Raw genomic sequence first — 72,089 nt, 5'->3', positions numbered from 1 at the left:
CGCCGTTAGCTCAAGCTGAGTTTCTATTATCCAAAGCTTATAAAATACTTACAAAAATTGGCTTTTATATCTTAGCCAAGGTTTTTGTGGTCAAAACTAATAATCTGGGAGCTCTAACTAAAGATAGGTTGGTACAATCAAGAAGTTTGTAGCCCTCGCTCATCAATTACACTGTTAATCTGGAAAGTAGGAGTTACAACATCCTCGATTCATCAAAATAATAAGAGTTTTTACAATAAAAGCTCCAAAAATGTGATTCGAGTTAGCTTGCTGCTAACATTCCCCCCTCCACGACTGTGTCGTCCCTTGACACAGCTTCATGCATTGAAGTAGTCTTCTGGTTGATGGCTGGCAAGGCGGTCTTTAAGCGCATGTAGTGCTTTCTCATATCTGAGTCTTCTTTCTTTGTCATGAGGAACTTGCAAGAACTGCATGATGACTCTGTTTTTAAGTTCAATGGTTGAATACCCAACAAATATGGATGTAAGGTTACTTATCACTGGCCCAAATATCTTCGTTCGCCAAGTGAAGAAACCTATATAGAATGCTTTCTTAAACGCCAACATATTGCTAGAGGGTAAAAAAATGCACTGGGCGTAGAAGCCGTAAAGAAATTCTTTTGATGGCTAGCCACTTAAGTCATAGCACAGACCTTTATTGCCTTCAATGAAAGACATCCACAGTGCCCTGGCTTGCTCTGGCTCGTGAAAATTTTGAATGCAGGTGAGAAACATTCTGCAAATCTTGTACAGCATGACACATGAGAGTTCAGGGAGGCTTTGAAAGAAAGTCATGGTGCCCGTTAGGGTTTTCACCATGTACTCCCCCGTTGCTAGTCCCTGCTCTGGAGCTGGTAGTCGTGGGTAATTCAGCCATGTAGGCCTCTTCTTTTTCAATGCTTCGTATGCCTGCCATGTCCTTACCCTTGGTACATGACAGAATGTTGGGTCTTTCTGGAGGACTATAGGTGCTCTTGTGAACAGAATAAGATATCTGAATTCTTGTTCAACCAGTTGGGGTGGATATTCTCTGAACCTTCTGCCTGCATATCTTTATATAGTCTTTCTTTACCCTGTAATAGCTCCACTTTGATCAAGGGTATGGCAGTGATTGTTGATGCCACTCAACATTGATTTGGTTGGGAGTGAGTTGAGTTACATTTACCGAGTGGAGAACTCTCAACTCCCAATCCATTTCTCCTTTCCATTCAGCATCTGTTTCTTGGGCAATATTCTCCTTTAGTGCATCTTCCTCAGCTTTAGAAAATTGGACCACGGGCACTTGCTCAGCTTCAGTGAGTGGTACTTGAAAGTTTGATTCTCTTGCCAGTCCTTCTGACGATTGTGTTTCCATCTCAGCAAAAGAGACAGAGGGTATGTCAATAGTTGATTGTTTAGAGGTACCTGCTTCTTCCTGATGTTCTGGTTGTCCCTCTCTCAACAGCTGATTGACTCTCTTTAATTCGGCTATCTCTTTGAGCAGTTGCTCTTCTCTTTGGACCCGCATTAGTGCAAAATCTCGTCTTTGTGATTATTCTAGCTTTAGCTCTAGCTTGAGATCCTTTTTTCTCTTTTCCAAAGTCTTATAGAATTCATCTGTACCTTTGATCAAAGAGGCAACACGGTTCTCTCTTATCTGTCTCAAAAAGGCTGCTTGATCATTGATCCTTTGCTCTGAGTACTACAGAGAAGCATTTGCTACATCGAGCTGCACTTGGATCTTATGGACTGACAGTGTAGTGGTTAGAAGTTCATTAGTTACTTCTGTCAGTTGTTGATACTTGCTTATGCAGGCATCTGATAACCTAGTTAGAACCTCTCCCAGCTCTTCCATTTCTTTTTGCTGCTTCTCTTTGGCAAGCTGGTGTTGTTCTGCTTCCTCTTTCAGCTCTTTGATCTGTCTTTGGAGATCTGAAATGATGTTCATTCGGTCATCCAACTCTCCTTGTAGAGCATCAATGACTAGCTTGGATTCCCTACCGTAAGCACTGCGGCTAAGTGCTGCTATTCACATTTTTTCTATCATCAGTTGCATCTGCTTGGCATATTCATTGACCTGCATGATGACTTCGTCATTTGTTTGCCATTCTTCAGGCTCTTGTCTAGAGGTTTCTGCCGTTTTGGTTTGTGGCTCTTTAGGTGGTGCTATGGTTGTTGCTTGTGGTTGTGGCGGGGGTTCTACCTCTCCTCCTTGAGGCGTTGCGATTGCCTCGGTTGCTTCTGTTGCTTGAGGCTTTTGCGGATACCTCTGTTGTTTCTGGTTGGGTTGTCGTAGAAGGTTCAACTTCAGTTTGTTCTATTTATTTTGGTTGTTTAAAACTTGCTACTGCCTGCTGCTCAAGCTTTTATTCCTTGGCTTCCTCACCCTCATTGGGTTTAGCTGTTGGTGAAGGCTTTGGGATTGGCATGGGATGGTCTGCTTGCTCCGTAGTGGGTGAAGTGGGTTTTGGAGACGTATACCCCTGGTCATGATGTGACTCACCTTGTTCTGTAGTCTTGGCTTGTCTTTGTTGCTCAGTCGCTTCCTCTTTTTCTTTCCTTTCAGCTTCTTGAGATTCTTTCAACTTTAAGGCTTCTACCTCTGCATACATGCGCTCAAGAAAATCCCTGGGATCCTTTGCTCCTTTCCTTGCAGGGTTCTTGGTTTTGGGTCCCCTTATATTTCTTGGAACCCATCTTTCACGGTCCTCACCTGCAGCTTGGCGGCTCCTTTCATAAGTCTTATTTTCACTATCAAATCTCGCCTTCTTTTGCTGAGGTTCTTCTTGGTGTGCGACCACTGCTTTCTTCTTCATTTTTTCAATTCTTGTCCGTCTTTCTGTGTTGTTAGAGCTCTCACTACTATGAGCTTCATGGGAGCTTTTGGCAGATTCTTCGTCTGACTTATATACTCTCTTTGATGAATGTGTGGTTCTTGGAGAAGGTTGCATGGATACAATCCAGGTGTTCTGATCTGGGGCTGGCAGAAAATTGTTGGCCATTCCAATAGCATGATATTCTATTCTCATCTCAGCACTTCAGGGGCGCCCAAATATGTGATTTTGCCTTCTTTCTTTGTTCCTTTTAGTGTTGTTAGCACATACTGTGCATGATCAATTGCCTGCTTGGTTGTCGACTTCAACACTTGGGTGAAGGTGGTCGCAACCGCATGGTTTGGGGTGGTGTACCGTGGTGGTCTCTTTGATAAGAAGTGGAAGTGTTGATGGTATAGGCAAGCTGGTTCTTCCACTTGCTTTTGGATGAGATTTGAAAAGGTGGTAGTAGCAGTCTCTTGTTAAATGTGCCTGCTATTTTTCTATCTCTGGCCCGCATCGTCATACCTTCAGTTGGCAACTTCAGTGCCTCGGCCACTATCTCCTTTGTAATTACTACTTCTACGTTCTGCCCTTGTTGATTAGTGATTTGGGCTGACCCATCCTCTTTGATCATGGATAGTAGTTCATATGCCTTTTGGAAATCCATGCCACATGGTTCCTGGTTGTAGAAGCCCTTGAGGCCTAGCCTTTTGTTGGCTTCTTTAGTGTCTGGCTTTGCAGCTACATCATATATCTCCTTTGGTAGCATTTTCAGTTCCACTTGGTGTCCTTCTTTTCTCTTGAACCTACGAGTGAAAACAGTTGTGTTGTTTTCTTCAAGCTGCTCTCTTGACAAGTAAGTTGCCTTTGCCATCTTTATTAAACTTGGATCTAGTTGGTAGGGTGGCAACTCTTGCAACTTTTTTTTCTGGGACACACTTTTCTTTGCCTTCTCAGTAGCTTGCATTGCTCATGTTAAGTGAATAGAGTGCCGAAGTTAGAAAATTCTGCTAATTCCTCTTTGAAATGCCTTGAGTCTGAATTGCTGACAAATGATGTCCATTTTGCTTCAAATCAATTTTGGAGCATGCATAGATGCATAAAAACATGTAGAGATCAAAATCATGTTGTCCAGGCAAAAATTGCAACAAAAGTAAATAATCATAATTATTTACAGCTGGGGATTTTTTCCAACTTTTTGCATTTGTGACATCATAGGCTTGAAACATATGGTATTTAGGTGCTCTGAGTGAAGTGTGGGCTCAATTGAGTGCATTGGGTGGAAATGGTATCAGATTAAGGCTTTCAGTCTCTGAAACAGTAGATATACTGAGATTTTGAGTTTTTGAGATCCAAACTTGCTCAAACTTGGTCAGTGGACTTGGAACATTATGTTCTTTGGTCCCATAAGGTCAAAGTTAATTTCCCCCATTTTGGCAAGAAAGTAAATAATCGCGATTATTAAATTTTCCATCAAAATGTGCATTTTTTTATTGCAACTTGGTTCTAGGCATGATGCAGACTCTGTGTATCAGATATGGGGTGATTTGGATCAAAAAATGTGACAGATAACTCAAAAATTGGATTGGAAAGACTTTGGTGCATTTTTTGACAATTTCAGAGTTTTTTAAAACCATTTTGGCTCATACTTGACATGTGGCATGTAATAGATGTGTGCAAGGGATAGGTGAAGTGAAGAGATCATTTTCAAGCCAAACAAGCACAAAAGTAAACAATCTCGATTATTTACAATAGTCATTTTTTTTGCAAGACTTGACAATTTGATGACCTAGACATATTCAATACATCTAAAACAAGTCCTTAAATGAATTTGGTAAAGTTTTGTCGTGTCGGCATCACTTCGTGCTCTTGTTGACTCTGAAATCACCGATTTTTGTGACTAGATGGCATATGGAGTTGGTTAGTCACTTTTGAAGCTATGGACTTGTCCGCTACATAGTCTTGATGCTACCCATCCAGTTTTGGCCCATTTGGGGTCAGTTTAACTTCACATGTCAAATTTGATGCTTTGTAGCCTTCGTGTTGTTTTTTGCTTTTTGAAAGCTTGCCTTGACTGTTTTATAGACCCAGTCTATAAGTTGTATGTGGAGTCAAAATCCAATTTTGGCATCTGACAAAAACCTAGATTTTCTACTTGGGATCCCCTCGACCCTTGTCGAATGGTCATCTGGTGATATAGAAGTGTTCTATTATATAGGGGCATGCTACAATTCAAGTCTCGTTGAATTTAGTTGGGATAACAGGCCACTATGGTCAATTTTGGATCATAGGACTTGTGCATTGTTGGGTTTCTAGGGTTTTTTCCTGAGCCTAGATTTTCTATCCAGTCATATAGAATTGTTCATTGATAATCTTAGAACTTACACCTCATGTCTCGTGTGAGACGGCGCTGTAAAAGGGTGACTGTGGACTCCGAAAATTGCGCGCGAAGAGAGTCGAGAGCTCTCTCCTCCATGAGTGACTAATGGAAATGAGGTGATTTTGGGTTACCTTGGATATCTATACTTGGACTTCCCAAACTATTTTTCCCCAAATTCCCCTGTTAGTCCTACTAAGCCGTGAAATCTATGTTAGACTCAAAAATTTATTCAATCAAATTGCGTTAGCTCATTCTGCAAGAGTTTGCAAAAGTAGGCCTTGGTAGCCTAATTTAGGCTTCTCACTTCCATCTGTTGATTCGATTGAAATTTGCCTTATCTTTTTGCTCGTCAACGTATCTTCAGTTTCTCCACCTGAGCTCATTTGCTATTTATTATTAATTTTTGACATGTTTATTGAATAAAATGCACTAAAAAAGCAAAGTGAAAAAACAATAATTAGGAAAATCCATTAAGAAACATTGCTTTATAGTTTTTTGGTTGATGTTTCCTTTTTTAAGTCCGAGTATCAAGAAAAATGATGAAAATAATAAAAAAGGCCATTTTTTGATGATCTTTTTAATAGTATATACACTACTTACACTCATCGAGGAGATGTTTTATCAGTTCAATTTTCCTTGTTGATGACTTGTTAAGGGAATTATTAGGTAATTTTGTAAAAAATCACACGTTAACATCAAATTTTTTCCTCCCTCTTCAAACATTGCCCTTAATTACTTAGTTCCCTTCCACCCCTCCTAGATGGCGTACTGCATGACGACTATGTGCATGGGTTGAACAATTGTGTGCATAGCCTTGGTTGGCTCTATCATGCTTTGAATATCAATGAAATTCAAACCATTATGCTGTGCAAGAGTTGGGTCTTGAGTAATTTTCTCAAGGGTTTTTGAGGTCGAGATTTCTTGTTGCTGTTTCCCAAAGAGCACGTCTTGTAGCTTGTGTGCTCTTTGCATTATTGTACCGCCAGGATGCTTTGGCACACTAATCTCCTGAGTTGTCGGTATCAATAATGTTGGTTGTCAAGCTTTTATCCGCCATTGGTATCTTGTTTTTTCTTCAATGAAATGTTGTGGTTGAGTGTTTTTCTTCAATGAAATGTTGTGGTTGAGTGTTTTGAGACTTAACCCTCCACTTCTTCATCGGTTTACAGTTTGTGGAGAAGATGAGTGCTCCTTCTTTCTCCAAATCCATCTTGTTTTAGGTTCCTTGCTTGAAGATGCTCCTCTTTGTGTTTTGAACCTTGAAACCATCTTTGGTATAGTAGATGATGTTTTGGGCACCCAAATTTGAATCGGCTTGTCCTTGAGTTGTGCTTTTGGTACCCAAATATGTCTGACTCCTTGCACGCTACTTGTAACATTTTCTTGTCGATAGGATGGAGAAGGGTGATTGCTTTTGGGATTGTTCTGCTGGCAACCTCCTTTCCACTCCTCTTTGCTTGGTGCAATTGGAACAATGAGTTGTCCGCCTTTAGGTGATAGCTTGAGCTGATTGGTATCCCAATCTGGTACTGCCTTGTACGTTCGCATCCATGAGATTCCAAGAATCATTGTCTCATTCATGTTTTCATCTGGTAAGCATAAAAATTGATGAGGGCATGAACATCCATGTGCTATCACATTTAAGTTGACTACTCCCAGTGTCGGTGTTGGGTTCTTGTTGCATCCTTTGATAGCCGATATTCCTGAAGTCAAAGACTGATTCGTTTCTTTCTTGTACGCGGAATAACTGACTGCATTTACTCGAGCTCCTGTATCAACCAATGCATTTGTGCTATGATTGTTACTTTGATGCGAAGGTCCATTCCATCTAGCCATTCATCATTTGTTGACACTGCATCTTTATGTATTTCCCATAGTCGTTCATCTCGTTCTAGAGTGTTGATGGGAATAGGTATTTGTTGATTTTTAATAGCAGCTTTTCTTTTGAGTACTCAAAGTCGAGCTTTGTCTTGGGCTTCATCAATGACCTGCTGTCATTTTATCTTTCTTCGCTTTGCTGCATGGATCTTTTCTAGCAATTCATTGGTTAGTGGCAAATTGTAATTTTTTAAATGGCACCCACTAATCCAATTAGCCATTGGTTCACCATCTAGGGTGGACAACTTAACTGCTCCACTTGGAGATATGTCTTCAATGATAAATGGTCTGTTTCCCTTTTCCTTAAACTTGGGAATGTGTTGCTTAAGGGAATAGACTAAAACTAAGTCCCATTTTTTGAAGATTTTTGCGATTAGATGAGATTCAAAAACTATTTTTGTTTTTGCTTTTGTGTATAGATGTGAGCTACAACATTTAACCTTTGCTCATCAATCTTTTCTAAGTCTTCAAGCCTCTCTGACAATTCATGTCCAGTCCACTCAAGATCCTTAGCTACCCTTAGTGTCGACAATAGAAATTCTATCGGCAATATGGCATCAAGACCATAAACAAGGTTAAAGGGTGTAGCATTTAAAGTTGTCTTGAATAAAATTCTATAAGCCCATAGAGCGGCATGGAGATTCATTTTCCAATAAATCCGTCTTGAACTAACCACTTGAGTCAATACCGAGCTAAGTATTTTATTTGTATGCTCAGCTTGTCCATTTGCTTGTGGGTGATAAGGAGCTGATTTGTTATGGATGACCATAAATTCATTAAGCAGATACTCAATTACCTCATTGAGGAAATGAGTTCCCCTATCACTAACAATTTCTATTGGCAGTCCGTACCTTGTGAACACATTCTCATACAAGACTGCGACTATGGTTCTAGAATCATTCTTTTGGGTTGCTTTAGTCTCTGCCCACTTGGTCAAATAGTCCGTAACTACAATGATATATTGAGCTTGGGTTCTATAAGCCGGTGGCTGTATTGACCCAACAAAGTCTATACCCCATTTTGCAAAAGCTCTAGCCCCCATTATTGGTCTTAACACTAGAATGGTAACAGGACACTTTTGTGTCCTGTTAAGTGACCATTTTACTTGAATTATTTGAAGAGTATGAGAATGAATTTCTACGTGCTATATATCCACAAATTTTCCGTATGAGCTGAAAAAAACTTAGCATTTTTTTTGGAGTATCGATCTCACCATTAACCTTACTCTTGCACAACATTTTTTAGCCTAAAATGTGTGAAAAAACGGGTCCTGTTTTTGGCTTTTTTCCAAGTTTTGGCAACTATACCACTCTAAACTTCATGTTTGTGAGGTTTAGATGGCTAGAGGTTAGGCCTTCATAGTTCTCAACATGTTTTGATGCTTGTAGGGAGAGCTAAGTGTTAAAATTGAAAGTTATGACCAATTTACAAGAATTGCATAATCCTGTTTTTTGGCCAAAATTAGCACTTTTATGATTTTTTTGGTGGCTGTCTTGATATCCAAATTCAATTTTGATTGTGTAAGTGTAATGTATAACATAAATCTAATCTTCCTTGAGTTTTGGGGGACCTAATATGCTATATAGCATAGTATACGATGATGGTTGAGTGTTTTGATTGGCTGAAGAATACGATACATTTTAGAGTAGCAAGTATAACTTTCTCAATATTGCTAGTTTCTTAGGCCAATTGTGTGTATTTTGTAGGTAGTAACCATATCTAATCATAGACTACAAACTTGGCTAGATATTGAGTAGTTTCGATGGGTTTCTAGAGGTCATAATGCTAAACCCAGTTTTTTCATGTTTGCTGTATTTAGCACTTTATCATTGCCCCCAAGGTTCCAATTGTAAGAGATCCATTATCTTTTTGACATTCTCCATGGCTCCTTTTGAATCCAAAGGCCCAAAGGGAACTAAGAAAACATGTATATAGTATCTGTATTGAGCGTGACTATAGAAACTTTGATGATAGGTCCGCAGAATGGCAAAAATGCAACTTTTTTGCACCTATTTTTTTTGCCAAAAAAAAAAATAGTGAGGTAAAAGCAACCATATGTTTTGGTCACCAACCCATTGAAGTTAACGGGGCATTTTATCTCATGTCCTACAAAAATCCCCACTCTTATTTATATGCAGTCAACCGTAAGAAATTGCTGTTTCGGGCAAAATGCATTGGTCCATCAACTTTGGAGGCTTGTAGTGACCAAGGGATGAGTAAAATTACAAGTTTTCTCATTTTTTTCATATGTAGTAGTTATTGAATTATAAGCTCATGAAAGGATTTTTCAAAATGAGTGGAGCTACTATGGTTTTGGAATTTTTTCCCAAAACCCTGAAAGGACACTTTTATGTCCTGTTAGGTTACCATTCTAGTGTTAAAGGCATGCTATCTACACGGGTTGAGATTTTTGCTAGTTGACATGCATCACACCTTCGAACATATTCCTTAGCATCTGCAAAAAGTGTTGGCCACCATATGCCTGCCATTAAGATTGCTCTTGTGATGGTTTCACTAGAAAAGTGACCTCCAGCTAATTTAACATGTGCTTGTTCTATAATGGGAATATATTCATCCTCATTTGCACAAAGATGTAGATGTTGATCCATTCCTCTTCGATACAACTGGTTTCCAATAAGAGCATAGTCTCTTGTTTCAGTTTCAATTGCTCTTTGTTGGTGTTTACTCATATCCTCAGAAAATGTTCGGCGTGATAAGTAAGTAACTAGATAGTTACTCCACTTAGGAACAAGTGATATTCGGAAAAATCTCACATGACGTATGGGTACATGTTTTTGGCATTGAGGACATTTTTTAACAAATGAGTGAACATCACTCCTCATAGTTGGCCAAAATACTCCAAGTCTCAAGATTCATTGCACAATTTGGTCTTCCATAAAGTGAAGTCCCACTATGGTAATATGTGATTGACTCAGGTATTGGGTTTTCTCCTCAAGATTAACGCACAAAAGCAATATTCCATCTCGATTCCTTTTGTATAGCCTTCCAGCTAGTAATTGATACATAGCCGATTGCTCAATTAATTCGGTTGTAATAGGAAATGGTGTTTGAGAATCCACTTGAGCTATGATCATCAATGATACCATATTTCCCAACCATCGGGGTATCATTTCCACGGAGAATAGATATGCATCTGGTAGATCATCGTCTACCCCTTTGGGTGGTTCTCTTAAAACAATCCTTGATAAATGATCTGCTCTTTGGTGAATGGTGCCCTTTTTCACAACTACAGTGAAATCAAATTCCAAAATAATGTTGAACCATCTCACTATTCTTTGTGTGTTGCATGGTTTGTTGACCAAGTATAATAAGGCTTGGTGGTCCACAAAGAGCACAAATTTGTTAGCTAATAGATCATGTCTATACTTTTTTACGACTTAGATCATTCCTAATCCTTCCCTTTCGATGGTTGTTTATTTTTTCTCTGCCATATTCAACTGTCTACTAGCATAAGAAATAGGAAAATCAATTTTCCCATCTCCTAGTTGAGCTAGGATACACCCAATGGAAAAATTAGAAGCATCTACATATATGTGGAATATCTTGCTCCAATCTGGTGCTTTCAATATTGGAGCTGAAGTGAGAGCTTGCTTAAGCTTCATGAAGGATTCTTCAACTCATCCATCCATTCAAAGAGTGTAATCAAGTTGAACATGGGTTTTGTAATTATACTGTACATGTAAATGAATTTTTTTTAATATCCACAATGTCCCATGAAAGCTTGAACCCCTTTGACTGTTGTCGGTCTAGGCAAATCAACAATAACATGAATTTTATCCATATCAGTAGCTATGCCATTTTTAGTCTATCTTTTTTGAATACCTTTTTAAGGTGTTCAAAATTATCAGCTCGGATTGATGAATGTACGCATAGATCATCCATATATACTTCTAAGAAATTCCAAAGATATTCTTTAAAAGCATGGTTCATCAATCTCTGAAAGGTGGCAGGAGCATTAGTTAACCCAAAAAGCATAACCCGATAGGAAAAAATACACCATTCAGTTGCAAAGGCAATTTTATGCTGATCTTTGGGGTCAACCAAAAGCTGATTGTATCCGAAAAGCCATCTAAAAAGCTGTAAGTTTCTTTTCCTGCAACTTGTTGCAAAACATGATCAGTGATTGGAAGAGGAAAGTTGTCTCTAATGGTAGCTGCATTCACTTTCTTGAGATTGGCACACACCCGTAATTTTTTATTTTTCTTGGGTACTACCACAATTGGAGACACCCAATCTGTGTGTTCAATTTCATAAATGAATTCAGCCTTCTTTAGCTTTTCAATCTTTTCTTTGATCTTTCTGGAAAATGTTTCATTATAAGTATATGGCCTCTGTCTGCTTGGTTTCTCATCATCTCTCATAAGTATGGTATATTGACAGATTTTTGGATCAACACCCTTGATATCCTTATAAGACCAAGCAAAGATATCTCCGTATTTTTTCAATAAGCTTAACAAAAGATCTTCTTCTTATTTAGTCAGGTCATTTGCAATGTAGGCAAGTCTAGGCTCTTCTCTTGGTTCGGCCATATCTATCTTTTTTTCATTTTCAGGTCCTTCGTAGGACTCGCCCTGTTTTTGTAATTCCTTGACAGGTTGTTCGACTATGATTTCTTGGTCCTGGAGAGTATATTTCTTGTAATGGGTTGGAACACTCATTACATCTTTACCTTCCTCCTTAGTGGTTTCCATTTCAGTTGTATATATCTCCTTTAGAGCTTTCTTCTCTTGATACTTCTTTCTTAGTTCAACTCGTGTCATGGTTGAATCCTTGTCCTGGTATTTAGGTTTTGCTTGAGTTTCCTTTCTCGTTTTTCTCAATGTTTTTGATATTTCTTGCTTTTTGTTTAACAAATATCTACCTGTGATTTTGCCTTTGACACAATCAGGTGAATCTATCTCCATCAGAAATTGTGTTCTACTAGAGACTGATGGCATAGGTCTAGATTTGAAGTTTCTTGTGTCTCTTTTTCTTCTATACCATTTTTGTTTTCTTAGTTTCTGGTTTGGGTAATAAAAAAACTCCTCCCCTCCTTTCATGAGTAGTTTAACTCTTACATGTTCTTTTTCTGACAATGAATCATCTGAGGTAGCTGAATGTTCTTCTATTTGTTGCATCATAGTAGAGGTCTGAAAAGACTTGTTGAGCTTTCATTAAGTCCTTGGATTCTTGAATTTTGTCTTCAATGTGAAGGGTTGAGATTATTTGTATGGGAATTATGTCATAGCTGTCCTCATTGCAAAATTGAGTAGGCATAAACGTATTTACACATACATCCATTGTTGCCAAAATTTGAGTCCACTCAAAGGGCTCAAACAAATGCTCCGGAAAGGGTTTATGTACATAAGCTTCATATCTGCAATCCCTTTCTAAGATACATTCTTCTCATTTTAAGCTCCCGTTTTCTAAGCCTCCGCACATCCAAATAGGTGTGTCTTTGTTCAACCAAGATGGAAGCTTCATTTCAACCGATGAGACTGAGTCAGATTCTTGTATGGGCGTTTTCATGACATCTCTATAAGTGTGATCTTTTAGATTAACCTTTGTTATCGATCCGACTTGCTTCAAGTACAGGTAATTGTTTCCCCAATCCTGGATAAGTTGTACTTGTCGCATGAATGGTCTTCCCAAGATGATTTCATAATTGAGTTTCTTTCCAAAGTCCACTATTGCAAAAGTATGTTAATAATCAATTCCACACGAACTAACTATCACTTTTTCAAGAAGTCCTAAGGGTCTTTTGATGTGTCCATCAGCCAATTGCAATTTCATCTAAGTTTATCTAATGGCTGGTTTTCCCTGTGCTTCCCATACTGCTTTCGTGGCTATGGATATGCCTGCCCCACTATCCAATAGTGCCATGGTTTCTATATCATTATATCTCATCGGAAGGTTTGTGTTTCCTTCTTCCCCTTCGTAGTATTCTCCAACTTTGTTCATTAGAACTGATCTAATCTCTTTGTTATCCATTTCGTGTTTTAGTTTTCTCAAATTTTTTGCGATTAGCCCTGTTATTCCCATCTTCTCTAGAGTTCTTTGTAGATCATTCCATAAGTATGGTCTGATTTTTAATAGATCTCCTGAAGTAAGAGTGCGTTGAATGGGTGTAGACATGATTGAATGGATGTTTTCTACCTCTAGGGTCTGTTCCACTCTTTTTATCTGAGTGGTTTTACATACTATGGATTCATCTTTGTTGTCTTCCAAGTAAGCGGGTAGTGTTTTTAGAGTCATGGGTTTAGATATTCCTGAAGCTTCAGAGCCGCAATCCCCATACAAGGATTGTACATCCGTGTCCTTTTCAGGAGGTAGATTTTCTAACCAAACTAACTCTATAGGAGCTGACTTCAAAGTTAGGCTCCCATCATTAATCTCTCTTACTATTTCCCATGAGTGTCTTGGCTAGTCTTCTTCCACAAACAAAATTCCATCTAAGGCATCTTCGTTGTTAGACACTATGAGTTCTAGCTCTTTAGTTTCAAGGTGGGGTTCTATCACCACTTTAAATTTCTCTTTATTGGTTCCTACCACAAGCTCTTTAGGTTTTGCCATACTCTCGAGCTTTGGTTTTTGTTTTCTAGCATTTCTTGCGTAATTCTTACTAAATTTTGATAAGCTTCAAGCTTAGCAGCTTCCATACCTGGAGAAAGATAGTTTTTCCATTTGTTTTCCATGTTTTAGTATGTTGTAAGTTTCGCTTGGTAAGCTTCCAAGGCTGCATTGATTCACTAAAAAAATTTGTCTACCAAAGTTGATCCTTCAGATTCATGGTGGTTTCCTTGATTTCACTTCCAATTTCTTTCACTTTTTTCTGGAATAGTTTCTTGGCTTTCTCCTCGATTTTAGCCCTTTGTTTCTGTTTTCTCATGCCATACCTTTTGCTTCTACTTCTCTTGGTCTTTTGAGAGGAACTTTTAGTATTCTCCGAATCATTAGAGGAGTTGTGTTTCTTTTTCTTAGCCTAGGATCTGGTGATTACCTTGATTGGAGCAATAGGTTCACTCTCATATGAGCTACAAGGTATCACTTGGACTATGTTCACTACTGTTTTACCCTTGTTTAAAGGATTTTTTGGACAATCTTCAGGGAAGTGTCCTCCCTTTTTGTAACATTTCATACAAAAAGCTTCAATTGGCTTAATGTTCTTGTCAGGCTATGGGCATTCATTTTTCCAATGATCATCTGCACCACAGTTATGATAGTTCCTAGTTCTTGGCTTAATCATGGATCTTACCATAGGAGGTCTAACACCTTGATAAGCTACATAGTACATTAGGGAAAGCTCTGGTGTAGTATAAGTCACAAGTTCTTCCGTTGGTGGTGGATGTGAATTATACCAATCTCCTTTTACCATTACGGTAGATGGACTAGGCTCAGTATAGGGTGTAACAGGCACTAGTGCTTGTTCATCTTTGACTCCCTATAAATGCATGTACTTTACATGTATTGCATTATGTCCATAATATGGAGGTTCTTGACCCAACACGAGTTGAGGTCTTTCCATACCCATCGGTGGTCTTTGAGCTGGGGCCATATTAGGCTGATATCTCTACACCGATTGTCCTTGTGGCCTGATAAGTACATATTGAACATTTCCATCATACTTTGGTCGGTAATAGCACTCATTGGTTTCATGGTTGGTCCATTTTTCCTGGATTGCATGCCATTTTTGTGGCCTAATTGGTTGTCCCTATTCAGGTATCCCTTGGCATGGTCCTCTCATAGGTGCTTTTTGCATATTATTCATCCTTTTGAGCATGTCTTCTATGGTTGTAAGTGGTGATGCAGGAGTCGTTCCCACTTGTGCTAGTTTGGTGGATGTTGTTTTCTCACTTTGATTATCCTTAGGGACATCTTCTTCATTGAAAATATCACAATTGTCTCCTAAGTCAATAGCATCTGACACACACTCTTCTAGGGTCATATGGTTCTTGCTATACAATATAGCATGAAGTTCTTTGTTTAGCAACCCCCCTATAAACAATGATACTTCCTCTACAGGTATTTCTAGTTCTGGGCATCTTGCAATGTATTTTTTCATTCTAGTTGCACAATCCCTAACAGACTCATCTTGTTTCTGTTTGAAGCTATAGATTTGAGCTACCGTATTATGTTTGATCCCCATTTTGGAAGATGCAACTACAAATCCTTGAGCTAATGTATTTAAGTCCATGATTGACCTTGGTGGAATTGAGTATGGAAGTCAAATATGCGTTCAGCTCTTAGCACTTGTTTAAAGCTTGCTAAGTGGTCATATAGATCCCGAAATCCACTTTATTTTTTGACCCATTTCTCAAAATAGCTGGTCTGACACGTCTATTTGGTTCAACTCCCGATCTCCTGGCAGTTGGTCCTATTCCGAGTCCTTCAAACCAGTATGTTGGAAATAGTGACTCATGTAGCCCTGGATTGGCTTTAGTGTCACCTGGTTTTCTTCGTGATGAAGTAGTTTCATGTTTTTTAACATTACTCTCAAAAGATATCTCTCGGAGTTCATCTCTTGGAATAGTTTCTGGTTCATGGCCCAATATCCAGTCCCTTATGGAGTACCCTTGGTATTTGGTTTGTTCCACCTCTTCAGGACTCATCATAACAAAGTTATTTTTATAACAATCCCTAAATAGGTAGGTTGGTAGCTTTGTTGAACCCTTGTCTTTGATTTTGAAGATATAGACGATCTTCATGGGTGTTAACAGTCCTGATTTGGTAGGAGAAGTCCATAGAAGATCTTTGACGTTTCTATCATCCCAACAATAGACTCCAATCCTAGGATTATCCATGCTAAGTCGTTTCAAGGGCTTCAAATCAACTTGATCGTATCCCTCGAATTCTAAAGTCGGTGGTCCTTCTTTTGCTGCAATATCTCTAATTATGGTATTTACTTCTAACCCCCATTTGTCTATCACGTCAGGGTTTTCAACTTGTAAATACCGAGTTTCGTTTTTATCCATGTAAATTTTTCCTTGTTTGTTTGCCCTGATTTCCTCTTCAAACTCTATGTCATGGTCATCAATGCGAACAACATACTCTTCATTAGAATCCAGGTAAACCTGAGCTCCATAGCGATTAGTCTTATAAAAAGAGAGTATGTGCTTATAACGCACTGTCCTCTGGTTTTTGAATGAGTTGAATAGGAAGACATTTCAGATGTTGATTCTGAAAGAGTGTTTGAGGCTTCTTCAAAGATAGTGTCCAAATGATCGCCTTGATTCACACTCTCTTCGATGGATACTCTACTAGTGGTCTCTCCAAATATACATTGGTTTGCTAGTATACGACCAGATCTAAGGTTCATATAGACTCATGAAGCCCTGGGTAGAGTACTTACCGTCGGATTGTCTTGTTATCAGTTTCTTCCACTTGACCTAATTGCAACTTCTGTCAAGCTTTCAATTCCTTGTCTGCAACCTGATTCCTGTATCAATTTTAATCAAGTTAGCCATTCTTTTAGAAAGACTGTACAATTTTTGCTAACTATTGTGACTAGTCTATGTGTATCACTTCCAATTGAGCTAAGTAAGTCAGCAATTGAGACTTTCAGATTCTACTTCTGCAAAAAGCCAAAGGATTAATGGAACCTGGAAACTGAGTGAACATATCAATTTGGATCATATTGAAACCAAAATTGACCGGTGGCCTTGTATTATGTTGGTCTAACACATTGCACAAGCTCAAAAGTCCAAAATGGTGTCTCTGTGTATCATAAGTAAATAATTGCAATTATTTACTTTTCTCAAATTTCTACCCTTTGTGGCTTGTTTTGCCAAGTATTCAACTTGTTAAGGTCTTTGGACAAGTTTCACTGAGTTTGAACAAAATTTTGTCCAAGTTATCAACTGTTTCTTGTCCGCAGACTCAATTTTCAAGAATCTAGCTTAAGTCTCACTTTTGTGATCCAAATTTCACCAAATTTAATTTGTGTGGTCTACTTGATATACTTGACCTTGTGATATACTCAAATGTGAAAAAATATCCAATTTTGTAGCAGATATAAATAATCACGATTATTTACTTCTATTATTTTTATGCAAGCTTTTGCCACAATGTTGACATAGAATGGTCAACAGTTTTGTGTTTGCAGACCGACTTTACAAATTTGGCCACAATTTTCCCTCCAATGATCCAATTCTTATCAAATTTGATTTGTGGGCTTAATATATCATGCTAAAACTAGTGGTATGCTGGGTCGGTCAAAAAAGTTGAAAAATGGGACAAAAGTAAATAATTGCGATTATTTACTTCTGACAAATTTTTGTATCTTTTTGGTCAATTGAGCATGTACACTTGTTTAACACTTCAATATAAGCCTATGAGTCAAGTTTCACTGAGTTTGAACAAAATTTTTCCAATTTACACTCAAAATCTCGACAATCAATATAAATTTCAGTTTTTACCAAGTTTTTGGTCAGTTTGGTGATCCAAATTCTATGGACCTTTACAAAAGATGTTTGTACACATGCATAGAGTCTCTGGTATCAACCTTGGTCACTTTTGAGCTGAAAGTAAATAATCTCGATTATTTACTTTTGGCCTAAAATGAGCACTTTTTTCAACTTTTTCAGTGGACAGTCTTTTTGTGAGCTATTTCAAACCTCTAAGTTAACTCAAAACTTAATTTGGCCTAAAATGTCAAGAAAAATGAAATAATTTGAGTTTTTACAAACTCTTAAAATTTTATCTCAAATGCGTCCTTAAGCTTACCCACTAGTTCATACAACTTTAAAGCATCTCCAGTCGGATTCAATAATGGACAGTTTTTTGGTGCTATTTCTAGCTGTAGACCTGAAATTTTGCAACTTCACATAAATACCCCAGAATTGATTCTTTTGGATAGAGCAATGTTTTAAGATTCCACCTCGGATTCTACTTACCGTACTCCTAGGTTCTACTGCAATGGGGTTGCGAAAAGTGTCCACAAACACTCATTTTCTTTTTTAATTTTCTTTTTCTGAACCTTGATCTTAAGACTTGCCTCGTCCATCAATCATTCTCAAAATCCTAATCCAATCTTACAATCCTACAGTCCTAGGAGGTACTCAGCAAGTACAACCTACTTCCAAGCTACCTCTACACAGCAAAAGACGACAATCTTAAGCTATGCAGTTTTAAAAAGAAAGTTTTGACTCTAGGTGATCTTAGAGGAAGTTAAAGGATAACTTCACAAGACGCTCGTGTTTTTCCCTAGTTTAGGTCTCTTCGTTCCCGACAGCGGCGCCAAATGTGGGACGGGTGTCTAACCTCACTCCTATCTTATTGCAGACATAGTGAGAACCACAAATATGATTGTGAATCCATGGGACGAAGCTGACTTGACTAGTGCATAGAGGCTACAAGAGGTTTTCAATCTCTTGGAAAACACCAAACAACTCGCATCTATCTCAAGCTACACTCAAATGACAGAAATCATCAAAAGCTAGTCACTCATCGGCAAACAAATCATAACCGTTACAACATCAAACGACATCCAAACATTACAAAACATCTAGGACATGTTTATAAGACCTAAGCACACATGCTATGGTCTCAAATTTCACTTTAGGTCAAGTGCAAAAATCACGATTATTAATAGCGGTGAGTTTTTGACCTAGTCGTTTTTAACCTAGAATGCATCTAAATGCTTAGCAATGATTTTCCAATACCCCGTCTATACTTAGTTTATGATTTTGAAGCTTAAATTCCTACTTATGATGAAATTAGGCCACAGGTCGCGGTGCTGCCAAAAGCTACGGAATACCATGAAATGCTTACGTCAATGCATAGAGCTCTTACCTGCGGCTGCAACGCAACAGACGACACTGCAATATGTGACAATGGGGAAGGGAGTAGGAAGCGCGAGAAGAAGAGAAGTGAGCCCATCAGCTCATGTTGTGTTTCTATTATCCAAAACTTATAAAATACTTACAAAAATTGCCTTATATACCTTAGCCAAGGTTTTTGTGGTCAAAACTAATAATCTGGGAGCTCTAACTAAAGATAGGTTGATACAATCTGGAAGCTTGTAGCCCCGACTCATCAATTACATTGTTAATCTAGAAAGTAGGAGTTAGAACATTCCCGATTTATCAAAATAATGTGTTTTTACAATAAAAGCTCCGAAAAATGTTATCCGAGTTAGCTTGCTGCTAACAACAGGTAAAGTGGAATTTCCTTATTCACCCTCCCAACAGTCTCCTACCTTGTTTACTAGAACAAGTTTTATGGTTTTCCAAGAGACTGTTCTTGACTCATTGCATCTATATGCCCTTCTTGAGTTAGACTCTCTATCCCCATTTTTTAAAGATTTTTGTGCTAATCACTCCATATCTTAGATATAAACCTCAACAATTCTCCAAGAATTATTATGCATTTGATTTCAGTGGACATAATACAAAGAAAATTCCCAAAACTTAAAAATTCTTTGGCTTTGAGCACTTTGATTGTCTTGCAAACTACTGAATGCTCTTCATGTTCACTAGAATATGAAGGTAGGGTTCTTAAAGTATTAGATTTTGCATTTTTAACTTTTATTGAACCCCAATTTAAACATAAGGATTGCATATCCACCTCATATGCTTCTAGCTTAGCTGTTTCTAGTTTAGGGTTTGTATAATGTTTCCATTTGATTTCCAAATTTTTTGTATGTTTTAATCTCACTTGATATCATTTTGAAGGAGAATTAATTGAATCAAACACTTTATCCACTAAGACAAAATCTCCAAAAATAAATGTGGATTTCTCTATCTTGATTGAAGTAGATTTAGCTTGAGATTTCTCAATTCCATTTAAAATTTTTGCATGTTCTTGCTTTTGGAGTTTAGTTCAAGCACTTGTTACAAGTTTTGCTAGCATTTCCATTTCACTATTTTATGAACTAGATGGAATCACTCCCACCATTATGATAGTATCCTTACCCTTGTTGATAGGGTTTTTAGGAAAATCCTTTGGATAGTGTAGTGCTCCATAATATGGAAACCATTAGTCCTTGATCTTTACTTAGGCTATCTTTATTGCTTGATCATAGGTAGTCTTGTCCATGGATTTGCAATAAAATACACCAGAATAGCCTCTATTTGTGCATAGTAGGTCATTTCCACCATAGGTACAAGTTATGGTACACACCATCCCTCTTCCATTTGTAGAGATGAACTAATCTCTTTATATGGAGTTATTAGTCTTAAGTCTTGCTCATCTAGTTGCCCTTCACAATGCATAAGCTTAACAAGAATGGCATTATTATCTGGAAGTGGAGGTTGTTGACCCAAAACAGGCTGACATGTCTTCAATCCTATTGTAAGTTTTTTCATCTGATCCATGTTATGTGGATAACTACCCATAGGTGCCATTGTGGTCTTAATGGAACATATTGCACATTCCTCCTTTCATGCTTACACCTATAATAATACTCGTGATTTTCATGGCTTGTCTAATTTCCTTCTACAACACATCATGTATGTGGTTTTGGTTGTCCCATTGGTTGACTTGCTAGTGGCCCTTGTCCTCCTGCTCTTAATGGAAACTATCTTTGCAGACTTGCTATCATTTGGTTCATTTTTTTCATCAATTCCTCATAATCTGATACTCAATATTGAGGAGAAATTCTTGGTCCACTTGAGTAGGCAATGGAGCTACCATTCCATGTCTCTTTGTATCATTATTGACCTCATTCTCTTTGTAATTCTCACAATTGTTTTCAAAGTCAATGTCATCTAAAATGCAAGATTCCAAAGTTGTATGCCTTATGCTATACAAGCTAGCATGCAGCATCTTCTTTAAATGCCTTCTAAGAATAAGGAAGCCATCCTTCTTTCTTCTGGCTTTTCCCTTTAAGGACATATAGCAACATATTTCCTCATACAGCTTGTGTAATCTTATTTCTATTCAAATGTTGTGCTTGATTATTGTTTTAGAAAAGGCCGTCATAAACCTTTCTTCAAGTGCTTCTAGTTCCCAAAGTTTTGATACCAAGTTAAAGCTTTACCATCAATGATCGTTCCAAAATCCTCATATTGCAACTGGAAAGTGTATACTCTCTTAGCTTGAAAAACTTGGTAATACTCACTAGATGATCATATGGATCTTTATTTCCATTGTAGTTTTTCAACCCATTTTTGAAAATCTATGGGTCTAAATCTACTCCCGCTTGTTTATGAGCACAAGGTGGTGATCCCATCAAGTGTAGATTTTGGAATAAATTTCTATTCCAAAATGTGACGCTCAAGATTGAGGTTATTGCAAGCAAGAGATGGCGATAACAATGAATTTTATTGTTTAATTGTTTGCATGTTTGAATTAGGTGCAATCTCTTGCATGCATGGGCAATCAATTCTTTTTTGGCATGTTTGTATGGTGGCTTTGGTGTTCTCATACTTGAGCATGGTCACATTGATGATTGATTAATCATGATTTTTTTAGGATTTAGATTCCATAATCATTATTCTGCAAGACTTTATTTCTTGCATGCAAGGCTTTTTCCTTTGTAGGGTGGAGCTTGGATCAAAATTCAAATTTTTCAAGATACTCTCCATGAAAGCTAAGTTAGTCTATCAAAAATCATGTTTTTTAAAATGAAGCTTAATGTAATCTATTTGCTGAATTGCTACAGTTCACATTCTTCATGGTGTTGTCAATTTGTACTCTACAAACCAAAATAACTTGCAAGAGGTAAGTAAAGGCCACAACGAAGGTCTCAACATTTGTAGATTACAAGCATCTAAGGTTGGAGGGACAATGGAAAAACTATATGGAAGCTTTCAAAAAGTATATGGCACCATATCATCTAGGGTTGGACGGACAATGGACAAACTATATGGCATCTAGAGTGGTTCACCTTTCAAAAATAACTATAGCATGCTCATTCAAGAGGTTTTTATAAAAGCCGTCTACACACAATTCACCATGAATTAAAAGACCCCTCTTCTTTCATAAAACTATAAAATTTTTTTCTCAATTTTTCATTTTTTAACCCCTCTTGTACATGTAATTTTGTAACTCTTCGAAATATAAAAAGGTGTTTGACCCTTTGCAAGTGAACTCACGTTCTACACTTACATATTTTAAGATGGAACCCTTGGGGGTTGACCACATGAGGCGGGAAGAAGTTTGAGGCTCTCTCTCTCTCTCTCTCTCTCTCTCTCTCTCTCTCTCTCTCTCTCTCTCTCTCTCTCTCTCTCTCTCTCTCTGTGTGTGTGTGATTGTAGACTGGACAAGGTTGAGTGTTGCTATTTGGAGAGCTAGATTGGGTGGATTGGAGCCATTACAAACAGAGAAAGAGCAAACTCAACTTGCACAAAACTTATCAATCTTGTTGCCACTTGTCACCAAATTTCATGTCTGGTCTACTTTGAGTTTTTTCTCACTAGAGTTGGCCATTCTAGTGAGAGAAAATAAAAACTATAGAAGGCTCAATTATGTACAACGGACAAGAGGAATGTGTTTGTGAATTGGAGAGTTATAAAATTTGAATACATTCTTCACAAGTGCCAATTATTAGGATTCAATCAGGATCTTATGTGGTGAAGACATGATATTAGCAAGTCCAAAGAGTCCAAAACAGATCCCAAAAGACTCCAAAAGTGAGAAGAATTACCAAAAGGTGGGAATCAGAACCACAATTTTATTATCCACACTTGATAAGGGATGTGTTCCACAAGCCTCCCATGCAAAAGAGAAGGTGAGGAGTAGCTCTGCTTTACAACCTCACTCTGTGAGACATCTTGAATTGCAAATGATCCACCATATCTTTTGAAGTTTTGGGATATGCTACTTTAAGGAGTACACTAAAACTATATCCCCTTTACTTAACTCTTTTGCAAAAGGTCAGAATCAAAGAATCATTTTTGTCTCCTTTTTTGGGCATATATATGAGCTATGGTTGCAAGCCTTTGCTCACCTAACTTTTCTAACTCTTGTAACCTCTGTAAAATTTCATGCCTATTACATTCTAATTGCTTTTCCACTCTCAACTCAGGCAATAAGGATTCCATAGGAAATATTGCATCTACTCCATAGAATAAATTTAGTGGATTCATATTCAAAGAAGTTTTGTATGCAACTTTATAATCCCATAAATCATATTGCAAATGCATCTGCTAGTTTGTCTATTTTGAATTGTCAATTTTGGCTATAGCTAAGCTTAAGATCTTTTGTATGCTTGGAACGATCATGAACTTATTTTTAGATAGTATTCAATCACTTAACTCAAGAAGTGTGTAATAACCTTATCACTTACTATCTCAACATGTATGCCATGTCTTGTGAAGGCATACTAATACAAAAATAAAGGTATCATCCTTGCATCATTCTTTTGTATGGCCTTTTCTTTTTTCCACTTCTTCAAATAGTTTGTGGCTACAATAATGTATCGATCTTGGCTTTTGTATGTCGGAGATTTAATGGGTCCTAACAAAAAATTATAAAGTGACCTAAAAACAAAGTGCAATCATATTCTTGATGGATTGCTCTATTTTTTATAGTTTCAAGTAATAACTAGCAAAAATCAAGATAACTATATATATAGACACACATACACCTAGGGAATCATATTTGTTTTTTATTCCCAGTCTTTTGGATATATCTATTGATGATAATGCACAAATGCATTTTACATGAGCAAGTCATTCATTAACATCTTCTCTATAGAAATATTTTCTGGGGTTCATCACCATAGGATTTGCTTGAGCAAAGTCCCAAACACATATTGAGTTCTCAAAGTCATAAAATTTAAAGTGATGGTGACATTGTGAGGATTGTACTTAAGGATAGGGATGTAGAATTTACTAAATCAATCTTAAGGTACATAGTAGAATAGATTCCCGCTACTTGACTTCTTCCAAACCCTAAATATGACCTTTTCACAGAAGCCATCTCTTTGGTTAAGCATGAGTGCTTTCTTGCCAAGAATGATGTCACGGTTTGGTACTTCCAAAGGTGAGCATAGGTTAAGGTAAAGAAAATATACTTGCACTTGGATGTCACCTTCTTGAAGCTTTTCCTTGACCCAAAGCTGTGGATCAACCATGTATCTAGTAGGTACTTGGATTCGATGTTCAAGTTGGGCTTCAACGTACAATTCCCATGCTATGTAGGAGTTTTGAACGAGATAATCTCTAGTCCCCTTCAAAATTAGAACCACTTCAACTCCCCAACAAACATTGAATGCAACAACATAGTTGAAAAAGACATTTCTTGCAAAATCATTTGGGAGTTCATCTAGATGGTTGAGGAGATCTATCTAAAAACAAAACAAGGATATAGAAGACTTAGTACACATGGATACCAAAATTGAGCTTATGCTCTTTATTCATCAAAATTTTACTTTTATGCTTTCTTAAAAAACTATGTATGTCGTGGAGGTAACTTTCTAAATACCCTCTTAACTCTCATTACTAGAAATTCCCTTAGATCCCTTATGAAATAGTGTGGCCTATAATTATCCTCGAGTATATTTCCCTATGATGGTAGCAAGTGCTTAAAACTTCTTGGAAACTTTGGTAATTCTAAGCATTTGTGGACGCATTGCCAAGTAATAGTACATATCCCCTAGGCCTAGCCACATCCTAAGTTGGATTAGCCTGAGGTTGACAAACTAATCCTTTGGGCTATCGTCAATGTAAATAAAGAATTGGTGGAAAGGTTCTTGGTTACGAGTGAGGTAACTACGGTCAACACTCTTCCCAAGACTTTGATCCTGATCTCAAGATAAAAGAGTTTCCTTGCATCCGTCGATAATCGTGTCTCCATATTATTGAACACTATGGCCAAAAATTTGCTCCCCTTGCATATGTTACCTTAGGAGCCATTTTTAACTACAAAATACACATTCAAACAAATCCTTAGTACACTTGTACGACACTCCAATCAATTCATTGTAACGTGATACCACATAAGTCCACACAAGAAGGCAATTCAAGCAGGTGTCACTCTTAAATAGCATGCATGAATAGGTGTATGATACATGACTAATTCGACTAGTATCACGGTTCAGGCTATCTCTATAATCTTAGGCTTTGATACAAGGTGAGAGATACCCCTCCTCATGGGTCTATGAAAAAATTATAGAATTTACACTTTTATACAATTTCAACATACATCAAAGTTGTGGAAGCGTTTGTATAGGGGAGAATTTCTTAGCACCCGACCTAGCATGGAGTTTAAGCCATGAACGAGATTGCATGTAAAGGCACCTGGTGACTATTACTACCCCTAAATGCGTGATATAAATGAAAGAATACTCAAGAAAAATAACAAGGTGGAGGGTGAATATATGGGTATACCGCATTGTAAGAATAGAGAAAGAGAGAGAAATGAGTGTGGAGGGTGAAATAGAGTTCGTAGAGACACATGAGAATGATAAAAGAGAATCTTTAAATACCCCATCTAAATGAAATAGGAAACCATGAATTAATGCAATAACAAAATATGGGTATACCATAACATCAAAATATAATGACTATCAGAGCATAGGACCATGTGTAGGGATCGATCAATCCACCCGTCCAATTCTGCTCTGCTACGAACATAGAGAATTTTACTTTGCTGGGAGTGAGCCAAAACACCTCCAACTTACCTGAGCTATACATAAGTTGAGGTTGCTTTGCCTCCCTCCAACTCGAGCTCTGAAAGAATTCCAAATACCAGCATATGGTAGGAAATCAACACCAACCATACCAATTTATGTGCCACACCTCTTTGAGGCTCAACATTGGGTGTTTAGACAAAGCCAAAGTAAGATCCTCAATGCATTCTCCATGTAAGTCATTCAACCCTTGATGCACTAGCCATTTAGATGAGCCTAACAAAAAAGAAGATATAGGCAACACTCCCGATCCAACAAAGCCTTAGGTCATCGATCCTTTCATCAAAGGCTAAGTGATGTAGGTGATCCTAATCTTGTAGAGACGTTGCCATGAGAAACATAACACATGAGTCCAATCAAAATAGAATTTTATGTATGTACAAATAGTCTTTTCTAAGTAGTCAAAGTTTACAGGGTCTCTACCTTACACGTCCACCATAAACCATCAAGACCAATTCATATTCCAATCCAAAATAGTAAACCATGATCCAAACCTATCACATGGGTGAGCACTCCACCCAATTCAGGGTGATGCACATCCAATCGTGCAAAATCGCTTTAGCACCACATAACCTAGCTACAAAAAATTTGGCAGCACAACCATATCCCAAAGAACGATCCAAGAGCCACACCGGATTCCACAATCAAAATCATAACCATAATCCATGACATATCTCGGCCCTTGATCATAGACCATATTCCTTATTGAACTAACTCCCACACTTGGAATTTTACCATACTCACCGCAATCAAATTGAGTTGACGTATGGCTCTTAAAAAATGAACTTTTTATGCATAAAATAAGCCTGACCAGTGAGTAAACATAACTTCAAAATTCTATTTTGACAATGTTTAACCATGCATAAGTGATGCACTATGACCGCACCTCACCCCCTAGAATATAGACCTAGTTTTGAGCTAGAAGGATGGAAAGCAGTATACACATGCACATGAGGCATCCACATCCATCCAGGAGGTTCCATGCATCATATGAGATCAACTCAACCTTGATGCAAAACAACCCTACCACTTTGATCAAGCATATGCTATAACATCACATATATATGTGAAAAATAACTTTTTGCTATTTTTGGGTACATGCATAACATGAAAATGAAAGTATTTGACCTCAAAAAATGCATCAAGCTTAGTTCCATAACATATATAACACCTTATCACATCATTTTCCCATATGAGATTCATCCAAACAGCCCTAACACCAAAAGAAAGCCACCTTATTCATATTTTCCCGTACGGTCCGGTTGACTAACCATACACCCATATTAATTTTATGGACATCAAACACTTGAAACCAAATCATCAAAACAAACCAAAAATCATATATTAACCACTCATCAAACTCACGACGCTATATGGTACTCTCCCTAGGTAGCACCCCTACACATGTAGGCAATCCCATACAAGGAACAACTAATAACTTGCACTCATGAAGTGACACCGGTGATCTAAATACATTTATCATCAAGTTTAATCAAGGTTTTGATTTGATTAAGTGGGTTCATTCATCCAATGAATGTATATGGTGGTTCCACAAGGAGCCTAGGGTCCAAAACATTGACAGTGCAATGGGCAACAAGCTGTATTTTGACCATAACTCTTTACTCGTGTTGAATTTTCACATGACACATAGGAGAAAAAATGTTTCAAACGATGTTTTAACCTCTGGTTCAAAGCATTTGACTTGATTCATAGCGGTTTGGGAGATACGATTAGAACAATGTTCCTACCGTCTACATGATGTGAAACAAAAAGCACTTTTTATGCACCTAGGTTACCATATACACACTGTGTGTACAAATCAACGTGCTAAACATCATGAAAAACCCATGGAGCATCCTCATAGACACGCAAAAAGTCCATACATGTCCTCGTATATGAAAAAGCAACCACCAAGAGGGTAGTTACTCAGAAAATGAAGTAGAGAAAGAAAGAGATGATGGCTATGGAGTTTAGAGCTTCTTATTGTGCTTTAGAAGTGATTACCGGCTGTCATAAGGCTTCTTGATTTGCCGCAAGAGAGCGGTGATGAGAGCTACGTGGAGGTTTTCGCCACAAAGTCGTCGAAGAGCATGTAGATTGTGAAAAGAGAGAAGAGAATAGTAAGCAAGTAGAGAGAGACTGTTCTTCTTCTTCTTCTTCCTATGAGCAAGAGAGAAAACCTTATGGACATGGTGATGGAGAGCTTGCACCACTTCATATAATACGTATGTATAGCCGGGCGATAGTAGATGCAATTGTCGGAAAACTGAGCACTAAAGATCAATATATAAGTTTCTTGCCGGTCCAACTTGTTCCCCAATAAGGCAAAACAGGGTGCCCCCTCTCTGGCTTGGAATAGCTACAAGCTTTTGGGGATTTTTCAAAAACAGTGCACTACTTTTGGTGGTCAACTTTCACCCCTTTTCCTTCAATTTTTACAGCAAAAATCGATTGATTAGATAGTTTCGCAACAAATGATCGTGACTAAACTATGGTGCATCGTAATGCCCCAATATAATTATGAATCTCCCTTACTACCAGGTGTATTTACAGTGACACTTTTTATAAAGATAATTCTCATAAAAATTCCATTTAATTTCGTTTCTTCATTGAATGGTCATTTTTATTCTCGACGATGACTAAAAGTAATATTTTTATGTTGAAGTCATTTTAAAGAGCATGTTACTTTGCTAAAAAGCACAAAAAGCAAAAAATAGTGCAAAAAGCAAAAATCTCTCAAATTGAACCACAGGTTCTCCTTGTCCACCCGAATAAGAAAGTGGACTCGCTTTTCACTAAAAAGCACCAAAAATCATGAAAAGATAAAAATAGCAAATTGAACCATAGCATCCTTGGGACTCGTAGATTGAAGATCCAGCCTTGCTTTTTGCAAAAAAGCACCAACATACACAAAAGCTTAAAAAAGTAATTTTTTTCAAAACTTAATCAAACGTCCGTCTGACCTACTGGAATATGAAAACGACTTTGCTTTTCATTTTAAAACCTTACAACATTGCCAAAAAACCATTCTAAACCAAAAATTTACAAAGTAAGCATTGGAATCTATTTTTCTTATTTTTAAAAGAGACCTAAAAATTAGGGATCTTTAGGACTTAGCTTAAGGAAAGAGAAGTTTTGAAGGCTTCAGAATGGAGAATATGCTGATATTTTAGGAGTTTTCCCCCTCAAAAATTTTATAACAAGCAATTATCAGAGAACACTTGCTTAACTTCTTTGAAGATTCTTTTATTCAAAGATTGGACTCCCATTTGATTTGACTTTTACTACTACTCCCTCTTTAGTAACTTATTTTTTTGAAAAAATATCTCAGATTTTTGGCTCTCTTGCTTTATGCACCTTTGGGTGTAGCGATGCGAGGTGAAGAAGCCCTAAAAATAGGCTTGCTTTCAAAAGCAATGCCGACACAGAGAATGGGCAGCTCCTCAAGTACAAGTTGATAATAATGAGGGCAAAAGTGGGCTTAGCCATCGCTGCTATCAAGGAGAAATGTCTTAAATCATTCAAAGTGGTTTGATCCAATCTAGTTAGGATTTAATTAAGGAAGTTTTAGGTTAAAATGATGAGCCAACAAAGAGTTCTAAAGATGCAGAAGGGGATTGTCACTATTAGGGCTATATCATGAAAATAAACTATGAACTTGACTTTAGTCCGATAGGCACAAAGGGTGGAAAGATAGGCTTCATCAAGGAAACAATGGCTAAACTAATGATTTTGATCTTGATTAAGTAAGAATATGATAAGATAGGCTCTAATACCAAATGTAGGAAATGATGCAAAAGCGTAGGATCATAATGACAAGCCTGATCGAGAGTTACGATCCCTAAACAATAGAAACATGGTGTACATAATGTGGAGAGAGTGAGAGTAGGAAATGTGTATAAGTGAATTTATATAGGCATACAGTGGGCTATAGATGCTCAAAAGTTTTGAGGAGATGAAGTTTGTCAAAGTATTTAGAAATTTCAACAAGAGATGCCTTTGGCATTTGGAATATTCCATGAGGATGGAATCTAGAATATTTCACTAACTAAGGATATGTCCAAGTGGCACATGTATAATCATGCCAACGTTTCTTAAGGAAACATACTTTCCTAATGCACACAACATACCAAGGCGGTCTATTTCAAAAAAAAAAATGAAATAAAGAAAATATTGGCAAGAGTTGATATATTGTCTAGCTATTTTCTTTTTCCTATTTTCTAGAATACACATATGCAACGATTGCAATTAGTGAACTAGAATTTGACAATTCATGTGTGTGTGTGTGTGTGTGTAAGGGTGCTTGGCAACTTCTTGTTCAATGCACTCCATTCCCTTTTGGAGCTTGCTTGGACTAGCCTTAAGTTCATTGGCACCCTTCAATCTAGTTCTTTTTGGTGTCATATTTCTTGCTAAACTGATCAAAAGCTTGCTAATTATATTTAGTGAAGGGGAAACAAATGGTAGTAAGGACTTGATCACAATAACACTGTACTCAGATTGCATTGTTCCTAAAAAAATAAAATGAATTTTGTGGTTGATCAAATGAAAAAGGCTCTTCCTCATCATACATACTAAACATAGCCAAAACATAACAATGGATGCACAAGAAGAGGCATGGTGAAAACCTAAATGAGTATAACTAGGCAAAGGTGCATCCAATTTGTTGTTACACAAGGTTTGCACTAGCCATCTTGGCATACCTATAGCTTGGATATTTTCAGTCCTATCCTCATCAACTACATCTTGTAAATTTGCATCAAAAAATGGGTAATTTTGAATGCCATTTGAAATCTATATAGGTTGCACACATGTACCACCAGACCCCATGCAGAGAATAAACCTCACAAGCTCAAGCTTTACTCCCCCAAATTGTCACACACACACACACACACATCGCTAAGTATTTATCTTACAAGCACCCTATTTTGGATATTTCAGATGCACACTCACCCTCACCGCCCTCTTCTCTTTCCATATATCACTTTGTTGGAGTGCCAACAAGAGAAATGCTCTATAGTTGTAGCCTTTTCAACATTAGCAAGATGGGCATGGGCTTTGCCCAACACAGAAAAGTTCTTTACAATGGACAACTATTGGTTCTTGTCAAGGATTGCCTCCCCTACATGCTCACTACTTGGATTTTCAATTCATCATACAACTAACATCAACAGATACGTCTTTCTATTTAAAATCATATATATATATATATATATATATATATATATATATATATATATATATATATATATGCAAAATGACATTATGATCCCCTGTTTTGAAAACTCTTTTGCAAGTTTTGTTCAAAGATTCTATATTGTGGCAAAGGCTTCTCAATTCAGTATCTAGGACCATGTCAATGCCATTCCTCTCAATGTCAATCCAAAGGCTTTGTACTGCTATGGAAATCGTGCACTTTCTCTACTTTTAAGACTTGCTTAAATAGCAATGCATGTGTATGAGGATATATAGATCCACCATACTTTGTGGTTACACATTTGGTGGCTTGAAAGTGTCTCATTTTCGTGGTTCATCCTTATACCTAATCATTCCTAGATCTCTCACAAAGGCTTCTCTTCCAACCTCGTGCACTCAAAGGGAGAATCCTAGTGGAACTCTTTCTCTCTCATTCTTCCTAATTATTTATCTCCAGACTGTGGTCCTCTCAACCCCATTATAGCGGTATATCTTTTGTTTGGCTTATTGGGTTGAAATCTTGGTTCTTATGGATAGTGGCCGTAGAGTTTGTGATCCCATTGATCTTGTAGGGTGAGTCCTTAAAGCATGTGTATGTTCTCTAGTTTGGAGTCTCAAATCCTTGTGGATTTGTATCGGATCTCCTTTGCCGACTTACGCTTAACTAAACAATGTAGCATGTAGAGATTGGAGCTCCCATGTAATTGTGCCTTTCCCACTCATTTGGTTCAATAGTCTTGCACTCTCTCCCATACTTGTCCACCATTAGGACTTGTACAAGCTAATATTTGTGAGGACATAATCATAATAACTTGCACACCAATTGCATTAGGCACACCCACAATGCCATATGTTCCATCATCAACTACCATAGCATCAACAATGGCATCTCAGACTGATTCAACTGTAACAAGTTTAGTAGGCTCAACATTTGTGTGCAAAACCTCCACATCAATTTCTTTAGGCACATCCATTAGAACAAATGAAGTAGTTTTAGTAGTGGTGAATGATCAATTGTATCTATGCACACTTTCTTTTTATCATTCTTGCATGTATATGTGCACACTTTCTTTCTAACATGTTTTCATGTATCTGTGCACACTTTGTTTCTATCACTTTTGCCTGTATCTATGCACACAATCTTTCTAGCACATTGGCGAGAAGTTGATGTGCTTATCAGGAAGGTACCAGACCTCTGGCTATGAGAGCTTGTGAGGAGGTAGCAAAGGATTCACTTAATGAAGTGTGGTATTTGGTGGTGAATACTTAAAGTGCATCCATAGAAGACTCTCTCTCACCCACTTATGTACACATAGAACTCTCAAAATAAGAAAAATATTAAAACATCCAAGCTTAGATTATATCGAATCAAGGGTAAGATGAAAGGATTTATTGATGCATTTATAGTGACTAACCTTTGTTGCCCAAAAAAATCTTGATTGTTCTTTGAAACTATAATTTTGTGCTCACAATGATGTGTATATTTTGCCTAGCAATTGGAGTGAGTTTTTTATATAAGTCTTCTTGGTTCATAATGGAAAAATAAATATGTGCGCAACTTAATTTGTTAACAGATATTTGGAGTTGTGTACTTAAATACAGTCTAATGTACGTGCCAAAAATCAGATTCTCACTATTATCTTTTGGCTTGCCTATCTCAAATCATGATTTGTGCGAGTCTCATAGTCACTTTTTTAAAAATCTTGAATTTGGTTGCATTCAAGATTCATTTTGACATGTTTTAGTCACATTTAGTTAGTGGATAAAGCTATTGGGTTTGTGTATCTGACATATGATTTGCATTACATTTGAGTTGAGCATCCTCAGTAATGCTTTCTTGTAGTCGTATTTGACTATCGTAGCCATTGAGCACTAGACAGATCACTGATTTGTCTAGGTTGGAATTTTTATGTTGGCTTGAGAGCAAGAAGTGCTACATTGTTCGTCGCAACATATCTACCAATATTATTGCTCAAGCTAGTGTAGACCAGCATTAGAGTTGTTTCCATGCATCATAAACGTTAGATTTTTATGCTTGGGCTGTTTCTAATTTATGTGATGAACCTCTTTCTTTTGATGAAGCACATAATTCAAACAACTGGATTACAATGTTATTACAATTATAGAGAATGAAACATGGAATTTATGTGAGTTGCCTCCTAGCAAAAGGGCCATTGCTACCAAGTGGGTTTACAAGTTGAAACGTAATCCGGATGGTGAGATCGATCACTGCAAAGCTAGACTTGTTGCAAAAGGTTATGCACAGTAGAAAGGTATCGACTACAAAGAGACTTTTCCCCCGACTTGTCGTATGACTATTGTTTGTTTTCTATGTGCATTGGTGGCTCATTTTGGATGGAAAGTACATCAATCTGACATTGTTAATGCTTTTTTGAATGGTGATGTATTTGAAGAAGTGTATGTAACATAGCCTCACGTCTTGTTAAGAAAGAACAAGAAAATAAAGTGTGAAAATGTAAGAAAACATATAATAAATGAAGAAAAACTAAACTTACAAGCTTCAAAGTATGGAGGGAAGAGAGTTAATCATAGCATAATTGCATCTTAATCAGAAGAAAGTCAACATGTACACTAGTAATACATTTGAAAGTCTTTGTATTACCAATGAGAAGGTTACATGTGAAGGAGAAAACTCCAATGGAGAGACTCTCAATGATGCAAGAACTATGCTCTCCAAAAAATCCTTATTACCAATCACTAAAAGACCTTATTTAGTTTCAAAAATTGTTATTTATTCCCGCGCCTAATTTCACTTAACGGACATAGGCTTGAAATTAACACCACGGATGCACCTTGTGCTACTTTGAATCTCATGCATTCAATTTTAGTAGTATGATTGGGCTTTTGCATAATATAATGGTAATGTCATATATTACAAAAATGGAATCTCATCATTCAAAAAATAATTGCCTCCAAATATGGTGTAACGGATTCCAATTCTTCAATTGGCATCTTGAAACACTCCATCCCCCAACCTCTTATGTCTTCCCTTGACATGGCCTTCAAGGTGCGATGTACTTGGGAGGAGTGAAATTATTCTCTCTCTGCAAGTCGCTTTAGCTCCTTTGTCCAAACTACATTTGCTTTCTCATTTGCATTGGAGGGTACCTTTTTTTAAAGAATTGTGTGGACTACAAATCTTGAGCATAGATCTTGAAAAAATAGAATGAAGTTTTGTGTGTCATGTTCAAGCCCATGTAACATGCTTCTTTGAATGTAACCTTGAAATGTTTTGCCAGAAATATGTTGCTTGAAGAGGCCATTGATGTCTGCTTTGGTGGTACCATTGATAGATTCTAGCACATGCCACTACTCCTCCCAAGAATAACAACCCTGGTATCTAGGTTTTCTTTGCATACATGAATGTGTTGATACGTGCGAGTATCTTCTCTATAACATTCTTTAGTATTCTGCACGCACTATCTAGCACACCTTTCATAACTACAATCATAGTGTCATAATAACTAATATCTAATTCTCCTAAATGATTTTCTCATGTTAAACTGATCATTTAATATGGGAAAGTACTAGGGAGAAAAAGCTAGAATATTGGTTAAGTTGGCAGACCGGTCATAGTAGGGATCCAAAGGGGGGGCCATCTGCAAAAGATCAATGTGCAACAATGGGCTTTAAAGACCCTAAGGTTCAGCCCATTAAGACTTCCAAAATGCTAAGGTTCCAAAAATCAAAGGTTGTGTCCAATGGTCAAGCTTATAAAAATTGGATGCTTTGTGTGTACATAAAAAAGTCTTCATGATTCCTACATAGGAGGGGGCAAGCACTATAAGTAGGGGATGAGAGAGAAACACACACACACACACACACACACACACACAAGCTTCCTTTACACAAAGGGAATGAGGGACATATGTCAGCTCCCTAGCCTAGATACCCACAAGGTGCACTCAAATCCTATTAGATGGCCATGGAGGTGGACCAATGAGAATTAGGCTAGAGTAAATCTAGTTTAATTCATTTAAAAACACTTAATAAAAGAACCAATAAGAATTAAGCTCTCTAGAAGACTATTGGATAGTCTCCCAAGGGAACCAATGAGCATTCAGCAGCCCAATGGCTTGCCCGATTCCTATTGGCTAGGAGACAAAGGGGTCCAATGAGAGTTTAGTTGCATTAATTAATTACCTAAAGCTCTCACAAAAGGGGAAAGGGGACACATGTCAGAAAGCTATCATTTATGCTACTTAATTCTCATTGGCTAAGCTTGGAGAGGTCCAATGGGGTGTCAGCATGAGTAATTTGCATGAGGGGTCGACCGAGAGAGAGAGGGGGATGAATTTCTCAAGGCATTATTCCACACACACTCACACTAGCTCATGTGTGACGCAAGAAGACTCTCTCTCTCTTTCTCAAGATTTAATGGAAAGCTTATCACCTACTCCAAGCTTGTGAGAAGGGAGGCCTACACCAACGACTCTTGGCTTTGTGATGCAAATCCAACCAAGAGACAAGCTTCAGTGCATGCTCATCTCCTCTACCATGCTAATTACTAAGCTATGCTATGCTAATATGAGTGATTATGTGAGGAGATGTACATCTTTCTCGTAAGACGTCTTCCTCTCAATATACTCTCATACCCCGCTAGCTCTCACCATCTTCGAAGGTGTGTGAGGTCTTGGGTCTGAGACCGTGAGGGAATTGTTGTTGTGTTTTATAAGTGTTTTCCTAGTGCTTGAAGATTCCATATTCATTGCACTCTAGTTATTGAAGGAACACAAAGAATTGTATTGTAAAATGTCTCCCTTGATGGGGGAACCTATAATACAAAGCTTTTTGGATGGGGGGGCGGCTCCATGTAAATCCGCTCCTCAACTATTGTTAATAGATTAATTTCTCTCTCTTTTGAAGTATTGTTCATGCCTATCTAACTAGGTGTTATGCTTTTTGTTGCTCTCTCCACCCAAGCACTCTTGTTATGCTCATTAGGAATCTATTCTAATGAAATGCTCACTATGTTCATGGTATTTTTCGCTACACACAAGTTACTAGGCCATTAAATGTTACACATAGTTTACACTTGGTTATAATATATCCTTCTGCCATCTCACCCCAAGTAGGATTTGGTGGGAATGGGCAATTGAACCAATGCGGATGAACCACTTTGATCATGCTATAAAAATTCTCCTAAGTTCGTATTTAGTCATTGGGTTAGTGATTTGGATCCATGCACAAATAGATGGGATCATAGTTGTGCTGCATCCTTAAGTTTTCTTCTTTTTAAACAATATTCTTTTCCACTTATGTAGCCGTTGTTTGATCTTTCCTTTGTCTATCCCTTGAGATCATTCTTTTCAATCTCCCATCACATTTCATTTGAGCTTAGAGAGCCATTCCATCTTCAACAATAAAACTTCATGCTTGATGAGAAGATATGGCCATGCAAACATGTGATAATCTTTCTTTGCTTCCTTTGGCTTGATGTTTGCAATGAGTGTTGAGCGACTCACGCTTATTATTTCCTAACTCATCAATGGTCCCTTTTGTCATCTTGCTTGTCTTTATCTACCTCTTCGTTTAAGTGCCCACCCAAGTCCAAATCAAAAGAAGTGTTTTCGTGTTGTGTCTCTAGTGGGTGTATCTTGATTTTGAAGGGCTTCTTCTATATTCTTCTTTACCTTCTCCATATATTTCCTTGCTCATTTCTTGATAGATTTCTTCAATCCCCATTCTTTTTCCATGAAAATTTTGACCGAATCTTCTCTTTTGCACTCTTTACATTGTAAGCTCTTTCTTTTTAATAGTTCTTCAGCTTCTCCATATCCTTGCTCACTTCCTCCATAGATTTCTTGGGTCTTGTTCTTTATCCATGAAAATTTTGAACAAAGATTCTCTTTTCACTCTTTCCATTGTAAGCTCTTGCTATGTCTTCTCAATGTCATCTTTTAGCTTTGATGAAGCCACAAAGAGATAGTCTATCAAAGAGCATGCTTGAAGACTATTGAATCTCACTATGTGCTAGGCAATGAATGGCTCACTTCATTACAAGCAAGAGGGTTGGCATTGTGGCAAGTGTCCTCCATTCCCTCTTTTGAGAAGAGAGCTTAATTCTTTAGCTAAATAAATCTAAATTCACATTGGCTCTCAAGGTGGGCTATCCAATGAGATTCAAGCTAGCTCATGAAATGCTCAACCCTCATTGGTCCCCTTGGTAGGCTACCCAATAGGATCAAGTTTTGCTCATGGGAAACTCTATTTTTATTGGTTCTATTTGTGGGTTATCAAATGAGATTTAAGCTTGTTCAAGGAATTCTTAATTTGCATTGGTTCTTCAAGTTGGCTATCCCAATAGGAACCAAGTAGCTTGCTTGGGGGTAACATAGCTAGGTGCCTGACATGTGTCCTTTATACCTTAAGTGAAACGGGTGAGTCCTAGAGTGTGTGTGAGTGTCTTCTCTCTCATCTCCCTACAAGAGGGTCTCTCCCCATGCAAGTGGGGGGTGCAACTTGGCCACTTGAAGACTCATAGTGACCTTAGAGATCATATGAATGGTCTAAAATACCTAGAGTTGGCAATAGACTTTCCCATTAATCCTAGGCCCAATGGACTCTAGCACTACACTTTGGAGGCTTAATGAAGCTTACCCTAAGGCCATTTACATCTTCATTGATTGTGCATTGCTCTTTGATAGACTATCTCTCCTCTTCGTCCCCTATTGAGATAAGTCCAATAGCATATATTAATATTCTAATTCTTGCTCTCTTTATCTTCCCATTTTAAATGGCTAGTTTAATATGAGGATCTCATTTTGGAAAGTTAGATATTAAATCTTATGACATTAACTCGCCCTTGAAATCATCCTCGACTACGAGGTAGGAAAGATAAAGCATAGTCATTAGTCCATGGTTTCCTAGTGGGTAGAGGATCCCTTTTTACCCAGCGAAATCTTTCCAAAATGGATGACTAGTCCATTTGGTGCTTGGGAGACTTAGCTGATGTAAGCATGTCTACTCTATAGTCCATATCAATACTCCAAAGTAGATCGACAAGTTCTACTTGGTGCTTAGGAGACGTCGTCGCCACAAACATGATCATAAGCATGCATACCTTAAAATGTGTGCAAAATAAAAGAAGGGAGTAATATAAGACAAAAACTTTGTACATTATATACATTTACATGTGCTTACTCAAGTGAGTCATTGTAAGCCTTGACAAGGTGCATACTATCCTTAAGTTGGATTCTTTGCAATTATCTAGCATCTTTAAAAGGGTAATTTTTTAATTTGATAAGATAACGTCGGATAATCTTACCATCTTGCAAGACTTTTCCTTATATCGTAGGATAGACTTGTGTTGGAGTACCTCTTCTTGAATTCAAATTTTGGAGGATCTTCAATGATGGCTTCTTGAGGTGGCTCTCCTTTGTAAGGTGTAAGTAAGCTCACATGGAAGGCATTTTGTATGAGCCAACGATTGGGCAACTTCAATTGATCAGCCATCTCATTGATTGGCTTAAGAATTTGAAGGGACCACAATATCTTTTTGCTAGTTTAGCATAATACTTTTGGTGTCCCGTAGGATTCCTGCTCAAGGTATGCCTTAGACAAGTTTAGGAAACTTTAGCAAGACCCAATCATCTTGCTTGAAGGTTGAGGATCTTCTGTGCTTATTAGCAGTAGCCTTTTGCTTTTGCTAAGAGATAAAACAGCTTCTTTAATCTTTTAAAAATATTCTTTTAAGTCTCGGCTATATTCATCAGCAGCGAAGATCTTCCCAAGTACTTTGAGTAGCAAGGGGCTCTTGGATCTTCCCTCTATGACCTCAAATGGTGCTTTTCTCATAGAAGTATGTACAGTGTTGTTGTATGCATACTCTATAATAGGTAGGTACTTCTCCCATTGAGAACATTGATCTACTTCTGTAACATAGGCTTTTAGTAGATCAAGGATCACAGAGTCGAAGAGACCCTTCCAAAAATTACTGGTCAATCAAGTATCTCTATCTGACACAATGGATGTAGGCAAGCCATGGTACTTGAAAATTTGTGATATGAAGAGGGTTGTCATTTGATGTGCCTTAATAGTCTTTTTGACATGTAGGAAATGAGCTTGTTTGGTGAACCTATCAACTATAGTCCATATTCTTGTAGTCCCATGGATAGACTTGGGAAATCCAAAGATGGTGAATTTGGGATTGGCAATGACTGGAGTAGTCTAGGTTGTTTCCCTTGATCATATTTTGTTTTTTAGCATATCATACACTTGCAAAATGGGGATGAACTAGGCCTACCATCCCTTTTTCTATCAATTCATTCACTTGCCTCATAATCTCCTCTTGTTGAGCTTGAGAGACTCTATAAGGAGGCTTATTGGGAGGTGAACTTCCTGGTAGTATCTCTATGGCATCGTCATCATCCCCTCATTTTGGAGATAACTCTCTAGGGATGTCATCAATGAAAACATCTTGAAATTGGCTCTAATTCTTCTTGATTTCCATCATTGTTATTTGATAAAGCAGTATTGTCATTCATAGATTCTCGAACAAAAATCATGTACGTAGAAACCAAATTTTTCATTGACTTGTCAAAGCTTGTGTATGTACAAGGGGTATGGTGTTACCTTTCTCACTTACATCTATATACATCTCTCTCTCTCTCTCTCTCTCTCTCTCTCTCTCTCTCTCTCTCTCTCTCTCTCTCTCTCTCTCTATACCTAAAGTAGATTTTTCTCTTAGGAAACTTCATAGAGACAACCATGCGATTAAACCATAGTGCCCCTAGAACTACATCTTCATGTTTGAGAGGAGAGATAAAGAAGTCTTCTTTGTCCACATAACTCTAGACATGGAGTCTCAATTTCCCAATCAAGGGAGTGACTGAGGCTTCTTGTCCCTTGAAAGCCCCATCCGCCTACACAATATCCCCCATCTCATAAGCTTGTATTCCTAACTTGGTGGCTAGCTCAATTGATATGAAATTATGAGTTAAGCTAGGATCAAAGAGGATAAAAGCATCATGTCCTCTCACCTTGCCCCATGCATAGGCAAGTGGTGACCCTTTGCAATGACCATCCTCTTTTGGAGCTTCAATCATAGAGGCTCTAGGTGGTTCATTGCGTACATTTCTTTGTGGACAAGACTGATAGCCATGTCCTTGCTCCCCACACTTAAGACATTTGTTATCCTTATGATAGCGCTCTAGATCTTTGGGTGAGAGTTTGTTTTTACCTTGGTAAACACCTTTTTCCTTGGTAAACACCTTTTTCCTTTGCTTTGTTGTTGTTATTGTTGTTAGGGTTGACTTTGGAAGAATTTTTCGTAGCATTATTCTTCCCCTTGGGTTCATTTTTGTCCTTAATTTTTGTGGGATTAAAATTCTTCTTAGCCTCTTGTCGGAAATAAATTCTCGAAGCAGCCATGGTATGGTGAATGACCGCCGAAATGGTTTTGGACCTTTGAGAATTGACATATTTATCTATGTCTTCGGGTACCCCGGCACAAAACTGTTTCTTTTGCTCTCCAAAGCCTATCTTTTTGTAGGCATTGGCTTTGAGATGTAGGTCCCAAAACTTGTCTACATACTTGTGGATAGACTCATATGGAGACCTCTTCAAGCTTCTCCATTCGGTGAGAACTGTAGCTTTGGCATCGTTTGAAATAAACTGCTTCATAATGGAAGCTCTTAAGGCTTTCCATGCCTTTGGAGCTTTTTCATTAGCGTGTAGGGTAGCCCATCATTGCCTGGGAACTTTTAAAAGTGCATGGAAACATGTTGTAGCTTAGAGGATTCTGTAAAGCCCTCATCCCCAAAGGTTGCATCGACTTGTTGTATGAAAGCTAAGACTTTGTCGGTGGCACCAAAGGCACCATCGTAGGTCAGGAAAGTGATGTTCTTTCCTCCCTCTTTGAACTTCTTGAGCTTGTTGGACCTTTTCCATATGGCATAGGATTTCTGATGTCCTTTCCTCTTAGGCTTCTTGGAGAAGTAGCCACTACTTTCATTGGGAGAGGAGAGTGATAAAGATGGAGAAGAGGGTGACCTCTTTCTCTCCTTTTTCTTCTTGGGAGTTCTTTCTTCTCTCTTGAAATCAAAATGAGGTGCGACAATGTTTTCCTCTTTGAAGGAGTTGGAGACTCTTGAGAAAGCCGTCTTCTTGGGGCCACATCTTCAATAGAAATGTTTGGAAACTCACTTCTATTTTTGTCCATTGGTGGAGGCTCTTCATTTGGAGCATGACATCTCCTTTTTGGAGGAGATACATTCCCTACTTGATGTTGGAGCTCTTCATGCAGATTGTTCTCATCACCCATAGAGAGTCTTCTTTTGGAGATCTCACCAAGAGTCTTCCTAGGAACTCTCTCTTCTTGGGCAATTGGAAGAATACCATGTGTGTGAAGTTGTTGTTGAACTTCTCCTTGAAGAGCGGGATTGCCCATGGCTTGTTGAAGCATGGAGACAAGATAATTCACAAAGCAATGGCCATCATTAGTAGCACCATCTTGTGCAAAATCAAAATCATTAACATTAATCCTACTCTCTTCATTATTTTAAGCCATGCTAAACAAAAATTATGTGTGTTCTTGCGAGAGACAATTTGAACCTATGTAGTCTATCCTAGGACCTCTCTTCTTAAGCAAGAAAAGAGTAGCCTATGTTTTGATACCAATGTGATAGAATTAAGCTAGTTTCATTAACAGTAGCAAAATTATATGAATGAGAGAGAGTGTTTCATCAAGGAGATTCCTTAGGAGCAAAAAGAAAGTGCTTGGTTGGAGTCTATAACAAGAAATAGCGTAACTTGTTAACTTGGCATGCAAAATAACTTGAGAGAGAGAGAGAGAGAGAGAGAGAGAGAGAGAGATTAAAACCGACAACATTGAGGATTGGATTTACTTGGAGGTGGTTCGCCCTCCAAAAGGACTTGTATTATAACTTCTCCCATTGAGAGAGACTTGTTTACAATACAATCTTTGTGTTCTTCAAAGCCCAATTGATGCCATGAAGATGGAAAGCTTCATGCACCGAAACTACACTTTGTAGGGCCTCAATCCCAAGACCTCAAACACCTTCAAAGGTGGAGAGATCTAGTGGGGAGTGAGGAAACATGAGAATAAGTACAAGGAAAAAGTATTGTTCTCACATTAGTTCACTCATAAATCATAGCATAGCATAGTAATGGAGATGGTGAAGGAGATGAGCATGCTTGTAAGCTTGACACTTGCTTGGATTTGCATTCCATGGTCAAGGGTTGTTGGTGTAGGCTTATCCACTTATCTTAGGCTTAAGAAGGAGGCTTCACATTGCTAGAATGAACTTTCTTGAGGTGCAAGAGAGAGAGAGACCCATCGACCCCCCCCCCCCCCCCCCCCCCATGCGGCTGCGTCTTTGGCATGCTTGAAGACTATTGGACCTCATTGTGGGCTAGCCAATGAATGGTTCACTTCATTACAAGCAAGAGGGTTAGCATTGTGACAAGTGTCCTTCGTTTCCTCTTTGAGAAGAGAGCTTAATTATTTAGTTAAATAAAGCTAAATTCTCATTGGTTCTCAAGGTGGGCTACCCAATGAGATTCAAGCTAGCTCATGGAATGCTCAACCCTCATTGGTGCCTCTGGTAGGCTACCCAATAGGATCAAGGATTGCTCATGGGGAACTCTATCCTTATTGGTTCTCTTTGTGGGTTACCCAATGAGATTTAAGATTGTTCAAGGAATGCTTAATTCTCATTTGTTCTTCAAGCTAGCTATCCAATAGGAACCATGCTTTCTTGTGGTCAACATAGTTGGGTGCTTCACATGTGTCCTTTATACCTTAAGTGAAATGGGTGAGTCCTATTAGGTAATGGCGGTGTACCTCACCGTGCTTTGCTTATGTCCATCGGCCAACGGCCGCCCACATTTATCTCCTTATTCGTTATACATACAAAGAATAAGGAGCTCTCACTCATATTCTCACATTGTTCTCATACAGTGAGATTTGGGAGCTCCACCCCACATCCTTGTGTCGTTCTCTCTCTCTCTCTCTCTCTCTCTCTCTCTCTCTCTCTCTCTCTCTCTCTCTCTCTCTCTCTCTCTCTCTCTCTCTCTCTCTCTCTCTCCATCTTTGCTGCACACACGCACGCCTACGATCCATTCCTTCACAATTGGTATCAGAGCTTGGTCGGAGAGGCGGTGCAGGCGTGGATCCATAGCGCTGTGGTCATAGCAGTTATTGGAGAGCTCGTATAGGTGAGCAATCATACAAAGACCTTATAGAAGCTTTCTAGTGCTTAGAAATCAACCCACAGGCAGTAGGTTTGCAAAAATTGATTGTCGTAGGTCATTTTTCGGGCTCAGTGTTTTTTGTGTAACTTTTGCATACGGAATGCGATTTATGCATGGTTAGGGTGTAGCCTCTGGGTTTGGCACGCTCCGGACACAATGTTTATGTCTATTTGGACTGATTTAGACCTCTGAAATTTCTGCAACAACAGTTGTTTATTGTGTGTCGAGGATTCTACACATGGTTTGCTCTCGGATGTGAGAATGGTATTGGCTGCAAGTTTGCTCCACATGTGGGAGGATATGATGTATGATCTTATGTGGTTTGATGCTTAGGGAGACTCATGTGATTGTAGTTTGCTCGGTAATGTATGCCTCAAGCATGATTTTTGGCAGTCACGCGTAGAGCAGATATTTGTGTACTAGATTTGCAGGTGTTTGCAATGGTGTGTGTAAAGTGTAGAGATTGGTGCATGCATTTGGGGTGCGGTTTGATACGCTTTGATTGCTCATGGTTTTGAGCGTGCAGTTACTTTGGCTACTGGTTTTATAGCCGTTTTATGCGCATCGTTGGTGCGATCGAGATTGCGATTGCTTGTAGCACTCAGATTTTTGTGCAGTGTTTTCCCTTTTGGGTGGTGCATCGCGAGCGTATTTCGCTCTGCATTTTTGGTCTTGAGCTGTGGGTGCTCAACCATTTGGAGCTTCCAGTTTTGACTTCCAGTTACAGGTTGAGTCTAGTACTCCCACAGGTGTTTCCATTTGCAGTTGAGGACATCTTCTGCAGTGTTTTGGCTTGCATATCGGTTTCTAGACAGCAGGTGTCTTGACCTTTTGCTTTGTGTATGCTTTTGTGGGATAGTGGTTGGAGTTTACTCGCCATAGTTTGTGATCGAGCTTAACTCTCACATTGGCAGGTTTACATGCAGGTTTGAGGGTCATTTGTGAGCCGAATTTTTCAGCCATTCGTTCCCTCTTTGCAGGTGCCTATGTATGGCTCAATTGTAAGCTAATTTGCAGCACAATTATACTTTGTTTCTTCAGCTATTTGAGAGCTGAATTTGGGGTTGTTTTGGGACTGATTTGTAGCCATATTTTCTAGCCATACATGAGCTTGTATTACTCTACAAGTACAGTTCTTGTTACTCTTGATAGTGGTTGAGTTTTGACTCTCACTTTTATAGAGGTTGTGTATGCTACTGGCACATTGTTCATTCATTGACACATTTTGGCATCAGTTTTTCACTCACATATGTATGTCATTTGTGGCGCCGTTGAATGATACTCCGGCTAGAGTGGTTGGCTTTGTGTAGGACTTTATAAGGTGATTCTGGATGAGTACATTCTCGGATTGGCCATTTGGCCATTTGTTGTTGTCTCCATTGTGATTTACTGTTGAGTTTTTTGCTCCAGTTACAGAGGAGACTTTGCCGAAATTTCGCCAGATATGTATGCCTATTGCAGCGGCTAGTGAGCTTGACCGTTTTCTCACCTTCTTTTCTTGAGACAGTGGTTTGCTCTCGAGTGGGAGAGTCTTGTGATCTCGAGCATTGTTTGCCATAGTTTTGGCATGGATATGGAGACGCTTCAGGTTAGAGGCGGTTCTTGCTCAGGATTGCGACTGACATGTTGGCACTACGGCCAGGTGGGCATATTAGGCGCCGTTGCTTCAGACGTATGAGGCAGCGAAAGAGGCAGATGCATGGTGCTACTACGAGGACAGATGCTAGAGAGTATGCATGTGACGGGCATGTCACTTTTGAGTCTAGCATGCCTTCGGACTACTTTGTGTCATGGGATAGCACATTGTCCACGCGTTTTCTACTAGACGAGCATGTAGTTTTTCACGTGACGCCTCATCGTGATTTGTTGTACTCTTTCTCTAGTGCGAGCTTAGTTGTGTGCAGTTTGTTGATGGTTCAGCATATGACATGGAGGGTGTTGGAGATGTATGCATGTCTTTACCTAGCGGTGCATTGCTTATGCTACAAGATGTACGTTATGTACCAGGACTCAGCCAGAGTTTCATTTCAATGCGTCAGTTGCAGAGTAGTGGACATTGTGTACTGCTTGGAGAGCGGTTATTTCAGATGCATAGGGGATCATTGGTGATAGCCAAAGATGCTAGGAGTGGTCTGTTATACCCTTTGCATATTTTTGACACACGAGGCGGTGTAGTCTCTATGTATTTGCATCCATGTTTGGAGCGATAGACAAGGCGTGTCTTGAAGGAGTACGAGCGGAAGTGTGACGCGAGAGAGAGTGCGAGAAGAAGAGCACGACGATATGGTGAACTCGCTCTACTGTAATGTGTAGAGGATAGTGAGTTCTCATTAGGTTTTTACAAAAGAATATGTGTACATACCTAGCGGCCCGCCCACTTACCTGGGTGACCACATTGGGCTTTATACCCCAACAACCTCCCACTTAAAGTCCAATGTGGTACTTTAAGTGTGAGAGAATCTACTATACAAGCTAATATACAAGAGATGTAGAGAAGTGATGTACTACCCTACACCTAACTGCTTGCGAAAATGCGCAAAGCTCTCTGAGGGAAGTCCTTTTGTAAGTAGATCAGCAGGATTTGCTGTGGTGTGAACTTTGACAAGCTGAAGTTGCTTATCCTCGAGCATTTCCCTGATGAAATGATACTTCACATCCACATGCTTTGTCTTTGAGTGATAAACTGGATTGAGAGCCAATTGTATAGCACTTTGACTATCACAATATAACACAGGCATCTCTTCTTTGATTCCCAAATCTGTTACTAGTCGATTAAGCCAAATTGATTCTTTGCATGCCTCTGATGCTGCAACATATTCAGCCTCTGTAGTAGACTGAGTAACACAATCTTGTAATCTAGAACGCCATGATACTGCTCCACCAGCCAATGTAAAGACATACCTTGACGTAGACCTTCGCTTGTCTAAGTCACCTGCAAGATCTGAGTCTGTAAAACCCTTTACACTTAGCTCGTGACTCCCATAGCATATACGCATACTCTTTGTAGCTTTCAGGTATCTCAATATTCCTTTCACTGCCTCTCAATTTTTCTTGCCTGGGTTTGACATGTATCGACTTACTACTCCCACTGCAAATGCAATGTCTGGGCGAGTAGCAATCATTGCATACATTAAACTACCCACTGCAGACGCATATGGAATCTTATCCATTTCAGCCTGTTCTTCCTCAGACATAGCACAATCTTGTTTGCTAAGTTTCACATATGGTGGCAATGGAACACTCAATGCCTTTCCCTTCTCCATATTGAAACGTTGCAAAACCTTGTCAAGATACTCTGTTTGAGATAACCAAATCCACTTCTTTGATCTGTCTCTCTCAATGCGCATACCAAGTATATGACTTGCCTCACCCATGTCTTTCATGTCAAACGATTTTGCCATCTTTGACTTCAAAGCTGAAATTTCTTCCAAGTGCTTGCCAGCAATCAACATGTCATCCACATACAAAATAAGGATCAGCCAACTGCCATCCTTAGCCTTCTTTATATATAGACAGTGATCGAACTCACTACGTTTGTAGCCTTGAGAAAGCATAAACTTGTGGAACTTATGGTACCATGCCCTCGGTGATTGTTTTAAGCCATAAAGACTCTTTAACAACTGGCATACCAAATCTTCCTTGCCTTTCTCAACAAACCCTTCTGGCTGCTGCATGTAAATTTCCACATCTAAATCACCATGCAAGAACGCTGTCTTGACATCCATTTGGTGCAACACCAAATCTAATATGGCAACCAATGCAAGAAAGCATCTCAATGTAGTCATCTTGACCACCGGAGAGAAGACTTCATCAAAGTCAATAGCTTGTTCTTGCTTAAAGCCCTTGGCAACAAGCCTTGATTTGTACTTTGGCTGACTATCATGAGCGGTGATCTTATACCTGTAAACCCATTTACAAGGTAGAGCCTTTTTGCCCTATGGTAATTTAACTAGCTTCCATGTCTGGTTTTTATGCAGAGCTGTCATCTCTGACTGCATGGCCAATTGCCAATTCCCGGAGTCCTTCATTTGTAACATGAAGGCTCATTTCAATCAGTCAACATGACATAGTTCATAGATGGAACAAACCTATCAGGAGGTCGCGTGATACGTCCAGATCTACGCAAAATAGGTGGCTCAAGCTCAGCCACAACCTGTGGTTCCACTCTATCCTGTCCTTGCTCCTCTTGAGCCCTGACATTTTGTCTTGCATGTGCAGGTCCATCTTCTTGGAAGACAACTCTTCTAATCTCCTCAACCCTCTCTGGTTTAGAATGATATTTGGATTCATTAAAGTGAACATCATTGCTGCGGATAACCTTTCTGGATTCGGGATCCGAAAGTCTGTACCCCATCTCACCAGAATTACCATAGCCTAGAAAGATGCACTTTCTACTTTTTGGCTCAAGTTTGTTCCTAAATTCCTTTGGAACGTGAGTATATGCCTCACAGCCAAAGACTCTGCCTGACCATACCATCTCTGGCACTACACCCTTCTGCAAAACCTTGCTAGGAGATCTATTTACAAGATGAACAGTTGTTGATACAGCTTCAGCCCAAAACCGATTTGGCAGCTGTGCATTAGACAACATACTTCTGACCTTCTCTTGGATGGTCCTATTCATCCTCTCAGCAACACCATTTTGAGGAGGATTGTAAGGAGCAGTAAGTTCACGTTTTATACCTTTTGACTCACAAAAGTCCTGAAAGGCCTTTGAAACATACTCTCCACCATTGTCAGTGCGTAAGCATTTAAGCTTCTTGCCACTCTTATTCTCCACAAGTGTCACAAACGTTTTGAAAACACTAAACGCTTCATCCTTGTGCTTGAGAAATTAAACCCATACTTTCCTCGAGTAATCATCTATAAATGTCATAAAGTAAGAAGCTCCCCCTAGAGATAGGTTAGGCATAGGTCCACACAAATCACTATGAACAAGTGCCAACTATGTATCTCTTCTACTGCTTCTATGCTTATGTGGCTGCTGTGTTTGCTTACCATACAGACAATGTTCACAGAATTCAAAATCATTAAATGAAAAGCCAAGCAAATAACCAGAACGAGACAAGATTTCCATTCCCTTCTTGGACATATTTCCTAACCGGCTATGCCACAAAGAAACGTTCGGCTGCTCGGTTACATTGATTACATTTTTAGAGACATTTGATACATAAATCATGTAAAGTCCTCCAGACTTTACTCCATGTGCTACTTTCATAGAACCCTTGGATATCTTCCACATGTTTTGTCCAAAAGGTGACGTAGCTAGCATCATCAAGTAAACCTGTGCTGATCAAGCTCTTTGTAATTGCGGGAACATGTCTCACATTCTTCAGCGTGAAAGAAGAGCCATTCTGAAACTTCAATTGAACATCTCCAACACCTAAGATCTCACATGTCTTCCCATTGCCTAGCCGAACATGATCTTTAGTGGTCACATAAGAGGTAAACCAATCCTTGTTTGGAGACACATGAAGTGATGCCCCTGAGTCTATAATCCAGTCACTCAATGCATTTCCATGAGATGCTGTAAGAAGGGCAGAGTCCATTGTATTCTTCAAGAAGTAGATGTCTCCAGACACTAGACTGTCATCCTCTGCAATAGTGTTTGTCACATTTATTTCTTGAATCTTCACTGAGGACTTGTTCTTCTCACCATGGTCTTCAGCTTTCTCTTTGCCTTTTTCTGCTTTCCATTCTCTGCAGTCTCTTTCATGTGACCCTTCTTGCCACAATGGTAGCATTCTATGTCACTCTTGCCTTTAGCACTGCGGGACTTGCTACGAGACTGATTCCTCTTTCCACCTTTGTACTTTTCTTTGGTCCTTCCCCTGACAACTAAGTCCATTGTCTTTCTATTGGTTTCTTCAGTAAGCAGACTTCCTTCTACACCTGCTATGTTCAAACCATCTGGAGGTGCAGAATTACTCAAAGTTGTGCGAAAAGTGTCCCAACTTTCCGGCAATGTGATCAACAGGAACATAGCTCTAATGGGTTCATCAAACTTGACACCTTGAGCTGACAACTGACTGTAGATGGTGTTGAATTCATTCAAATGATTGGACATAGGTGTCCCTTCTTTCATCTTCAAGTCAACAAGCTTCTTAAGCCAGTATACCTGTGAAGCTGCACTCTGCTTCTCATAAAGATCACTCAGCTTTGTCCATGATTCATAAGCCGACATCTCGTCTGCTACATTGAAGTAAACGCTTTCTGCCAAAGTCAGCATAATGGTAGAAAGTGCCAATTCATCCATTTCGCTCCATTCATCTTCGTCCATATCTTGTGGTTTTATCCCCTTGAGCTTTATAGGTTTTATCTGCTTCTTTTGTACCAACACGTGCCAAATCTGCTTCTTCCACAATGGGAAATTGGTTCCATCCAGCTTCTTGATATTGTAAAGAGCAGTGTCATATGATCCAGCCATAGCTACGCTTCACAGTAGTTTACTTTCCTGGGAAAAATTCGACAGAGTTTCCCTTGTAAACTGACCTCTGAACCAATATCAACTTGTCAAATGAACCAAGAAAGCTTCAGATTCTGCAAAAATTTCGGCAGAGTCCCTTTGTAAAATGGCTATGGTGTACTCAAAAAACAGACCAAAAAATAGCTCAAAAAACCACTGTCTCTCTAACACAGTAAGCTGTGGGTAAACCTGTCCTGCACATGTACTGTCTCTCACTGTTCTGTCACTGTCCTGTCCTGTAAGCGTAGACTGCAACAATGCCTCAACGGCAGTAAAGCAAAGATGCAATCCCAACTGTCTAACTCACAATCAATACATCCTAGCTGCCTATCTAAGGGTGCTCGAGGGATCGCTCCAAGACCTGTATCACCGAAAGGATCTCAACATTCGAGAATCCCCCAGCTCAATAAAACCTCACTCGACCCTCAACAAAGACTGCAGTAAATCTGACAATACATAGACTTCCCACAAAATCATACATCCACAAATTTCCCACTATATGCTGTAACCGCTGCGGCGGTTGTTTGCTGCGTGACTCACAGCCAGCAAACCCTCAACAGACATACATCATCTCTGACAATACATCCCATGTGGAAGTACCTGCAATGTCAGGATGAAATCTGGAATATCAAGCAGCAAACACAAGCTACCTGATGAACTAGTGGATGTCGCCTATAGTCTGTGTGTAGATGCGCCCGTGTCGTATGTGACACGCCTCCAAGAACTGTGAGCCGTCCTTTGATGTGTAGACAGCCACAAATCAACACTCTGGGAGTGCCGATATCCTCAGCACCTGCAGTCGTAGGCTGAAATCCTAAATTTGCAAAGTCGGATCTGCACCCGCCGAGACCACGTAGTCGAAAATGGCCTGTGCAGAACTTTGTCGAAGCCGAACGGTGGCCAAGATGACCACAAGATTTGGGGTCGTGTCTTCGCCTGTCGAATTTCACTCCAATCTGAGCTGGTGACTCTAGCCTCTTGCAGTGCTGCCCCGAGCCTCGATCTGAGCTCTGATACCAGTTGAAGGAGTACGAGCGGAAGTGTGACGCGAGAGAGAGTGCGAGAAGAAGAGCACGACGATATGGTGAACTCGCTCTACTGTAATGTGTAGAGTATAGTGAGTTCTTATTAGGTTTTTACAAAAGAATATGTGTACATACCTGGCGGCCCGCCCACTTACCTGGGCGACCACATTGGGCTTTATACCCCAACATGTCTCTTTTCCGGATGTGCTGCATGGAGAGCAAGTTGTGCATTTGTATTGTGGTGACGTTCACGTAAACAGTGGTATCTCTGGGGATGCATAGCTTGGTTAGTCATCAGTTGAGGTGACATCAGTTGAGCCAGAGACTGATGCATTGTTCTATGATGCGTCTAATACGTTTAAGGGCACAGTGTTCTTCAGACAGTTGTGTGTGATTGCAGTGGTGCTATTTTTTGGTTTTGCAATGATTCTCAGCAGATATGCCTTTGCTAGACGATGCTGACATGGTGATGCATAGTCAGGTGGTTCATGATGAGGATGCATATGGCACTGAGGTTGCTGACAGGGATAGGTTGGCACACATAGTGCATTTTTCGTCAGCTTTCGGGTCTCTCATGTCTGACCTTTTGGTCTCGAGACTGATCTTGCTTATGGGGTTGGTGTATGTGCAGTGGGAGTTGTCAGTTGTGCGATGACTGACAATGGCATTGTGCATTGTGGAGCCATGCAGATCGTCACTCGATACCTGCATCAAGAGTGTCATCGTGGCTCTAGCCCTAGTGGTATGCATGTTGCATTTACACTAGAGCGATTACAGATGCACTCACGTGTTTGAGTGAGCCAGTGGGCATAGGTTGAGAGCCGTCTTCTATCACCTCTTGTATATACTAGTTGTAAGCTAGTCTTTTCGCCACTTATCGACACATAGCCTTTAGTGGGAGAATGTTAGGTAAAGGCGGTGTGCCTCACCGTGCTTTGCACGTGTCCACCGGCCAGTGTTCGATCGCCCACACTTATCTCCTTATTCTTTATACATACAAAGAATAAGGAGCTCTCACTCATATTCTCACATTGTTCTCATACAGTGAGATTTGGGAGCTCCAACCCACATCCCTGTGTTGCTCTCTCTCTCTCTCTCTCTCTCTCTCTCTCTCTCTCTTTGCTGCACATACGCACGCCTACAATCCATTCTTTCACAAGTTCTAGAGTGTGTGAGAGTCTTCTCTCTCATCTCTCTACAAGAGGGGCTTGCCCCATACAAGTGGATGGTGCAACTTGGCCACTTGAAGACTCATAGTAACATTAAAGATCATTTGCATGGTCTGAAATACCTAGAGTTGGCAATAGACTTTCCCAATCATAGGCCCAATGGACTTTAGCACTACACTTTGGAGGCTTAATGAAGCTTACGCTAAGGCCATTTAAAGCTTCATTGAGTTCACATTGCTCTTTGATAGACTATTTCTCCTCTTGGTCCCCTATTGAGATAAGTCCAATACCACACATTAATTTTCGGACTCTTGCTCTCTTTATCTTTCCATTTTAAATGATCAGTTTAATATAAGAAATCATTTGAAAAGGTTAGATATTAGATTTTATGACAAGTATGCCACATGTAAGAAATTAATTCTTTTACATTCACTATCCATGATTGAAAGACCTTGGAAAATATTTCACTCGATTTTGTTACTCGTGTTCCCCTTATTGTTAATACACATGATATGATTTGGAATGCTATTGATCATTTTATTAAGCAAGCATGTTTCTTTCCCTGCAAGAAAGCACTCATAGTACATGAAGTTGCACTTTTGTTTCTCAAATTTTTATTTTCACATCATGGTTTGCCAATGGTAATGATTTCCAGTCATGATTCAAGTTTTGTAGAGCTTTTTGGACCACAGTGTTTGAAAACCTTGGTACTACACTTGATTTTACTTCCTCCATTCATCATGAATAAAAAATGGAGAAAGAAAATCAAAAACCATACTATTATTGGCTTTCTTAGAGCCTATGTGCATTCTCAACCAAATAATTGACTCATTCTGCCATTGGTAAGTCACTTTTTGAAGGTGTGTATGGGTAATCACTTCCGAAAGCTTCATTTTGATTCTCTAATATTATACTAGCTACTTTTAATTTTCCATTGACTTTCATTATATTTATGCTATCGTATAAGCTACCATTCAACATTTGCGAAACATTACATTAAGTATGTTATGTTGCATATTGAAAAGTGTGAACACTAAGCTTTTGAGAAGCTTGCTCATCTTTTACATTGATATTTCTTCTAGGCTTGATTGATTGTCCCAATCACACATTCACTACGTGCACATCAATCCTTTAAGCTCCCTGGGCACTTCAATGTATACATGTCACCAACAATAATTGTCTTCAATATTTGGGCAACTACATTCTCATTGAGTGCAAGATTTTGACTGGGTTACTTGTGCTGCTCTACCATTGGTTATTGTGTTCTATATTGGCAATTCTCATTGAGTGCAAGATTTTGATTGGGTTACTCGTGCCACTCTACCAGTGGTTATTGTTCTATGTAGGCAATGCTCTCGTACCTTAGGTAATGTCAAAAGCTAGACACTAGTAACTATTTTATTTTGTTCTTCACACTAGGTTTGAAGCTTAGTTCTATGGCCTGACAAAATTTGGACCATCTTGCTATTGCATTCAAATAAACATATTTAGGGGCTTATTTTCTTCTTTAGAAGTAAAACTTTTCATTTCACCTTCTCTCTAAAACTTTTAACACCTCAAGACTTATTGAGATGGCCAACTGATATACTGTGACTTGTATTGCTCAGCCTATTTCTTCTGAATTCTTGTGACCTAAGTAAAGAATATGCTTTGAATCTATTTGAAGACACATTAATGCTGTACAGAGGAGCTAAACTGCCTTAAAGTCTATTTTCCCTGTCCTGAGCCAATTTCTCAGACAGTATAATATGGCTGGGACTCTGGAGATATTTAGAAGCCATTGACAAGAGCACCTAAGATCCATGAATGCAACCCCATAACGCTGGGAAGCCTACAATCCCCTTGTCATCATGATACTGGCACAACGCATACAATTCATGTGATGAATAGTCTCCTTTGATAAGGGCCCAGTAGTAAAAAACAATTATATACAAGCCACTGACAAGATCCACCGAATATCCATAAATGCAGCCCCTTCACGCTGAAAAGACCAAAATCTCCTTGTCATCATAACACTAGCCCAAAACATGAAGTTAATGAATCATCTCACTTCATAAGTGTGCCCAGTTCTAAATTAATATCATCATTTCTTGAATGCTAAATATGTGAAGCAGAATAAGAGACCTATCAGAATGTCCATACAAAGTAAAGAGTCTTAATGGTAGTGCCTTCCTGCAATACTAATCCATATATTGGAACTTGTCAACTTTGTTCTTCGTCCAATATGGTAACATGTCAACTTTAGACAAGCTCATGATACATACATCACTGCAACATGCAAACTTCACAAAAGTAGGCTTTGATGACCTCACAATGGGGTTGAGAGCACAATTCATGGACGAGGATAGATCAAGAATGGGACATGAGCCGACAGACCTTTCCTACTAAGCAGCCCAAATGACAACCAGAGACCTTTAACAATAGAAAACTTTATGACAATGAAAAGCAGGGAAACTACAAATCCTTCTGATGCACAGAGAAAATACTGCAGCCAAGCTAGAACTATTATCTTCAGTTCGATTGAGTTAGTTCAGCATAGTGCAAAATTAAGCGTGCTGAACTGTAAGCTCTTTAAGTAGTATCTCTCAATTGCAACACATTTTCACTCGTTTCTGGAGACATGTAACCAAAAAATTGTATAGCTATGGAAGCTCTCAAGAAAGTACATCTCTTTTATTCAGATGTGTGCTGTTTAATTTTGTTCACATCCTGGGAGGACACTCATCAAAATTGACCTATCAAATTGCTGCGAAGTACTCCTTGCTGGCCTTGGTGTCTGGCTTCATTGTCTTCTCACCAGGCTTCCATCCAGCTGGGCACACCTCATCCGGATTGTCTTGTACATATTGCACAGCCTAGACATAAGCCCAAAGTAATACGTAAGTTCATAAATGTCAAAGCATCAAAACAAGAACAGGGCACAAATGTACAAAGAGGCCAGCCTACTTGTAGGGTCCTGAGGGTCTCATCCACACTACGACCAATTGCAAGGTTGTTAATTGTCGCATGCTGAATGATGCCTTCCTTATCAATAATGAAAAGTCCTCGCAAAGCAATGCCCTGGGGCATAAAAGCAAGCAAAAGATTAACTTACAATAAACAGCCTCAAGGCTCATAGCAAAATTTGTCTGTTATATACCTCATCGGGAATCAAGACATTGTAAGCCTTTGAGATACTCTTAGTCATGTCAGAAACAAGAGGATACTTGAGGTCACCCAAGCCACCTGACTTTCTGTCAGTTTGAACCCATGCAAGATGGGAGAACTGTGCATTAAAACATTACACCAGCTCACATCTATTTTTGTGTTGCAGACCTCTTCACGCGTGAGAGAATGCTTGAATAAGAAAACTTACCACACTATCGATAGAGACACCAAGAACCTCTGTATTCAACTTCTCAAATTCTCCATGACGATCACTGAATGCAGTAATTTCTGAAGCAAATATAAAGCATTACACAAAATGGCATTTCAATGCTGAATAAACTCAACTGATTATAAGTGACTACCTGTTGGACAAACAAAGGTAAAGTCCAATGGATAAAAGAAAAGCACAACATACTTCTTCCCCCGGTAATCTGAAAGTTTAACCTGCAGTAACAATCAAGAGCATTAGCCAGTCTAGGGCATTCAGACAACAGCTCATGCATAAGAGTTGAAACAGAGAGGATTGTTATAAAATAATATATGTAAACTTGTCAGTATGTTTGTGAGTCAGAGAGGAAGAAGGTACATCTATAAACTCTTGATCAAAGACAGCCTGTGCTTGAAAATCAGGAGCTACGTTGCCCACCAGTGGCTTCTCAAGTGCCTGCAGAGTGTCAAACAACAACTGAATAAGTGCATCCAAAAATTTCACTTCCTTCCCAATGATTCATTCAGCACAACTCGCACTACTGAGAGCATTGACTCTCAGAGGATTCTACATGCAACAGATAAAATTTTGTAAAATGAGGTAGATTGAGCTAATCAAAATTCAGGGGGTAACCTTGACAGCAACATTGTTTAAATAGTGTAAAGGATTCACTGCTCTCGGAATGTTACTCCTCGCTTTAGTTAGATTAAAGCCCAAAACAAATGCAGGCCGTGATTAATCCACCCCACCATAGTCAGCCTGTAATGATAAATCATCACAAAGGTTTTCAACCAGCAGACTTCCACCAAAAATCTTAGCCTTTCCCAGTGACACCCTGATAGATTTAACATCAAGTTTAGCAGACGCTCTCCCCATACAAAGGACAGTTGAGTAGCTGACCTTAACATCATAAACAACGAAACCTGGTTTAGTTATCACAGAGACAATACAGCTATGCTTTCATTCTTCCAGCTGCGAGCTCCAATAGCAAATGTAGATCTAAAATCTGATCTAGCGTTCGCCATCCATCTTACAAGTATTGACCAGGATTATACTATCATCTCGACAAATCCCTCCCAAAAGATAACATAAACCGAAGAGTTTTCAATCACCTAAACCTTACTCAGATAAAGTCCTCTTTAAGAACTTGCAAATTGCTCGAAACGAGGACTTACCGCTGTGACAACGGGAGACGAGCTGCAGCGGGCAGCGGTAGAGAAGGCGTTCTGGCGTTCACGTGCTTGCTGAGGAAGGCGGGAAAGGAAGGAAGAGCGTAAGGTCTCGTGACAGGAGCGCGGGAGGGGCAACAGTGAGCGAGGAGAGGATGTGGAAGGGGACGAAGAGGATGCTACTGAGAGCGAGGAAGGAAGGGCTGCAGTGCTGCTGCAAGCTGCTGCCATGGCCATCTCGATGGAGAAATGTAGATTCTTCGCTAGCGCTCTCCGCAGCGGACGATAAGTAGACGAAGATGCCCCCTAGGCTAGTTCACCACATCCACTGATACTGGATAAAAATGAGCGAGAGGGGGGGCAAAATCCATGTCCTTCAGGGTCCACACATATCACAGCCTCGTGCCCGGGCATCGTGAAAGACATTATCTACACACCATTTAGGGCATGTTCAGAATGCGCGTGCTTGATGGTTTCGTGCCCTATTCACCGTCGCCTAAAGCCATTCACATTGCACATCTACAAAGATTGCATAAAGTGCTTTTGTGCAGGCGATGTGAGGCAGCTTAGGGTCCGTTTAGACTGCGTAGGAGGAGAAGAACCCTTTTCCACTCGAGAAGCAGACATGAATCGGCTTGTTCAAGCAACTAGTTCACACTTGCCCTGGACCTGCTGCACTTTTTGTTGCGTTGTCAGGTTCCCTCCGCCTACTCATTGGTTGTGCGCGGCTTCTTCCACCTACGAGCGGGCTAGACAATCGCAAGACTATCGTGTGCAATTGGGTGTTAGTTAGCATGCCAGCTCAGATGGGTTGAAACTAGGAGTTGCGTAGTCTAAATGGTTCCGTGCTCGGCGTACGCGATGATTGGTCCAGCACAGCAAGAAGTGTGCAGTATGAACCAAGCCATATTGGGTGAAAAGTAGCTCTCCATCCCTTACCTGGCTCGAATAGGCCGGAAGGAGGATGGGGATGTTTGGGAGTGAGTCAGCATGCCATGCCAACATCACTTTTCTTGGCGTTTGTGTAGTGTAAATTGCAAGAGCTTAGCCAGCCCATTTCATTGGTCCACGTAATCAGAACATGGGTAGTCTAAACAAGCCCTTAGTAGTATGAGACAACCCTCAAACTTGAAGGGTGACTCTACTTTTCCATAAAAGAAACTCCCCTTTTATTTCTACCGAAATTGTTTGTACATACTGCAAAGAAAAAAAAATCCTTGCATCCTTAAATACACACATTAATGCCTCACAATGCAACATCCTCACATAAGGAAGTATCACAACTCTAAAACTCTACATCTCTACCTCCTTGCTACAACCATAGAGCTTTGAGAGATCTTCCAAGACTTATTGCCAAAGGACACATGATAACCCAAAACATCCAACGTCCACTAAGATCAAGCTCTTTGGAAACATGGGTACATGTCTAACATCTTTCAACACCAATGAAGAACCATGAGGAAATGCCAAATGGACTTCTCCCACACGTGCAACTTTGCATGATTGATCACCTAACCTCCAGAGCCCTTTCTTGTAGCATCATATGATGCGAACCATTGATGTGGAGCATCATGAAAGGATGCGCCAAGATGCAAGATCCAATCATGCATCAAGCCATCATCCATGGCTAACAAGAAAACATGTGGGTGCGTAGATACATAAAATGTGTCTTCATGAAAAACAAGAGGAACATCCTCATCATTGCCATCACTCAAGATAGCATGCATATGCCCATCCTTAGCCTTTGTATCCTCTTTCTTCTTACCATGTTTTGTACTAGGCAACCTTTTGTTTTGCTCTACAACATGGTTCTATTGTCTTTTGTGTTGTCTCATAAGCCCAAAACAACATTGTCTAATATGTGCCCAATGACTGCAATGCAAACATAACAAGTGTCTATGAGTGCAAAACTTACCTCTCACGGGCCTCTCACATGATAATACATGGAGCATAATCTTATCCACACATCATGAATTGTCCTCTTATGCATAACAACAACATAAATGGGCTCTACGAGGTGCAATCTAATTGTAAACTTAGCCAATGATCCAAAGCATCCCAATCAGCATCAGAAATAGGTTGTTTGAGGACAGATCGAACGGGTGCCCAACTAGTTAGACACGTAGCCGGACACCACATTTGTACTCTATTAGTTTTTCGAGCTAGTGTAGTAATACTCTGTGTATATCCTGATTCCAGAGTAGTGGATCAAATCCCTGAGTTGTAATTCTATCATGATGTTTGTAAAGGTCCATGTGAACCGGCCACTGGCCATTTAGAAAGCCCTAGGTATAAATGTCAATAACTTTAATGTGAAAAGAGGCTTATCTTTAGGAGAAGAAGGGAGCTCTGAAAATGTAAGCTCAAGCTACGAGCTGCTCCAACTTGTAATCATCACAGTTAATGAATGGGTAATCGGTTTTCAATTCCAAAACTTGCATTGTGTTCCTCTCTTTCAAGTAAGTGTAAGCATTGTCAGTTTTGTTGTGGTTCACGACTACGCGTCTGTGAGCATGAATTGCATATTTGAGTGCTTAAATCACTGTTTTTAGTAATTTGACCATAGGATAGTGCTCCTAGACCATAGGGCGACCTTTCTGGATTGATCTGTTGCAGTTTTCAAGACCTTTTTCGTGATGGATCGTGATTTTGGTACCTTGTTGGATTGCGACCAGAGTTGGTAGGATAGTGCTCCTAGACCATAGGGCGACCTTTCTGGATTGATCTGTTGCAGTTTTCAAGACCTTTTTTGTGATGGATCGTGATTTTGGTACCTTGTTGGATTGCGACTAGAGTTGGTAGGATAGTGCCCCTCGGTGTCCTAGACCTCCTCCTAAAGTTTTGTTGCATTTCGAGTCCATTTGAGTGCCGAAATGGCGTGATGACCTAGAGCTGTGAGAAAGGACATAGGCAGATTTCCCTGATCATTGAGTGTTGGTTTGCTTGTAGTTGTTGTGTTTGTTTATTAAGGTTCACTTCTTCAGATTGGCGATCTCAAAGAGTCTCCGTGCCCCATTCGAGTCACTTCCCTAAGTATTGACATTATGTTAGTACCAAAAAGCTATGCTGCAGACGTCCGTCGCGGCGACGCTAATGTTAGGAAATAAGATGTAGCTAAATAGATAATTGAGTAGATTACTTAATGGAGAGAGACAGATTTATATACACGAGATTATAGAGTAGAGAGAGACAGAGAGAGAGAGAGAGTACACACGATATACGTGGTTCACCCAATGTGGGCTACGTCCACGGGAAAGCAGCCACTCAATGGCTTTAGTACTTCAAAACAAGAAGTAGTTTACAAAGGGATTATACCCTTAATGGAGCTCCCGCCTTGCTTCACTCTCACCACCTCACACTCACCTTGTTGCATCAACTTCACACTATGAAATGTGTGTAAAAATGGCCTCCTTTTATAGGCCAAAAGGGCTGCCCTCTCTTATGAGAGACAGCCATGTGTAGACGCCCTTGTGCGAATAAGTCCAAATCGGACCCTCCAATCCGCCCATGTGTGGCCGCCCTTGAGAAGACAAGTCCGCTTTTGAATTCGGCCACCGGCCATTGAATTCGGCCATCGGCCACCGGCCATTGACTTCCGACCACCGGCCATCGACCATTGACTACCGGCCAACCGACCGGTTGTTTTCTGACCACTTTCCGGCCGCCGTCCGGCCATAATATTCCGGCGAAAAAGAATATTCTGGCGAAAAAAAAGTGTCGGGGGTGGAGGCCCCCGAGGCCTTTAAAGTTGCCCCTGATTCTTGTCCATGAAAATTTTGGTTTCCGGTGAGTGATTTTCCTTCACGCACGATGGCTTCTCCTCATAATGGGGGCCTTACAAATGTGCGCTTTTACCACAGAAAATTACAAGGGTAAATCATGCTCCATACTTAACAATCTCCCACTTGGAGACTGATCTCCAAACCAAACCTGTGACTGCTTTCCATTCTGGCTTCTTATCCTTGAATGCCAATTGAAGATGAGCAAAAGCTCAACTTCTCCTTGTTGACCACCTTTGTAAACATGTCTGCAGGATTTTCACTTGTATGCACCTTTCCTAGCTTTAGTTGTCCCTCTTCCAAAAGAGTGCGTATGAAGTGATATCTCACCTCAATGTGCTTTGTCCTTGAATGAAAGGGTGAGTTCTTCGCAAGATGGATAGCGCTTTGGCTATCACTGTACAAGACACAATTATCTTGTTTGAATCCAAGCTCTTCTAAGAATCTGTGAAGCCACAGAATTTCTTTGCTTGCCTCCGTCATTGCTACATACTCTGCTTGCGTGGTAGAAAGTGAAACCACTTTCTATAGCTTTGAAGCCCAGCTTACTGCTGTGCCTCCAACCGTGAACACATAGCCAGTAGTGCTCCTTCGAGTATCTTTGTCACCTGCCATATCTGCATCAGCATACCCTTCTAGAAAAATATCAGTTCCTCCAAAATACAAAGCATTTGTTGTTGTCCCTTTTAGATACCTAAGTATCCACTTCACAGCTTGCCAATGCTCTTTACCTGGGTTGTCCATGAACCTACTCACAACTCCCACTGCATGTGCAATGTCTGGCCTTGTCCAGACCATAGCATACATTAGAGAACCTACCGCTGCAGCATATGGAACTTTAGACATATAGGCTATCTCCTCTCGTGTCTTTGGACACATATCCTTCGTTAGTTTAAAATGACCAGCCAAAGGTGTAGAAACTGGTTTTGCATTTTGCATTGCAAACCTTTCTAGTACCTTCTTGATGTAATCTTCTTGAGATAGCTTTATTGTCTTCTTCGTCCTGTCCCTTGATATTTTCATACCAAGTATCCTCTTTGCAGCACCTAAATCTTTCATTGAAAAAGATTTGGATAGCTCCTCTTTTAGGTCTTTGATGTCTTGCATGTTAGCACTTGCAATCAACATGTCATCAACATACAACATTAGGATGATGAATTTCCCATCTCCCAAATTCTCCGTGTAGACGTAGTGATCTGAGTTGCATCTTGTGAATCCATGATCCAACATCCATTGATCAAACTTCAAGTACCATTGTCTTGATGCTTGCTTTAAACCATACAAGCTCTTCTTTAATCTGCAAACCATTTTCTCCTTACCTTTTACTTCATACCCCTTTGGTTGAAGCATGTAGATTTCCTCCTCTAAGTCACCGTGAGGGAATGCCGTATTTACATCCATTTGCTCGAGATTTAGATCATAAGCAGCCACAAGGCTTAAGACAAGCTTAATTGAGTTCATTTTTACAACAGGAGAAAATATTTCATTGAAGTCAATACCTTTCTTTTGAGAAAAACCTTTTACCACAAGCCTAGACTTGTACCTTTTCTTCCCACCTTCTTCTTCCTTCAGCTTGTACACCCATTTGTTTTGAAGTGACCGCTTACCTTTAGACAACTCAACCAACTCCCATGTTTGGTTGCGATGTAGTGAGTCCATCTCCACTTGCATGCTCTTCGTCCATTCTTCTTTGGATTCATGTTGCATAGCTTCTTCATATGATTCCGGCTCTCCAGAATCTGAGATCAAGAGATGGTTGAAGGAAGGAACAAACCTTTCTGGAGGTCTACTTGCTCTTGTAGATCTTCGGGGAATAGGTTGAGGCTCCTCATTTGGTTGACATTGTTGCACATTGTCACCGTTTGCAGTCCTTGAGTCTTCACCGTCCTCAAGCTGCATGTACTCATCGCCTGTTTCTTTTGTTTGTTTTCTTTCCAAGTAATCTTTGTACATATTTTGTTCGTTAAAAATTACATCCCTACTCCTTAAGATTTTACCATCTTCAGGATTCCATAGGCGATACCCAAAGTCTCCTTCTCCATAGCCAATGAAGAAACACTTTTTGGACTTTGCATCTAACTTTGATCTTAGGCTTCTATCTATGTGCATGAAAGCCTCACACCCAAACACTTTGAGAAATGCATAATTCACCGGTTTACCTGTCCATGCCTCTTCTGGAACTCCCCCATCCAATGCCGTTGAGGGTGACCAATTGATTAAGTACACAGACGTACTTACAGCTTCCGCCCAAAGCTCAAGCGGTAGGCCTGCATGTAGCCGCATGCTTCGTGCTTGTTCCATGATTGTCCTGTTCATCCTTTCCGAAATCCCATTTTGTTGAGGTGTCCTTGGGGTTGTCCTTTGCCTCCGAATGCCATTGCTAGCACAAAAGCTTTCAAAAGCTTGGCTGCAATATTCGCCTCCATTGTCGGATCTGAGGCATTTAACCTTGGTACCCGTTTCATTCTCCACAAAGGCTTTCCACCTTTGAAATATGGAAAATACATCAGATTTATTCTTCATGACATAAACCCATGTTTTTCTAGTCGCATCGTCTATGAATGTTACATAGTACAATGAGCCACCAAGTGATGGTGTACTTGCAGGACCCCAAACATCAGAATGAACCAACTCAAGTTTTTATTTTTCCTTTCATTTCCTGATTTTTTAAATTTTACCCTCTTTTGTTTACCATAAACACAATCTTCACAGAACTCTAAGTCCACTTCTTTCAAACCTGGTAGAAGCTTCTTTGTTTGAAGGATTTGCATTCCTTTGGCACTCATATGCCCAAGTCGGTAGTGCCACACCGCACTGTCAACTTCTGTAGTTGCTGCACAAGCTGAAGGTTGCGTGCTAACAGTATACAAGTAAAGTGTACCGACTTTTTCACCCTTGGCAACCACCAAAGATCCCTTTGAGATCTTCCACCGTTTGTTTCCGAATGCAATGTTGTGACCTTCATCGTCCAATTGTCCTGTAGAGATCAAATTTTTGCGAAGAGAAGGAACATGCCTAACATCTTTAAGCTTCCATTTATTTCCGTTAGCAGTTTTGACAGAAACTGTACCTTTGCCGACAATCTCACAAGCTTCATCATCTCCCAAGTATACATACCCAAAATTACCTTTGGTGTAGTCTTGGAAATGTTGCTTGTGTGGTGTCGCATGGAATGAAGCCCCGGAATCTACTATCCAGGAATTAAACACATTGTCTAATGAGAGAATTAGAGCATCTTGCTCTACTTTACCTGCCACATTGGCCTCCGATGTTGGCTTGTTGTCTTGAGACTCTGTCTCCTTCTTCTTCTTGGACCAGCAATCCTTCTTGACGTGGCCCTTCTTGCCACAGTTCCAACATTCAAGAACTGACTTTGTGCGTGACTTGCTCCGCCTTGAGCGATCACGACCCTTTTAGTTTTTGAACCTCTCCTTAAGTCTTCCTCTTGTTTCCACTGATAGTGCAGCACTTGATGATTCTCCTGTGCTTCTCCTTCGCATTTCCTCGCTTAGGAGAACACCCACAACATCATCAAACTTAAGAGTATTTGTGCCAAAGATAGAATTACTTACAGCCATCACAAGGCTGTCCCAACTATCCGGTAGAGATGATAGTATAAGGAGAGCTCGCACTTCGTCATCGAAATTGATTTTCACTGATCGAAGTTGACTTATGTTTGTGTTAAAGTCATTTAGGTGTTCTGCAATTGAACCATTCTCTGCCATCTTTAGATTGAACAAGCGCTTCATAAGAAATACCTTATTGGATGCCGATGGTTTCTTGTAGAAGTCGTCAAGTGACTTCATCAAGTCCTCCGTGGTCTTCATCTCCGAAACATTGAAGGCCACCGTTGACGCCAAGCTTAACCGGATTGTTCCCAGTGCCTTTCGATCAAGGACAATCCATGCTTCATCTGCCATTGTTGTGGGGTTCTTCGCAAGACCGCCTAGTGGCAAATAGAGGTCCTTCTGGTAGAGATAGTCTTCAATCTGCATCTTCCAATGTTGGTAGTTTTTGTCATTGAACTTCTCAATCTTGAGCTTCCCTTCCTCCGCCATAACTCCCACTCAATTCAAGGAATCCTTTCCTTGAGATAATTTAGCTACGAGCAAACCTTGCTCTGATACCAGTTGTTAGGAAATAAGACGTAGCTAAATAGATAATTGAGTAGATTACTTAATGGAGAGAGACAGATTTATATACACGAGATTATAGAGTAGAGAGAGAGAGAGAGAGAGAGAGAGAGTACACACGATATACGTGGTTCACCCAATGTGGGCTACGTCCACGGGAAAGCAGCCACTCAATGGCTTTAGTACTTCAAAACAAGAAGTAGTTTACAAAGGGATTATACCCTTAATGGAGCTCCCGCCTTGCTTCACTCTCACCACCTCACACTCACCTTGTTGCATCAACTTCACACTATGAAATGTGTGTAAAAATGGCCTCCTTTTATAGGCCAAAAGGGCCGCCCTCTCTTATGAGAGACAGCCATGTGTAGCCGCCCTTGTGTGAATAAGTCCAAATCGGACCCTCCAATCCTCCCATGTGTGGCCGCCCTTGAGAAGACAAGTCCGCTTTTGAATTCGGCCACCGACCATTGAATTCGGCCATCGGCCACTGGCCATTGACTTCCGACCACCGGCCACTAGCCATCGGCCATTGACTACCGGCCACCGGCCAACTGACCGGTTGTTTTCCGACCACTTTCCGGCCGCCATCCGGCCATAATATTCTGGCGAAAAAAAAAGTCTGGGGGGCCTTTAAAGTTGCCCCTGATTCTTGTCCGTGAAAATTTTGGTTTCCGGTGAGTGATTTTCCTTCACGCACGATGGCTTCTCCTCATAATGGGGGCCTTACAAATGTGCGCTTTTACCACAGAAAATCACAAGGGTAAATCAGGCTCCATACTTAACAGCTAACATTGGCACCGTTGCCGGGAAAATGATCCTTAGATGGTGAGTGACCTAGTGTGTATTTAGAGCGTTCTTTTTCTAAGATTTGTCTCTCCATTCCCTCTACACTTTAGCATGAAGCAGCTAGACACGGGATTTAGTGCTTGATAGATTCTAAAAGTCGAGGACTTGCTAGGTCTATTCTCGAGAGGTAAAGAGGGTTGTGAGTGAGATAGCCAAAATCATTTCATTCTTCGATTTTCTCTATGCTTTTAGAGTGCTTTACCGTTTTCCATTTTGACTTTATTTTGTACCATTTAGTTTTTTTTTGTTTCATGTTTCATTTCGGTACTTAGGATGTTAGACAAGGGGAATTAGAACTTAGGAGTCCACCTCCCAACCACCCACTATATAGCATGGCTCCTAGACCTTTGCCCTAGTTGGACTCCCTTTCCACACTGCCTAGCCCGGCCTTGCCCTTGTTTAGTTCGGCCTTGCCGTTGTCCTGACATTACTCCCTCCTTAAAGAAGAATTTTCGTCATCAAAAACAACAAAAGTGGAGAACTTCTTCTTAAGAACACTAATGTCTTCCCAAGTGGCGCCTTCCTCAGGTCGATCTTTCCACTTGATTAAGGGTTGTTGACGTACATGATGATGCGTACGTCAATCATAATAGTCAAGAATACGTTCAGGTTCATACGGTAAGGTAGGAGGTTCAACGAAATCAACCAAAATCTGCTGGTCAATGACATTGTCATCCCCATGTAACCGCTTACGTAAATCGCTTACATGAAACACCGGATGTATACGAGAATGTGCAGGTAGAAATAATTTGTAGGCACGATCACCTACTCGCTTGAGTATTTTGAAAGGCCCACAATATCGTGGAGATAATTTAGGTGTTGGCCCAGTTTTCAGACTTTCTGATTTTCTGGCACACGTAAAAATACTTCCTCCCCTTCCTCGAAGGTAACTTGCCAACAATTCTCATCAGCATACTTCTTATACCAATCCTGCGCTTGTTGGTGGTCAAACACAATCTCAAGCTGAGCACCATACACCTACCAAGGACCACGTTTGCCCTCTCCATGTTCATAACCTGAAAATCCAAGGATGTGGAGTAACCTTGTACTTCCAACAGAAGAGCTTGAACTTGAGTATCCCAAATTTCGGTATCATGTCCATTCATCATTGCGACCTTGTAGTGGTGGGTACTCGGAGTTTGAGGCAATTTGAGTTTTTTCACCAATCCGTAATTGATAAAATTATGAGTAGCACCATCATCTACCAAGATGCGCACCTTGTGCCCTTGCAGAGATCCGTGCATACGTACTAAATTATGTGGTCCGAAGGTCTGTTGCCACATGGAAGCTGTGAGACAGCATTCATGCACCACCTCGGTGTGTGTTACTTCCACTGTAGAGAAGCGTGAGGAAGACTCAAGAGGCAACAGTTGCATCGTGTGCACTGCTTTCTCCTTTCCATGAGCAGCATATTTCCCCTTGGGACAATCCTTTTTGCCATGACCGCTTCCTAAACATTGAAAACATAATTTCTCTTTCTTAGCTTTATCAAAGTTCTCATAAGAAAGAGGACCTCTGGACCCCTTGGGTTTTTTAGATGCTTCTGATTTAGCTACTATAAATTTCCTTTTATTGTGCCCATATCGTGTATGTGTATTACCATGTGTATTAGCAGGCACGTGATTATGATGCGATTTCTTTTCATCTAGATCATTGTGAATATGTGCTTTCACTATGGCTCTTCAAGTGTTTTAGGGTTTTGGGTCTTGATGTGCTTCTCAAGCTCTGGTGTCAGACCACGTATAAACCCCCTACTTGCTGAGAGTTATCAAGGCCTTCCAACTTGAGGATAACATCCCGATAGTGAGATATATATTCAAGTAATGATGGGTATTGGTGCATGGAACACGTGTCCCAAGCCGTCCAATTTCGATCTACCTCATTTGTAGGCAAAACTCTTTCCGAAACATAGCTTTAAAAGATGCCCAACTCTGTGGTATGATATTCTTCTCTTGAGAGACATCCACCATTTGTAGGCCTTGCCTTCCAGAGTTAAACTTGTTTGCAGTGCTCTGACTGCGTCCGGAGTATGCCGTAAGGCGTGAATTCCATACCACTTGCTCAGAAAGATATTCACTGCATCCTTATTGTGATCACGGTTCTCTCCCTTAAAAGTCGATGGTTTGGTGTTTTTCAACAACTCATCCACCTCTTTTGCAGTGAGAGTGTGCAAAGTATCAGTAGATGGACCTTGTCCCTGATTAGAAGGGCCTTGCCCCTGTGTAGCAACGTGCTCATGCATGTGCGTGTCAGCAAGACCCTTGGACTGCTGTTGCATTAATTGGATCACTAACGTGGATAATTTAGTGACGTTTTCATTTAAAGATTTAAAATTTCCTTCCATGACTGATATGTGTGTCCGAAGTGCACGAAATTCTTGAATGTCGAGCAATTCATAAGTGTCGTCACCTGCCGTAGCATCGCGGACACTCTCCGTGAGAGCATCCAACCACGATACATCATGGGCAGGATCACGTGTATTTTGCTCAAAATAAAAAGTCATATTGATATCTGAATCCATGGGGACACGGTGCAGTGAAAGGGCTAGCAAGAAAAATACCTGATGTCCGATAATGTGTGCCGTAGATGTAGGATGTACTGCAACCGATAAATACCGATAAAGAATCCCGTTGATACCGGTAATTAGCCTTTCTAATTTTGTTCGTGCTCCAATTATCGCTGAGGATGTAATCGTGCTCCCGGTTCCAAGAAAACAATCCAATAGTGTAGGTGTGCTTGCCTTGAGCACCCGTACTACACTGATCTTTGTAGTTTGGATAACTTGAAGACGACTTGAATGAAGTTTTGAAAAAATTATATGCAGTATACGCAACAGAACATGAACTTTTGCTTGGTATTTTCCTAGCCTTGCCCTTGCTTGGCCCTGTCAGTATGGCAAGCCTTGCCCGAAGCTTCACAAGAGGGAGGGGGGGTACCCTGCTATGGGTACCGTCCCTTGGTTGGGAAAAAAAATATTGTAGCCACTAACCCCAAAGGGTTGGGCTCCCACCGGGTGTGAAAAAAGAACTCAACATAGCGATGGCGAGCTCGCAGGTAGCATGAGGTGAGAGCTTTTGCTCACCCCGCCCTGTGTGGTGGTCGAGAGCGCCCCACAGGCAAGGGAATTGCTCAGAGGGGTCGCGCGATGCCGTTTAGCCCGTGAGGAGGCAATTTGGTGCAAGCCTCGTGTCGGCCCCTTCTCCTCGCAATTGGGGTTGCCCACCTAGTCCTCCTCGTCGTCCTCTTCACAGGGGATGAGCTCCACGGTGTTCTTGACCCCGACATGCAAAAAACATGCAAAGCTTTGTGTGGCTCTCCAACACCACGCCTGTCCCTTCCCAAAAATAGGAACCTTGCTCTTGATACCAATGTTAGACAAGGGGAACTAGAACCTAGGAGTCCACCTCCCAACCACCCACTATATAGCATGGCTCCTAGCCCTTTGCCCTAGGTGGACTCCCTTTCCACACTGCCTAGCCCGGCCTTGTCCTTGTCTAGTTCGGCCTTGCCGTTGTCCTGACATAGGAGTAGGGTAAGTAGAAACTACCACCATCAAATTTGGGCTAAAAGATTTAGGGGAAAAAGGGTGAAAACCATATTTTGGCAAAAATAACCATAATTCTAAATTTTTGAAATTTGATGGTAGAGACCTCAAAAGTGATCCAAATTCAAAAATTTGTGGATCAAGGGCATCAACAGACTCTCTAGAAGCAATTTGAGAAGTTTGGCTAGATTCTGTGGAGGAACATGGATCGCGATCCATGTACCCCAGACACCAATTTTGCAGAAAAGTGACCTGTTACTTTGAGCATCAATGGGATATTTCTCTGATCAAGTTTTCTTGAAAGAAAAACTCAAAAATCCCATCAAAATTGACTGCTAGGGCAAAAACAACAAAACAGACATTGCAGACACAAAATTGAGCAAATCTTGAGATTTTGGGATCCAAATTCAAAAAGGGGTTGGCTTCTACAGGGGATAGAGAACTTGCTGAACAAAATTCATGAAACAATGTTGCCAAACATGGATCGCGATCCATGTATCTTTTTGACATTTGGGGCTAATATTTGACAAGTGCATTTCTGATAACTAGTGGAACAACTTTTCCAAAAGGGAGCATGTCAAAAATTTAAAAAAAGTTGGTCAAAATAGCCAAATACTGAAACTAGTCAAAAACCGCACGACAGACAAAAAAACTTGCCTTGGGATGACAAAAAGTGGTCCAAATCCAAAACTTTTGATACCATAGCATCTAGTAAACATGTTGATTCTAATGGTACCAAGAAAAGTCAATTTGGTTTCCAAACATGGATTGCGATCCATGTACCTCATGAAAAAAATCTGAATTTTTTTTGGTTGAGATTTGAGGCATAGCTAGCTGGTACCATTTGGAACAACTTCCCAAAAAAACCATATGCAAAAAAGTTGCAAAAAGTGGTCAAAAGAGCCAAAAACAAAACATTGTCAAAACTTCATAGCAGACTGTAGAAGTCAGTTTTGGTTGGGCAAAACTGATTCAAATTCAAAAAGATTTGTGGAGTAAGCTACAAACATCATAAGCTATCAACACATCAAAAGTTCAGATCCAAAAGTGGTGGAACATGGATTGCGATCCATGTTCCCTTGAGAAAATTTTGGACAGAAACTTTCCAGCCTGTGGCATAGACCATTGTGAACAAAAGTCCCCAAAGAAGTTTTGTCAAAAAAGTTCAAAAAGTGGGTGAAAAGAGCCAAGAACTGTTCAAGTGAAAGACCCTAAAACAGACCTAGGGATTGACTTTTGCCTAGCCTAAACAAGTCCAAATCACACAAGACCACATAGCTAGCATCAGGAGACCAAGGGGAAGCTCTGTGCCAAGTTTCAGTGCATTCTGACACATAGGTACATGGATCGTGATCCATGTTCTTTGTCACAGAACAACCATCGGTCATGTTCATAGTAATCATGAGTATGGTTCAAAGAACATCCTCACAAGGCAAGAACAACCATCGATTGGATCACAAGCTATGAAAACAAGAAGGTCCATGCTATGAATGTGGAGGTGATCATTGGGCACAAAGCTATATAAACAAGGGTCCACAAATTGAATTATTTGTATTTTGTGAACGTTGTGGGATAGACCATCTATGCCAACATTGTGCTAAGAATCCAGACTACAAGGGGAAAGCAACAATGAACGGTGTAGGCATAATGCCTTCTTCAAGCGGATCCGAGGTAGAACCCGCCATTCCTTTAAACGTGATGACTCGAGCTCAAGCTCAAGAAGCTGCTAAAAATGCAATCGTTAAGGAGGAAGCCACATTGCCTGCTCAAACAGAAATTGAAAACTTATCATTGAGAATAGGAAGAAAATCATGGAAAGCCAAACGAGACAAAATGAAAGCAAAGAGGCTACAAGAGAAAGATGCTTTGGAAACTGCACAAAATCAAACAAAAGAATAGCTTAGATGAGAGCAACAAAGCAAGAAAAACACAAAGGGACCTAAAGAGTCAAAGACTAACTCGGGAGGGTCATTCTTGGTTGACAAAGTGTTTGAACCTTTGGATGCAATCTTGGAAGCTTACGATCCTAGGTTAAAGAACAACCAAACCCAGGGGGATAGATGGCTAATGTACCCTTACCCGGGGTATGAAAAAGAGAGGTTGCAAATGTGCAAGGAGATCATCCAGAAGGCCCAAGCTCTTATGAAACCACATGTTCCAAAATGCTCCAAAAATGGAGGTGCTAATCCGCAAAAAAATCCAAGAATTGGAAAGTCATGGTTTTGTAAACAAAGAGGAAGAGCCAGGAGTTGAGGCACCTTTAGATACAAGGAAAGTAGCCAATACCACAGACGGGGTGGGCTCACAATCAGTGATGCCTATTCCAGAGGTAGATGAACCGTGGCCACAATCCTTATGGGAATCGATTAGAAACCAAAAAGATGGGAATGCTACTTTACAGTCAGCACCTATCCTTGAGATAAACATGGATCATGAAATTTTCCCAGGGGATATAAGATCTTTATATGGAGATGTCGGGTCTGTCGCATCTAAAGAGAGCAAACCACGTTCTCTAAAGACTTTTCCATCTTTCATAGGAGAACTCGAAACAAAATCGAAGGTTAAAATGGTACCTTCTCAGTGGAAAGCCACACCAAAAACGATGGATACCAAGAGCTTGCATGAATTGATGTCTTATCCTATACAATGCACACTTTATCTTTCAGAACTACTAAAAATTAGACAACATCTATGGTGCCAAATGGGCAAAAACCTAGAAAGCATGGGTTTGAAAATCCCTTCACATGACCAACTTGCTGACAAAAACATAGATGACACCATGCCTAAGAAACCACAGACAAAGCCAGTACCAGTAAATAAGGTGGGTGACTACTGTGAAGGAGAAGAAGGAAACACCACCTTACCACTTGAGTACAAAGGAGTAAATATGGTTGCTATATTAGATAGTGGGGTAGGAATTGCCATTGCAATCAAAGACATATGGAAAAAATGGAAAAAGCCTACTCTTACAAAAACTTGAATGAAATATGTGGAGAAACCGATTGGAATATTAGAACAAATCATTGTATCCTCGTGTGGCATCGAGTATGAGCACACCTTTGCCATAATGAATTTTGATAAGAGTAGCAACTTTGATATCATATTGGGCAGACCATTCATGAGGCAACTCAAAATGGTACAAGATTGGCGATATGACTATATCTACTTGAGACACAAAGAGATCACTACAAAAATCAGTGTCAAAGATCATAGTTATAAAGATGTAGAACGAACCGCGGGGGAAGAATTAAACTCCACAATTGATTTGGAAAGCAAAGCACATATTTGGATGTCTGGATCTCCTAAGAGTGGAAGTCTTAGAAATGAAGATTGCATTCTAGAGTGTTCAATAGAAGATGAATCTTATATTAAGGAACCATTCCTAGAGGAGTTGTTTGGACCTTTTGGATGGGATCAAATACTGGCCACTCTTCATGTGTGTGTGAATGAGATGACCCTGACTAAGTTTTGCGATGAAGATGGGTAAGATATAACTCCCTTGTTTACGATAAAGGTGTTGAAGGAAGCTAATGAAGTTTGTGAG

At 39.9% G+C, this 72,089-nt stretch overlaps 1 protein-coding gene across 1 annotated transcript; it reads right to left on the bottom strand.

Moving 5' to 3' along the window:
• Window positions 1-54,202: 54,202 nt before the first annotated feature.
• On the bottom strand, window positions 54,203-56,573 carry LOC147465953 (2-Cys peroxiredoxin BAS1, chloroplastic-like). Its single transcript, XM_086522905.1, has 7 exons — window positions 56,250-56,573; window positions 55,453-55,530; window positions 55,229-55,310; window positions 55,075-55,154; window positions 54,859-54,984; window positions 54,666-54,779; window positions 54,203-54,574 (listed from the first exon to the last, which is right to left on the bottom strand). The coding sequence occupies exons 1-7, from the start codon at window positions 56,478-56,480 to the stop codon at window positions 54,458-54,460; spliced, it is 828 nt and encodes a 275-aa protein (XP_086379031.1). The 5' UTR covers window positions 56,481-56,573; the 3' UTR covers window positions 54,203-54,457.
• Window positions 56,574-72,089: the final 15,516 nt, after the last annotated feature.

Source organism: Adiantum capillus-veneris, chromosome 1 (genome assembly GCF_014529385.1).
Source record: "Adiantum capillus-veneris isolate H3 chromosome 1, ASM1452938v2, whole genome shotgun sequence".
Taxonomy (NCBI): Eukaryota; Viridiplantae; Streptophyta; class Polypodiopsida; order Polypodiales; family Pteridaceae; genus Adiantum; species Adiantum capillus-veneris.
This window is presented reverse-complemented; position numbering and strand designations above follow the sequence as displayed.

Bases quoted from the DNA above. Each gene is read 5' to 3' on its own strand.
- LOC147465953 (XM_086522905.1), bottom strand. From the start codon at position 56,480: ATGGCCATGGCAGCAGCTTGCAGCAGCACTGCAGCCCTTCCTTCCTCG. The intron at 55,155-55,228 runs GTAGTCACTTAT...TATTTGCTTCAG, and splicing joins TACCTTTGTTTGTCCAACAG to AAATTACTGCATTCAGTGAT. The intron at 54,575-54,665 runs GTAGGCTGGCCT...GCTTATGTCTAG, and splicing joins AGACCCTCAGGACCCTACAA to GCTGTGCAATATGTACAAGA.